Source organism: Xiphophorus couchianus, chromosome 2 (genome assembly GCF_001444195.1).
Source record: "Xiphophorus couchianus chromosome 2, X_couchianus-1.0, whole genome shotgun sequence".
In the NCBI taxonomy this organism is placed as follows: Eukaryota; Metazoa; Chordata; class Actinopteri; order Cyprinodontiformes; family Poeciliidae; genus Xiphophorus; species Xiphophorus couchianus.
In genome coordinates, this window is record NC_040229.1 from 28,166,658 (window position 1) to 28,238,746 (window position 72,089).

At 39.7% G+C, this 72,089-nt stretch overlaps 2 protein-coding genes across 3 annotated transcripts in view; both read left to right on the forward strand.

Moving 5' to 3' along the window:
• The first annotated feature begins 1,096 nt into the window (after positions 1–1,096).
• On the forward strand, positions 1,097–35,763 carry swap70b (switching B cell complex subunit SWAP70b). The gene is made up of 12 exons (XM_028027185.1): positions 1,097–1,313; positions 4,671–4,811; positions 14,251–14,424; positions 17,975–18,202; positions 19,717–19,863; positions 20,025–20,133; positions 21,032–21,213; positions 27,248–27,355; positions 29,495–29,661; positions 31,872–32,070; positions 32,483–32,579; positions 33,876–35,763. The coding sequence occupies exons 1-12, from the start codon at positions 1,218–1,220 to the stop codon at positions 33,992–33,994; spliced, it is 1,767 nt and encodes a 588-aa protein (XP_027882986.1). The 5' UTR covers positions 1,097–1,217; the 3' UTR covers positions 33,995–35,763.
• A 35,146-nt stretch (positions 35,764–70,909) lies between these two features.
• ampd3b (adenosine monophosphate deaminase 3b) overlaps positions 70,910–72,089 on the forward strand; it is a 26,045-nt gene continuing 24,865 nt past the window's right edge. Inside the window, exon 1 of one of the 2 annotated variants that reach the window (XM_028027122.1) lies at positions 70,910–71,101. The gene's annotated coding sequence lies outside the window, so the exon portion shown is untranslated. The remainder of the gene's footprint in view (positions 71,102–72,089) is intronic. The other variant, XM_028027131.1, reaches the window with a different exon arrangement.

The following is a 72,089-nucleotide window of genomic DNA, read 5'->3' on the forward strand; positions in this document are numbered from 1 at the left end:
CAAGTAGACTGAATGTAGAGCATCAGTGAACGTCAGACTTTGACTGGGCCATTCAAACATGAATATGAGGGTCAGGTCTCCTTTGAAAAATATTCTTAATTGGTGATTTAAAAAAAAAAAAAAAAGAAATGTGCTCTGATCCAAATTTTCGCCATGCAGTGAAACAATGGTAAGTTGAAAGCACTAACAGACTACAAACATTTGAAAATAAAAGAAAATGTGAAAATAAAAGAAGGTTCAGAGTTTAAAACCATCATGGGATTTGCATTTTCTCTGTATGTGTTGCTTCTCTCTCAGTACTTTGTATTCACGTATATATACATATATACTTTTAAAATAAAAACTGAGTTCCATACTTTTAAAATAGATTATATTTTTTATGATATGTAATAAATTGAGAAGCGCCTTATGGCTACGCTATGCTAAACACAAACACTTGATGACTGGACGAAACTTTAAAACAAATGTTTAAAACAAACGAACGGGTAAGTTCACCTTTTGATATATTTAACATTTTTCTTGTATTATGAAGAGTTTTTTTTGTTGGGTTTCAGATCTAATGTATTCATTTAAATTGGAACAACATTGGTATGTTAGCATGCTAAAACCAAGTCATTTTTTTTTCTTCAAGCAGAACAAAAATAATAATGAAAAAACTGTAGGACGTTATTTGAAGTCACATTTTGAGTGTAAATGTATGCTAATTCTAGAACATGCATTAAAAATTAAAATCCTGCTTCTTTATGTTGTAAACAAGTATGCTAGCTGCTAGCATACTTGTTTTTCAATGTAAAACGGGCTTAGCTTGTACAACTGAATTCATTTTATTCCCTCCGTGAAGGTTTTGACGTCTTTCAGGTTTAACTTTACCTTAAAAATATAAAATTATCCCCCATTCATGCCTCTAACTTTACCACGCTGTCACTTTAGCCCCTGTTATGCAGTGACAGCTCATAATAATGCCAACATCCATCCATGTTGGCCTCCTCCTGATGTGCGTGGCCCCCCGCTGAGCGGTGCTGCGGCTCTTCGCTCCGCTCCTTCATCATCATCATCATCATCATCATGCCAGACACGGAGCGTCACGTGACCCGCCCTCTGGGCGTCCAGAGGAGACAGCGCACACAGACTGCTCCAGTGCGAAGAGACACACTCAGAGTTGGACAGGAGTAAGAAATAATAATAAAAAGAAGAAAGATAAACACTCCTCTGACATCATGACGCTGCGGGACGAGCTTTTAAAGTCTATATGGCACGCGTTCACGGCTCTGGATGTGGACAAAAGCGGGAAAGTCTCCAAATCTCAGCTCAAAGTAAGTTTATCAAGTCGCACCAATTTACTTTTTTTAAAAAAAATATATATATATGTATATTTTTATTGATTTTTGAAGTGCTATCAGTCAATGCTTCTCCCCACTTCTGGTACGTTTGCCTGGTTTTTAATGCAGTTCGCGTCTCTTCCTCCTCCCTGAGAACACAGGGCGCCTCTGTTAGACTGCAGCGAGCGGCGGAGGCGCACCTGGTGGTGATGGGGCACAAATCCAACTCTCAAAACAAGTGTCCGTGGGAAAAGAATCACATCTCGCGACGGAAAACGCTACGTTGTCGGTTTCAGTTCGTCTCCATTCATACGTTCCAGTTGAGAAACCCGCAGCACAAGCGCGACTATAGGGAAGGTTTTCTGCAACGAAATCTCTTCTCCAGTGTCAGGAGCCTCACTGATAGTGCAGCTGAGTGCCAGCCAAGCATTGTTGGCCAAGCAACAATAAAGGTCAACATGGAGGCCAGCTGACTGGGATTCTGATGAGAGGGAGAAAAAAACAACAACTAAGAGTTTGGCCAAGTCAGAGTTGTTTCATGTCTTGTGTAACATGTGAAACTGTCATTACTTGAGTCTAATTGGTCACACCGCAGTTGCTTCAGCTTGACTAACTGCACTGATGTTCTGTCTGGACCCCACAACCATGTTAAAGTCTGTGGTTGAAAGTCCTTCCAACAGGGCCGGCCCAAGCCTTTCTGGGGCCTAATTTTTTGTTTTTGTTTTGTTTTTTGGGGAGGGTTTGGGGGACGGGAGAGGCTCCCTCTTACCAACATGTCAACACCAGATGCTTTATCATTCCTAAGCTACTCTATGTAGCACACCTACTATCATTAGCATCATTTGTAATTAGCTTTCATCATACCAAAGCTATTAAGGCTTTTGGTTTTAACCTTACAGGAATAACAAACAAACAAAAAGGATTTTGAAATGCAGAGTGGTATGTAAGGGTGCCATATTATTTTAACTATTTGAAAGTAACACCAGCTGCTAAACATTAAATTTACAGTAAACGAGTTGACAAGTTTGATATCTTATTTCCCCAACAGGAAGAGGTTAGCTATTGTCATGCTAGCTTGCTGCTCTTGGGCTCCCCCTGGTGGTGTGGTGGCCCTAAGCAACCGCTTAACTCGCATATATACAGTATGTCTTTGGCTAGCCCTGCCTCCCAAGGCCTTAGTTTGAATCACTCAAAAGGAGTTTGAGCTGTAATTGCAAAGTGTTGAATGGGGATAAATTGAAAGCAACACCCCAAACTTTTTATACTTTTTATTTAAAAATGACATATTCTTCTGTTTCAAAATGATGGGCAGTTCTGTGTTGTTCTGTCACATGAAATCTCCATAAAATGCAATAATGTTGGTAGTAATGCATTAAAATATAAAAAAGTATGAGATATGATTAGTTTTGCAAAGCATTGTATTGTTGAACTCCTCCTTTCCCCTCAAGTGACCCACATCTGCACCACAGGAACTGCAGCCGATTGCATTTCTCAAAACTCTGCGACAGAGCAGCAGCTGCTCCTTCACTTTGTGAAAGACATTTTTCTGAGTCGATGACCGGACAGTGAACTTTGGATGTTCTCATTTAACTTTCATTACTGTTTGTATCCGAGTGCATGCCCCACAAGATTATTGACGTTCCTCAGCTTGGTCACATTGTTTACTTTGATAAACACAAATGTTCTGAGTATTTTATTGGGTTTTACGTGATAACCAACCCAAAGAAGTGGATAACTGTGAGGTAGATTGTAAAAACATTGTAGTTTTCAATATTTCAGTTTCTCTAAATTGAAATCTGAAAAGTTTTGCCTGCACTTGTAAGCTTACTTCTATAGAAGTGTTTAACTTCCAAAGCAAAAAAATAAATATAGATCAGTGTCTTGTTACAAAGATAAACTTTGCCATTAGAACAAGAAAGTTTCTCGTTTTGACTAGATTTATGTCATTAAAACCAACATATACAGTACGTTGCTGTTTAACCCATTTTGTGCCTTTTTTAGAAATCACAATATGTCAGACATTTATGGTTATTCCATTTCTTATTTTATTGAGATAAAACTTGTTATTATGAGTTTTATATTTTGTTAAACTGATGAAGCTTCTTCTTTTAATGAGTTTGTTTCTTGTTTTCACAAGAAACTTTGTTGTTGTAACGAGACACACCTCCTGTATTTGTTTCCTACCTCTAGCAGTTTTTAATAGAGCCTAAATGTGATTAACATCAGCATAAACCCAGATGTTCTGTGAAAGCCTCAGAAGTTTGTTAGAGAACATTAGTGGACAGACGGCTCCATCAAGACCAATGTGGTTTCTCGGTTCTGTTTTTTTTTTTTTTTTTTTACTCTCTTTCTGCAGGTGTTTTCTTGTGTTCTCTTGGTCCTTTCTTGTCTTATCTCTCTCTTTCATATTTAACCTTTTGCCCCCACCTGTTGTCTTCTCTGTTTGCTCTTGTTCTCTTTCTTTCCTGTCTCTATGCCCTATTTCTGTATGTGCTACGCTGCTGGACAGGGAACGTACAGAAAGCAACAGAAAACCTCAGAGCGACGAATGCCAGATGGATCGTGGATGAAGTTATGGAGAAGTCTTAAACAATGTTAGGTTGTGAAATGGTATTCTAAGCTTTGACCATCTAACGCTGCATTGTTCAGCCCATCCTCTGAAGATGGAAAAGAATCTGTTGACGTGGTAACGATCATCTTTGGACTCCACCAACAGACTAGGGTGAAGCGTTGCCTCCCAGCAGGAGCTAGCAGCGGTAGCAGTGGTGGGGTGTAAAGTTGCTCCTGCTGTGCAGAACTCAGAGACCTGCATTTTCTGTGTTTGTTCCTCAAGATTGAAAACGTCGTCATTAGTATCCTTTTCATAAAATGTGTGAATTTGTGGTAAATTATTTTTCCTGTCTTGTACCATTTCTTGCTGTCAATACGTCGCGTGTTGTTAAAAAGTGTATATCCCTTTAAATAGCCCCACATTTGGAAGAAAAATTGCACTTGTGGGGTGAGTAAATGGGTCCCACCCATGCAAAACTTCCCAGTAAATTTCTGCCATCGCCCAACAGTTTTATGTGGATGTAGTGTGATTTTGTTGGGTGACCTAAATTGAAAAGCAAGGCTCGTTTTTATTGTAGGCAAGAAGTTTGCTACTAAAACCAAATGTGCATTTTTGACAGCAAATGTGGTGACACTGAATAGGGCCGGAACAGGCTCTCTAAGGGCAAAAGATTTGTCACAATAAAAAAGTAAATAACTCAACCAAAGTGTCCTTACTTTTCTGTGCTGAACATACTGTATATTATGACACATTATGTCAAAACATAATGTTTATTTGACCTGCTTCTCCTCTTGTTTCAGGTGCTTTCTCATAACCTGTGCACGGTGTTGAGGATCCCACACGACCCGGTGGCACTGGAGGAACATTTTAAGGACGATGACGAGGGTCCTGTTTCCAATCAGGGGTACATGCCGTACCTCAACAAGTTCATCCTGGATAAGGTCAGTCAGTGACACCACACAGTGCGCACGGTCACAACGAGCCTAGGACCAAACCTAGCCTTTTTCAGGTTCTTCATGTTTGTGTTCCATGTATAATTCAAAGGTTCCTATTGGTTCACCATTGTGGACACTGTACCAACAAAATGACTGACGTTGAGTCAGCAATCTGCTCCATGACTTTTTATCTGCATGTAAGGAAAATGTTACACTATCAGTGAGTTGATAGCAGAACATAAACTGGGGCAGCAGGTTGTTAAGTTGAAGTACATTTACAATATGACAAACCTGAAACAGTGGTAAAGTTGTCATTGCTAAGAAGGCTACTCACAGAAAGCCATGACTGCCTGATTGCTGTGACGTTCGGATCTGAGAGCATCTCCTACAGTAACTAAGAGCTTTTTTTCCAACTTTGTGGAACATGGAGTAACACTGCACTCTGTTTGCTCTCTGCTGGTCAGCTGAATGAAAGAACACCAATACATTTTTTTTACCACACTTACAAGATGGGTACATTTGGATGTTTTTCAGACATAAAACAAGCAGTCGGGGTGTAAAACCTAAAGGAGTGGCATCTGTAACTCATTAGGGTGACACTGTGTAAATTACAGTTGGTGAGCTACAGGCGGTGAGCAACCGACTAACTACCTGAGCAGATTGCCTGACTAGTTAACTAGCTAATATGAGTTTGTTTCATTTGTGTTACTTAGAAACAACATAGCACCAAAAAGGGTGCATCATGGTTGTGCTGTGGTGGCGCCGGGGTTAAGCACAACCCACATATGGAGGCTCTAGTCCTCGACATGGCCATCGCAGGTTCGATTCCCAGCCTGGCGACCTTTGCCGCATGTCTTCCCCTTCCCTCATTACCCACGTTCCTGTCAATTAGCTATCAAATAAAGGCCACTAGAACCAACAAAGCCTTTAAAAAATATGTTAGCATGAAGTGTAAGTGTAATGTTCTTGGACGAAGCCAGGATCAGTGGCAATTGTTGTTTTTTGTTTTTAGATCAAAGGAATGAGTTTATTTAGTTTTAAATCTTGTATAAATACAATGAAATCAAAGAATCAAAAGGTTATCGTAACATCTAACTCTCAGCAGCTCTACAGGGTACAACGACACTGTGGTTTTCTCTCAACAGGAAATTAGCATTAGTTTATAGCGGCTTAGCGGTTTACCACAAGACAAAACAAATGTCTATTTTTTTTTTTTTTTTTTACTATTTTCCACTTCTCTAGTGTTTAAATGAGATTATAAAGGATTGTTACTAAAGTATAAAATTGGTTGCCATTTAATTTTGGAGGTGTAGACCTTTCTGCTCAGCTTACTAGCTAGCATGCTAGCTATACACACAGAGTAACCTGTTGTGCGTCTTCCTTTCTATGTTTACTCAGTGTCCTTGGAGCTAAACGCTGACTTCGCTCAGTAAAATATCTGCCCCTTCATGGTGGCATCATCATCACTGTATAAAAGGCCTCTGGTGTTCATTCAGCTGGGCAGCCTGAAACAGCCCTTTCTTTCTGTTACGTGACATCATACCAAGAGGTTACTGTCAACGGGAGCTGCTGTGGCTCAAGCTCTTATTAGAATATATAAAAATGTGTGAAAATAAGACCATGTTACTGTGGCAACCCAACAGGGACAAACCAAGACAATGAATGCATTTTTGATAGCCAAGGTGTCAGAAATGCAGGAATCATCTAGTTATCTGACATTTTTAACTGTAGCTTATTGTACGCTGGATATTTTAGTGATTATTTCTCTATTTTCTTATTTCCCTTTATGTGCTGGGATGACTAGTGTGTCTTTTGCATTTCCAGATGTCGAAATCACAACAGATTAAAAAACGTGATCTCAGGTTTTATTACCCATCATGCTGGTGATCCCAGCTTTAGTTAATGTTTAGTATAAATACCACATGGTGTTAAAATTTAAAACAAAAATGTATAACATGAATAGGTTGATCTTATTTTTCAAAATATGCAAATCATTCCCTTTGTCTTCCTTCCACATATCTAAATTGATTTTTCTGCACATTATTATTTGTAAAATACCTCTGCAGGAAGGTGAACCTGAGCCCCAGTAAAGTCTTCTGCAGCCTTTGAAGGGGCAATATCACGTAAAATGTACATCTTTGGGTTTATATCATGTTATAATGTTATTCCCTCATCAAAAACCTACCTGGAGTGTTGCTTTGATTCTTCCAAGCATGATTGAGAAAACCTATTATCAACATGGCAACCATTGAGCTCAAAGGTGGATCTAGCTTCACCTTTGAGGTGTTTCTGAGCTTCTGGCTCAGAGCAGCTGTCCCACCCTCTCTCCCCCACTCAGCTCCTTCAGACTAGCCAGCAGCAATTAGCAAATACCCTTTAAGAGGTTTCCCTTCTGGGTTGTCCTATTTATTGTCTCTTTCCCTACACTCCAAACGAATCCCCACAGCATGATGAAGTCACTTCCATGTTTCACTGTAGAGATTGTGACTCTAGATAATGTTCAGTATTAGTTTCCTGCCATGCATGGCACATTTGTATGATGACTTCTTCCAGATGTTTGTCCTTTAATGTGGATTGTAGCTTTATTACCACTGGGCACTCGTTCACTAAGGCCAGTTTTTTGGTCAACAAATACTTATAGCTATGCAAATCTGTTTTTTCCATTTCACATTTATGCCCTTATTTGTTTGTTGGTCCGTCACATAAAAAAGAAGTTGTTTGCTTTTGCAAATGTATCGATAATTAATCAATAATAATAACTAACTGATCAATTGACTGTAGTTTTAGGGAAAACACACATTCTGCCTTTGGGAATTTCTTTGGTTTCTCTCCTTTATTTGGTTTATTAGACCTGGTGCTGATGTCAACATCTCTGCGACTAAATGGCTGCCTTACAAAATTGTTCTTCACTACCCGGCGAGTTCATTTCAACAGAGATAACCTGGCTGTAAACTGTCAACATTAGGACACTGGAAGAAGCTCTGGGAATTCCTTTCATATCAAAGTGTCCTCACTAGTTCCTTGTTCCTTTTGGTATCGGGTCAAAAAGCTGTAAAGCTTGTTTTACGACTAGCAAGTCTGAGATCGTTTAGTGTATGAAATGGGCGACACATGCAAATGAGACTAATCTGATTCAGTGTTATTGCTGTCTAACAAAATGTGTCAGAAATTCTCTCTGCGGTTTTACGCAAGAAAAAAATCAAAAGGGTCATTCAGCACACACCGATGCATTTACCCAAGCCTGGACGTCAGATTAATCAATTACCAGCTTAAGGTGCTTTCTGAACAAATGCAGTCTGACTATAGGATTAGAAGTGACTTCTAATAAAATAATTAACAATCACCCCTCCTTCCTAACATTGTTTGTACTTTTCCACACACAGCCACCCCCTGGCCTGTGGACAAGGGTGGAAGGGGTGGCTGTCGACGCTTTCGGCCGCTGAGGAAACTCCACCCTGTCACACAAGGAAATCGTGTTGAATGGGCCCAAGTGTGAACCAGAGTCAAAAAAAAAAAAAAAATTCCTGTTGAACATTTAAATAGAGCAGAGGACAGAGGAGAAACTGCATCCATGTGTGTTTTTATAGATGGGAAATAAGAGGAAGACAGAAGAAGTGAGTCATCTTCGGTGACTCACTGTTTTATAATAAAGCAGAATATAAAATTGTTTTTAATCTTGTGACAGAGCTCAGCGAGTTGGGACAGTCTGTCATTTAAAGGTTCACTAAAGGTTAAAGCATTAAAGGGCCAGTACGATGTAAAATTGACTTTACTAAACTTTACATCATGTTATAATGTTATTTCCTCATAGAAACATCCTTGAAGTGTTGTTTTGATTCGTTTATGCATGTTTGAGAAATCCTTTATTCTCCCGTGGCAACCACTCAGCTGTGCAAAACGCCTGGTTGGACTTAGCTCCGCCTTCAAGGATTTACACTGTTGATCCACTTTGTTTTAGGATAACATTGAAGAAATAAAAAAAACAAATGTCTTCAGAATTAAACGTTTTCAGGTTTAATAATAAAAAAGAGTGACCCTTGAGTTCTGTCAACCTAACAATTTTTGGTCCAAATGGGAAAACGTGTGGACACCACTGCATTAACATAGTGAAAAAGGTGGATCTTTAGTCAGGGTAGCAGATAAAAGGTGCGTGATATCTCTAGAGAGAACCACTGCTCTGGTGGGACAATTTGTTGGCACAAAGGCTATCAGCAAAGCCGTCCATAAATCTGGTCGATACGGAATGGTGGCAATCAGGAAGCGGTTGATAAAAGTAAATCATGCTTCCAGTTTTCCAAGAGCCGTGTAGGGGAGACGGCAAATTTGTGGAAGAAGCTGCTCTGATCAGATGAGTTCAGACTTGTACGTCCCACCCAGTGAAATTTAGTGGTGCTATGAGGGCAAGAAAGCTGGTCAGAGGATGGAGATAAATACAGAAGGTACAAATATATGCCACACTTCAGATTTTCATTTATATATATAAAACAGATTAAAGCTGCAGTTTATATAATTATTTTTCCTCCAAGGTAAGTTGTTTCTCCTCCATTAGCATATTTAGCGGGAGGAGAAGGAGCTGCACCTCGAAGGCGGACCTAGGTCCAACCAGGCGTTTTACACAGCTGGAATGGTTGCCGTGGGAGATTAAAGGATTTCTCATGGAACAATCTCAGAGAAACGACCAGTTCAGCCTGACTCTGATAAACAAGGAAATGCAGAATGAACTTTAAAAACGGAAACTGAAGTTTGGACCCAGAAAGTCAATAAACTAATCAACACGTGGCATGTTAATATGCTTGAAATATGTGAACTTGGACTGGAAGTAGGGCAGCAGGACAGAACCAGTGAGCCATAAGGAAAAAGACACATGGGGAAAACACAGTACAAAGATGATGTAGGAAGCAAATCCCTCTTTCACAACATCAGCTACCTCCTCGTCTGCCTTGCTGCAACCGCTCTGATTCACTCCCATCCGACCCAGATAAAACGACCTCAACATGTGATCAGTGCTGTTCTTCCTCGTCTCAGCAGTACAGTTTACCGTGGTGCTTCGTTAAAGATGTATTTGTTCTGAAATATGATATAACGTTTATTATGGATTGAGTCTATTTCTCAGCATTCATGTCATTTCTTTCAACTCCACCCAAACATCTATTGTTTAGAGCATCATGGGGCGTCTGGACGGCTTAGAGGTGGCTTTGCAGGAGCTTTGCAGTTCTACAGAAAAAGCAGCTGTGTTGAGGGGGGTGTGTGAATATCGAGTCCGATGCTGTTGTTTGGGGGGGCAGTATGTAACCGGTAAAATCCGGTTTAGGATTTTCAAAATAAAACATCCGGAAGTAGTTCATTATTTCTTGCGCGGCCCGGTACCAATTGGCCCGGTACCAATTGGCCCGGTGGTTGGGGACCACTGCTCTAGTGAGAACACAGCATTTCTAAGGTGTGTTTGGGAAAAGCCTCCGTTGTTTGTGTGCCGGAGGCTGCTGAAACACGTTTATTTTGTAATTCTCACGCTGCATGTAACACCTGCCACATGGAACAATAAGCTGATACATTTCTGGTTATCGCTAAAAGATGACTGACGTTGGTTTAGTCATGTCTGCTGGAGCCATTTTCAGCTGTTGGAAATCTAAAAATAGCGTCAACGGTTTAATAATGGAGGAATATGTTTTAGATTTGCTCATCCAGCTTGACATAATTAAGATCCTGATAGATTGCAGGGTGGAGTATCACTTTAACATCCAACACTGGTTTCCACACAGACGTTTACCCTAAATGAGCACAACAGAGAGTTGCGTCAGATCATGAGTGGTTTCAGAATAGTCCTCTACTCTTCGGTGCAGTTATTTCTTTGGTTTTTGTCTCTTTCACAACACCGAATGTGTCAATTCTGTGGCATTTTACAGATTTTAGCCGAAGAAATGTTTTACGAAAAGTCCTGTCATGACGTTAAACAAACATAGTTCTCGACCGTTTTTCTTTTAAACTAAAACACATTTGAACTTGTGACTTCCTTCATGATCACTGTGATTTTTACACAGGAAGTCCAAAAATAAATTAATCAAGCACGACAGAAACCAGTACTACACCAAGCCTGCTGAAAATGTTCAGTTATAGCAATGTACTCAGTTCAGAAAACATAAAATACATTCCAGTTTGATCTTCTCTATTGGTTTGGACCAACTGAATGTGCTTGGTTGAAGCGCACTGCCCAGAGGACAGGAAAAAAAAGCATGAATAATCATCTCGAGTTCCTGTTTTTAAACCCAGCTTCTTGGTTCACAAGTATTTCTCACATGACAAATGGTTTTGAGCACACTGTTTTGAGTGACCTTCAAGAGACCTTGATTGTTAGAAAACAACTGCTCCATTTCTTAAAAACTGAACTGACTGAAGAAGAAGTCGGACAGAAAACGACTTTTGCAAAACATGCTTGAAGAACTTATTTAATCTCGGTTCGTCCTTCATTTTGAACAGATTGGTTTGCTACTTTGGCTTCATCTGTTTACCAAATGTCTTAGCTCATTTAGCCTTTGCCTATGTGGTCCTCGCTGTAATCGGGTCTGTTTCGCCTTAAATCTTCAGGTTGCCAGTTAATCTCAGGGCAACACACGTATTGTAAAATCATAATTTTTTGACTCTGCATCATGTTATAGTGATGTTCCTTCATGAAAAACATGCTGGATTTATTGTCAGGTTGATTCTGTTATTTCTTCATTTCTTGTTTGAGAAATCCTTTAAATGGGGTGTATTGTGAATTTTCCAGGCACATGGTGCCTTTTTATAGACCAACACTCCTCCAGACCCCAGTAGGGACAAGAGTGTACAGAAAATGGATGGATATGACTTAAAAGAAATTTGACTTTGCAATTTCACTCCTTGAAATTGAGCCACTGTCTCTTTAAAAACTCCTGCTCTTTCTGAAACTCCGCCTTCAGGAAGTCATCACATCATGGCTCCTCTATTAACCCTTTAAGAACATTTTTACCAGCATGGCACTGAGAAGAAGCTCCTGTAACAAGCTCAGCTTATGCGCTTTTCCACCAGATGTTTGCTAATTGCTGCTGGCTAGTCTGCAGGAACTGAAGGCTACATAGTTACTTGATTGTGCTATAAAATAATGCTATATACCTGGAAAACACATAACACTGTTCCTTAAGAGCAATTTACGGGGCACAGTGTGGGACGGCTATATGATACCATACCATACCACCGTGCAGATGCCTAATTCAGCTTTGATAAAACAATAATGATGGTGTGTTATTGTTCATTTCAGGTTAAATTTAAACAATTAAATAAACGCCATACATAAAAGCCTGCCTCATTTTAGTTCTACCTAAATGAGGTAGAACTGTTGGGAATAGCTAACAACTAATCTAGGATTAGATACCAACTATTCAGGTTAGATACCAACTTTTGTTTCTGACCGAGATCAGATATTTAGATGAAACGAAGTGAAGACTGAAGCGTCCTGTACATGTGCTGCTGCTTAAAGTTTCCGATCATGATTCTAGATTGAAGCTTTACCTCGCCTTCAGCGTGGAGCGTTAGTTGGGTCTTACTGAACAGAGAGGAACCCAGCGGGATGAGATGTGCTTCTATTCCACAAGACTGCACAGTCAGCCTGCCAGCAGTCTCCATGGAAACGTCACTGTTCACAGACTTTAAGAAAACATTTCCCTCTCCAGCACCAATTGTACCTTTTCAAGAGCTTTCTACCCACTTTGCTCTGGAATGTGAGAACCAAAACCAAAGGCTGGTTTCTGATTCTTGTCACAGTTTTGAAGCATCTCTGCAGTCATATCAACTCTCGCCTGGTCACAGCTCTGGGTCATTCTCCATGCTTGTTTTCCCACAACAGCTGACCTTAATTGCAGGAGCACTAAATATTCGTGTTTATAGCAGCATTCAAAGTTCATCTCAGGAAATGTTAAGTACTAAAAACTTGGGGTTTTCCTCTGACAGCTTCTCAGATCTGCAGACTAAAAGTTGCACCCAGATGGCTGAACCTGAGCTAAGCAGTGTTCTTGCCACAGATTGTTTGTGAGATTGTTTATGGGTCCTTCTACTGCATGAACATGCACTCTGGCTACATGTTTAATCCTAGAGAAAGGTTTTTTAATCTCTAACAGGGTTTCTTCCAAGATTAATAGCTAATAGTTTAGCTTTTGACAGTGTCTCTTGCTTCCTGAGCTGTTCATCTCTGCAGCTTTTCCAGAGGTAACGCAGGCCTCCTGGCTGCTTCTCTGATTTAGTCAGGTTTCACTGGATAGCCCATACTTTGGTGCCGAGTCATTCAATGATTTCTAAACTAACAAATGTATTTTAAAGTGTATTCTCTGAACTACAGGGAGCCAGTGGAAGGGCTTTGGGGTGATTTGCTGTATTTTCTTCGTGTTAGTGAGAACGCCAGCTGAATCTGCTGAAGTTGTAGAACTTTATAGGCAGCCGCGTAAAGATACAGTTGCAGCAGTCAATTTGGATTAAGATACACACCTAGATAAGTTTCTAAAAATCTTGATGGAAATTCATTAACTTTATTCCTGGAAAGGTGACAGAAGGCTGCCTTTGTAATTGTCTTTATGTGACTCTGAAGGTCTAGATCTCAATTGTCTCTTTCTTTCAGCTTATCTGTTTAGTTGGTCATATCTTGGAAGGTTTGTAGTTGTGCCAGATACTATTTTTGTCATAAATTGATGGTTTGAACAGCGCTCCATGAGACTTTTAAAGTTTGAGATGTTATGAACCCAACAGTTTATAAACCTCTCCATGACTGTATCTCTGATCTGTCTGCTGTCATCCTCAATCTTCACTAGGCTTTCTTTACTAATGTTCTCCATCAAACCTCATAGAACGATTGTGCTGGTCTACTGAAATTAAATTAACACAGACGTCCTGTATTTACAGAATGTGTTACCTCTGGAGGGCAATTTGTCCTGGTTTAAATAATAAAGCATGGGTCACTTTTAAGTTTTTATTTTTCAATGTTCTCTTACAACCATCTGAGGCTTTTGCTCAAAAAATGCACTTATACTGAGATTAACCTACACAGATATAACAGTATCTGACTACCGAATGTGCCTGGTTGCTCTTTATTCAGGGGTATCAATGTAACACGGGGCAGAATTTAAATTCAAGTTACTTTTTGGACTTTTGCTTTTTCAAAACAGAAAAACCAAGTACTATTTTCATTCAAATTCAAGGTTACGCACGACTTTCTGCTGGGCTTCCAAGAAAAAGTCAATAATATCCTTTCTATTGTGCTGCTGGTGGCGTAAAAAATATGAGAAAGTTCAAGGTTATGAAATGTTCAGGTGGTTTTATCTTTTGACAAACTGTTCGTGTTTGTGGGGTGTAAAAACTCTCTTCCTTGTTTTCGAACAGATAATTCACAAGACCTGCTTTGTTGTCCTCCTCATGCCTCCCACCCTCCTTCTCTCTGCAATAGGCGAAGGATAACTTTGACCGCCAGGACTTCAATAAAATGTGCTGGACGTTGTGCTTTAGGAAGAACCTGGGTCAGAAAAAGCTCTTCATCTCCAACGACGACGCCTTCAAGATATGGTGCATATTCAACTTTCTGTGTGAGGACAGATACCCGCTGGTCATCGTCACAGAGGAGGTGAGATTACATCACAGCAGCATCCCTACAATGAAGGAAAGGTCATGGGGCAAGGGGTAGCATTTGTTTCCTGACTACAAAATCTGTAGCAATAGCTATTACTCATGTTACAAAAGAAACAGACCAACTTAAGTGGAAAATACTACTGTAAAAATAAAATGGCTCAGTATCAGGATCAGTATCTATAAAACCTAGACAGGAGGCTAATGTTTGCTTAATTTCCTGAATTCATTTAATTGGATTAGATTTTATTCAAGACTAGTAAAATGTGCTATTATGCACTTCTTCATGTTGGTTTATTAGATAAAATACACTAAAATTTATAGTAATAAGGTGGCAAAATGTACAAAAAAGCACCACATTTAGACACGTTGAATGTTATTGTATACATCCAAAAAATTTCACACGCGCTCACAACACAAGAAGGCAAAAAGACGATTGTTTCACTGCCATCCATCGCCGCACTGCTGCAGCGGAGCAACTCCGTTGACAAAATAAAACCTGCAGAAGCTGGTATTTTTCATCTATTGCAAGCGCACCACTGCAAATGGCAAGTAAACAAAGTCATAGTCAAGCTAGCATACCTTGCTAGCTTGAGCAAGTTCCTTGTTGTCCCTCGCTATATTTTTTCTTTTTTTAAAAACTTTTTATTGACCTGTTAAATGTGATACTCTTGGACCTTATCTTCTTGTTGTAGTGTTGACAATTAGTAGCAAAATGCTGCATCCCTTTTTCTTTTATATATCACCTGCACATTTCAAATTTAGCACGTTATGTTGACAACTTGACACCGAAAACCAATGGTAGTAATCGTTGGCAAGCTCTCTATTTTTCTTTTGCCCTCCATACAATAAATACATGGGACTACAAACAAACATTTCAGTATGTGATGCTCACCTAATCCTGTTTTTATCAGTTTTGGCATCCTGTTGTGAAAATGTGTGTGAAAGCAGCTGTGAAACAACATTTCTAAAGCATTTCAGCGGTTGATCTTTATCATTGCACGGCAGTGGAGTTGCATTTCACTATGCAAAACCTCCATATTTGATTTCCACAGAGTTTAGTTTTGGTGCATCTTTTTAGGAAGTTTAGCAGAAACCTGAATGAAAATCTGAAGAACATAAACTCCCTCCCTCTCACGTTCCAAATGTGTAATACCAAATAGATTAAACAATCTCTTTATTGATACTAAGGGACTCATGTTGATCAGATAAAATGAATACAAAACAGGAACATCCAGTTCATGGTTTTAAAAATAAACCTATTAAAAATGATTTTCACCCTGCGAATTAAAACTCATGCAAAACAAATTTAAATAAATATGAGCTCATGATGAGCGTGTGGACGTTTCTGACGTCGTTCACACCAGAGAAGCACTTTTAGCAAAGTGACAAATTTCTGGCTGGTAACTAGAGGAAGTCACAAATGTACAAGATATGAATGGAGTCATATTAGCCAGTTAATCTGAACTTCTCATTTCAGTTGTTTTTTGTATAAATAAGTTTTTGTTTAAATTCTCCAGCAGTTCTGCAAACCGGAGGCGATTCTACTGTAACAGGCATTCAGAGTGATGTGCTGCGTTGCTGTTTCACCAGTTGGCCAGTTGCTCAAGAGCAGAAAAGGAAGTTTCCAGCTTCCTGTTCTTTTACAAATGCTGGAAGATTTATTGTTGAGTATGGCAAACATCAGAGCTGAATCATAGGATTGTTTGTTGAATTGAAACGACATTTTAAACACTTCACTCAGCTAATGTAGACTTCTACTTTGGTAAAAGGTAGAAATATCAGGGAGAGTTGTCGTTTGTTCTGTTCAAGTAGGTTCTGTTCAATTCATAAATACTTTATTAATACCAAAAGGATCTTAAATGTTTCTCCCAGTTGTAAAAAGGATATGTTGTTGCTGTGTTTATCCATTACAGCAACTGTTTGAAGGTACTAAAAAAGTAAGAGCTGACTTCCTTTCGGCTGCACAGCATCCATAAATAGAGGTGACCGATACGGACTTAAAGTTTTATCACAACATTTTGTATGATAACTCTAAAGGTGACAATAAGAACTATTTAGTACTTTCTTATGTAACTTTAGGACTGTGAATATTGCTCTTGAAAAACATTCCCAGTCACTTGTAGATTTGTATCACTAAGCTGCACACAGTAACTTCATTTAAGCCCATTTTTAAATTTGATATTTATTGATGTTCTCATTGAACAAACTGTAGAAAATGCCAACAATATGCACCATTTGGCTTTTTTCCTTTTGGATGTCATTAGTTGGAATTTATCGTAACAACAATAAACCAGGATTTTATCACAAAAAGAAATTTTGTCACGATAAACGACATACTGCTAAACACCAAATCTAACCAAGTATATTTGGTCCATTTTCTAGCACAAATTTGTTAGTATACTTGAAATAAGGCAAGGTAAGGTAATTTTATTTACATAGCACATTTTCAGCAACAAGGTAATATAAAGTGTTTTACAAGACATCTAAATAGTGCGTACTCCACAATTTCTGATATTGCTATTAGACTAAAGTAATCCTTTACTGGGTTAAATAGGGAGTACTGCACAGTCTCTAACAGGTAAACTAAATAAAATAAAAAGAGGAAAGAACACATTAGGGCACATGGCAACATTCAGACAAAACAAAAGGGCAAAACAAAGACACAAGTGAAGGCGGTGACATCACAAGGCCATGAAACCACGTTGCTCAGCCTCCCGGCAGAAGTCCGATAAGATGTTGTTATCAAGGAATGTCCTTGGGAGCGCTCAGCTCCACAGCTGCCTGGATAACAGGAGGGGGTGAGGTAGAAAGGAGCGTTATGTTTACATATCTTCAAGGAGATTGGAAATATGCAGCCCCTTCCAAGGCAACACGGGGAAAGCCAATTCAGATACAGAATGTCTTAGTTAAGGTAGATTATAAATTTCAATCTTCCCTAAAGTTTCTCCAATACATCTCAGTTTCCAATCATCCAAATTAGTTTGATCGTTCCACTGAGCCGAAACTAGCAACTTCTCCTACATCGATTCCATTCCGTTAGTGAGTTTTTGAGTCCTCAGCTGGGCTGCGAGTCTCAGCAAGACTCACATCCAACTTACGTCTCTGTCCACACCAACAGTCTGAGTGTTCGCTAGTTCGGCCAAGTCTGTCACAAATGTGTCGATAAGATATAGGAAGATATAGGACAATAATTCCTTAATATAGGAGTTCCACTGGCACATTATTTCACTTATGGGAAAAATGTCTTACTATAAATTAAATTGTCTTCCAGTGGAACTAGTACTTTTTCATCAATATTAAGGAATTATTGTCTTAAAACAAGCTCCTATATCTTGCTGAAAAGTTATCTAGTATACTCAGTGTACTAAGATATTTGCATTAGAAACCAGACAGAAAATACTTGGTAAGATTTTGTGTTTTTGCAGTGTGAATGTCCACCCTAGGAATAACTCCATGAAATCAAACAGTCTTTGCAATTTCCCTTTCGTAGCAGCTGAACTTGTTTGTTGGAGTTGACCATATGTGGTGTGCGTCCTCTTCCACAGATCGAGTATTTCTTGCGTAAGCTGACGGAGGCGATGGGAGGAAGCTGGGTGGAGGAGCGCTTCGAGGACCTGAAGCTGGAGCTGAGCTCCAAGCAGCAGTGTCTGAATGTGTGGGAGCTCATCACGCTGGTGGGCTCAGGCCAGTTCAGCAAGGGCATGGACCAGCCGACGCTGTCCATGGGCATCAGCGAGGTCTACCAGGAGCTCATCCTGGATGTACTCAAACAGGTGGGCAACACTTCAACCTCTTCTGGTTTCAGACTGTCTGGTTGATTAACAACTGTTATCAGGTTTTATGTCTGCACATGATACAAGTCCAGGACTTTTTCTTCCTTTTCATTAGGAAATAACGTGGCTTTGTCCATTGGTCCACCACGGAAAATAGTTCCTACTCAATGTATATATCTGTGGTGTCCAAACCTTTGTGCTGTGGGCCAAAACTGGCAAATTTAACCTACTTTAATTCAATAAAAAATGCAAAAATTTGTTTGTGATTATTAATTTTTTAGTTTTTGTTTTACAACAGTAAATACTATTTTTATGAAACATTTTTATCATGAAAGACCCAGCTTCAGATTGCTGCTTTAGTAAAAGGAAAACGGACAATTTCCAAATTTTTTGGGTTATCGGTTGTTTTTTATTTTGTTGGCCAAATTTTTACCTTTCTTGACACCCCTGATATACTCTATGTTGTGTATTTTCCCACATTTTAGGTGTCATTTCAACCAGCCAGGTTTTATTTAAGTGTGAAACGGGGCCATCATGTCAGCAGGAGCTAAAAGTAGCTCCTCCCAACGCCAGTCAGAGAGACTCTGGCATCAAGGAATCATACAGTCATGATTTTTGTCAGTAAATACTTAACCGATGACTGTAACCACTATTATATACAGTTATTCATATTTCTGCATCAACCCTTTAGAACTACGGATACTAAAAACGTTGCAGCACCATGATGGATGTATTGAACAGAGGAACTATGATTGTTTTTGCTAATGTAACCATGGTTTCCGCTTGTTTAAGTCAAGCTAATGTGTCAATGAAAGTAACTCTTCTTTTACGGCTCATTGCTGTAAAAAGTTGGAACTGGTTGGCTTAGAAAGCGACCCGCACTTTTCCCTCCTGATGTTTTAGTTGATTTGATCAATTCTGACTTTGCCTGAATTCACACCACATGATTCAAACCACTAAATCATAAACAGTGTTTCCCTTACACAGTAGCAGGCTTGAAAGTGTATAATAGTCTAGATGCTAGCCACTGTTTTTTGCTAGGCTACATGATGGGCATTTTCTCCATGGTTACTAATGATTAGATGCTTCCCTTTTCCATTGCTGTATTTGATTGTATCTTACCAAACTTTCTTACTTATGAAGCATATGAACGTTAATCTTCTAGGTAAAACGTGAACCCTATGATCATTTTTACAATGCAACCGACTAATCAAAAGCAATATTAGGCTACCAAGCGTCTGCGTTTTGACAAGTTCAACAGGACTTTTGACGTCCATCATGGCGGAATGGACCGCTTTCTGAAGAACGTCACAATTCAGATTAATGATTATATTCAGTCAATCAGAAAAGTTATCTCTGATAGAAAATGAGACAGGCATATTCCCAAAAGGCCTCCTCACCATCACCCTAATGCGTAGCTTCCTCCACAGATCCGGTTGGGCCAATCCACAATGTTGACATCACTCCCAAAACAGGTAGAAAAAAAAAATTCTCATATTTCTTTTTCTTTGTAGGGATATATGATGAAGAAAGGCCACAAGAGGAAGAACTGGACAGAGCGCTGGTTTGTGCTGAAGCCTGGCTTCATTTCGTATTATGTGGGCGAAGACCTCGCAGAGAAGAAAGGAGACATCCCATTGGACGGATCCTGCAGTGTGGAGGCACGAAACCACGGATTCTACTGCTTTGTGCTTTGTTTGTTTCACGGAGATAAAAAAACAAAACAAAACAACCCTATTTAACTCTGAAGTGTGCATTTTTATGTTTTGGTACATAATATTTCCAGACTGGTGAAATGTTTCATTCTTGCTTTCCACTGCAGTCCTTACAAGACAAAGAGGGAAAGAAGTGCCTCTTCCTCATCAAGTTGTCTCATAAAAGCTTCGAAATCAGCGCATCGGACAAGAAGAAGAAGCAGGAGTGGATCCAGGGTGAGCTGTGTGAAAAGTTTATCGAAACCTCAAAGAATTGTGTCTCTTCTCCATATGTTCCCCATTGGAAAAGTAATCAAACCTTGTTGAAGAACTGTCCCATTTTGTCACCCTACAGTCACAAACAATAGTGCATCTTAATAAGATTTAATGTGATAAACAAGCACAAAGTAAATAATTGTAAAGTTTAAGAATACTATACATCATTTATTTATTTATTGTTTTGGTTTGTATATTTCTTGAGCCCCCTGAGTATCTTGGGATTTCTCTCTACCGACATTTAGTCTTTGTAAAATCATTGAAGTTCAGTGAAATTGAATGGAGCGCGTTTTTGATCATGAGTTTTCAAGTATTGACAATGATTGTAAATTTGATTTTGGTCTCTGCTGCTCCAACATAAACATAAGTTTGGTCTAATTCAGGGATGATAAACTCTTTTTCATTTTGGGCCACAATCAGGATCAGAATGTCTATAAAGGGCTGGTTATGGCCGACCGTGTTGATAAAGCTACCTAATAACAAATACGACTAAATTACTGTCTCTGCCTACAATGATAACTTCAATTTGCCAGAATACAGATAGAAATGCAGTGATTTGACTGATAAAATAATATTTAAGCCCACTAATGTTATTATCTTGAAGTTCCAGAATCCAGAGGACCACATAAAAACTTCTGGTGGGCCGGATTTTAAGTTTGACACGTGGTCTAAATTATTAAACCGTAGTTCTTGTTTAGTATTGTCCTGCTACAAAGTGAACCTCCACCCTTTCTAAAGTCTTGTGCACCCACTGACTGCTTTTCCTCCAAATAATGAAAACGAAAGTGTGGGAAAAGCACTTTTACTATGTGCAGTACATCTTTATTTTGCTTTTTTCTTCTTCCTCGGTTCCTCTCAGCGATTCAGATGTGTGTGAATCTGCTGCGTCTGAGCCGGCCTGCGCCACACCACGAAGCCCGACAGAAGCGGCGAGACCTGCGGCTCAGGCAGCAGGCGGAGCAGGAGGAGCTGGAGCTCAGGATGAGGGAGCTGCAGACGGCAAACGAGGCCAAGCAGTCTGAGCTGGAGAACATGAGGAAGGTAAGGACAAAATATTTCTGTATTAATGGAAGCGTGTTATTGGAAGACACGGAAATAAGTGAAACTGGTGGAAATAAAAATAAAAGACTGAAAAATAATTTATAAAACAGCAAATATAATTCCAAAAGTAATCTGAAGTGAACAAACAGCTGGATGGATATACTGTACTTTGGTAAATCAAGAAGTTAAACTCTGTGCTGTTTATCTTTATGGGAATAACTCAGCGAATGTGGTTTATGATCAAGCAACAAAAAAAAGAAAACACACTAAAACATAAATTAGACAGAGAGGAAGTAAAGATAAAGTGTCACAGCTGTCAGCTTTTATTATTATTCTGCATCCATGAAGACAAAAGTAAAAGGCAAGAGCAAAAATCCTTCAAACAACACAAAACCAGCGGGAAACCTAGGCCTGTCGCAGTTGCATAAGTTAAAATGAGCTCAATGATTTCCATTCTCATTACATTTTGTTTACAGACGTGTCATAATCCACTTTATCTATGGTTTATTGTCGTGTGTGTTTTTTATTTCCATTTATTGTCTTTGGTTGTTGAGTTTTATTTTGAATGTATAAAATGTCTTCCAGTTCTACTGTCAACTTTAGAACTTTAGTTCTTTGCAAAACTAAAGTTTATTAGTATTTTAGAGAGGGCACTTACTGTACATTATTATGCCTTTATCAATATGTCAGAAATGGTCACAAAACAACAATATTATCATTTATCATAGTAATTCCAGGGACGATTTATTGTCCAGCAAAATTTATTGTGACAGGCCAAGAAGTGCCTCAACCAGCAAAACTAAGAACAAAACTCTAGAAACAGAACAAATGAGAACCTGCAGAGATTTAATCGTGGAATGTCTGACTTCAAGAGTCAAGATTTTATTTTCAGGTATACAGAAAGCAGTGCAGAAAATAAAATCACTTTCCTGCATGACAGGCAAGGCAGCTGAATCCAGTAATATGTGGTTATACAACTTCCTGGCAAACAGTATGAACACATTCCTAAACCCTAGCGACGCACCGATCCACTTTTTTCACTTCCGATACCTGAGGTTTAGTGTCGTCCGATACAGAAAAGCAGTGCTGAATTGACTTAAAGTGTTTCTTTTTTAAAACGAGGACATAAATGTACTGAGTTACAGTACTAACTAGCATCACAAGATTGGTCAAACGTGTAAACTGCAACAAACTTTCTTTGAAATAGTTCCGAAAGTACAATTGGGAAATCTAAATATAATGTAAAGTAAATGATAAAACCTGACGTTGCTCAGAGTACAAAGCATAGAGTTAGAGTGGATAGATCTTCCCTTATGGATCGGGTCCATTGTCACTAATACATGACCTAAGATTGCTTTCAATATTGGGGTCCATACAGATATTGATATCGGATCAGTTCTACTGAATTCATTCTATCAAGAAATAGTAACTCTGTAGAAGATAATCAGCGTTAAAATGGTGTTCACTTTGAATTGTGTCCCTCCCACTCAACAACAAAACACGGACCGCCACAACCACAAGCACTCCAACCAGCACCACAATCTACATCTGAGCTCCTTTCACCTGTTTTAACTCCAACTTTTTGGAGTTTAAAAAAAAAAAAAATTGGGATTTCCTGTTACTCAGAGTTGAATGTGGATCTGAGAAACGCAGCACTTGGTGTTTTTGGCTGTGTGCAAAAAGAAACAATGCAAAGAGATTCTACACAAACGTCTCTGCCTGTACACACCATTCACCGTTGACATTGTGCTGGTTGTCTCTTCACCATGTCGGTTTCTACAAGATAAAATCTTGTGTTTCTTTTTCCTCTGCTGCTGCCCTCAGTTATCGAGCTGTTTTGCTGCAAGCTAACGATTCAGAGCTGCAGAAGATTACACATTTCCTGATAATGTGCGTGTGTGTGTGTGTGTGTTACATTATTTTGAGTGGTTTCCCACACACACTTACGTCACAGCAGCACTCCTGGAGGCTAAATAAGTCACAAAACTGATTCGGCAGCATTCCTGTGCAGCTATGTCACCGTAATAAAAGGACCAGAGTGTGTTTAGTGCTCGGTTATCTTCGGTGCTCTCCACTTTGTCATGCACTGCTGGTTTCACACATGCACTCTGTTGTTTCAACTGGCCCAACTAGATCCCCTAAAACCTCTGATTTGCTCTGAAAAGCCGCAGACTTCTCATGAATAAAGTAAACCGTGGGCGTGGCAGAGAGGACACGTTACTCAATCGATGTTTTTCTTCTTAGACCTGAATTCATCAAACGCTGGTCTTGACTAACAGCTTCCTCTTATTACCGCCAGAGACAATGAGGTGGACAGGAAATGTGAGCTTTACCAAAAAAAAAAGGTGATGTCACTCATTACTCTGCTTAGTCACGTTAGAGTTCTGGTTTTGATTGGTCGTTACCAGTGGCTGTTTTACAACACGGTCCAAGCCGAGTTTTCAGAGTAGCAACGTTTTTTTAAATTTGAAAAAACAAAACAACAACAACAAAAAAATCACGCTTGTCCAGTCAGGTGGCGTATTTGGTTGAATAAATTGATATATGTATGCCTTTTGATTTCTAATCTGAAGTTCAAATTAGAAGTTTGGAAAGAATAACTTGGATTTCACATCACCCACCCCTCCCCCCGAGCTCAAAATCCAACATGGCTGCCATAACAAGAACCAATGTGGGGGGAGCAGGGGGGAAGGGGAAACAGTTCATCTACATTTCAGGGCATTTAAGTCTGAATAATAATATACAACACCTCACACTAAACACTTTAATGATCCAAGATTATTCAGAGAGTTCTTCCAGGTGGCGATGCCGGTGGCGTCGGGCAGGAAGGATCTCCTGTAACAGTCTGTGTTGCAGTGAGTTTGAAGACGCCTCAAAATGGCAGACAAATTCAATGGGATTAGGTTTCATTGATGGTAATTTTTCGAGCCACTGGTTCAGTAAATACTGCTGGCTAGCAAACTTTGAAAATCAAACACACACCACCCAGCGTCCACATCACAGTAGCTAACAGCACCTTTCTCTGAAATGTTCTCTGCTGCACCTTTAAGTTTCGGATGATGCAAAGATTTACAGAGTTAAAAAATTGAACTTTTTGTCTGTTGATGCCTTTAAAACTCTACATCACAGTTTATTAATTTGTTTTTGACTTTCAGATAATCACTGCCACATTTTCCTCTGAGTAGAATTATGGCTTCAGAACCAGTCTAATTAAAAATGTATCACAAAGGACAACAGAAGATGAAGTTAAAGGAGCAAAACTGAATTGGTGAAGCAATTCAAAACAGACATTAGTAAAAAATAAAATACGCCTTCATTCAGTTTGATAAAAACATAATGTGAAAGTATCTCAAGTTTGACCAGATTCTATAACTATTTTAGATCTGCTTCCTAACGGTTTATTTAACAAAAACAAATGTGGAAATGCTTTATTGGGACAATCCAGGTACGCTTTTTCTGGAAAGTAGCAGCCAGATGTTGCTAATAAAATATACTTGATCAAATGAACACCAGCAAATGTGACTTCAATGAAAGAAGTCATGGCATCTTGATGGTCTGAAGCAAACAGGTGTACATTAGAAATCACCTAAGAGAAGCAAATCTTTGCTGTCCATTGATCTGGGAAGAATTATGGAACCATTTCTAAACTGTATTAAGCTTACTTTACAAAAATGATGCAAATTATCCACAGCGGAAAATGTCCAAGAGTTGGCACTCTTCAAAGGAGTGAAAAACAGTGGAAAACGTTTTCTAGGTGCTTCCTGCCCAACGCATCATCATCCACAACAACCTTTTGAAGACAATTCGATGACATAAGTTCCCACATTTAATTTTTCTTTGGAATAAATAAGGTATTTTTAATTGAATACAGTAGAGAGATGATTTACTGTATCTATACAACACTGCAGCATGTTAGGTGAAAACTAAAAATATTTAAGCACAAATACTTTACAGCACTTGTCAAGGATTGGTGGTGGGGGGTGTTGATTTGGGTTTGTTTTGCGGCTACACAAGCTGTGCACCTTGCAGCCATTGCCACAGTGTCCTCCACTCACATGTGAAACCAGCTGTGTGACTTCTGAAGCATCAGCCAAACTAGATTTTAATCAGGACAGTGACGGTCAGCGACAACAAAACGGCTTGAAAAGAGAAGAATCAGTGGACCTAAAGTTCAAACCTTAATCTGACGGAGCGGCGGTGTTGGAAACGAAAAGTATTTGTATTGCACATTTCAGCAACAAGGAAGATCAACGTGGCTTACATCATAAAAATACAAAGTCATGACACGCCATACAGTCAACAATTGAGAAAATCAGTAACTTAACATTACATTTTGTTGAGTGCCATCACCAAAACCATCAAAACACACGAAGAACGAAAGCAGCACAGGAACAGAGCTCTACATCCAGACCTCAGTGACGCAAATGAAGCTTCACTACCATCATCTCAATCGCAACAGACTGATTAGAAGTCATATTATTTTATCAGGCTGACAATTCTAAAAAAAATGTTTTATTAATTAAGACATGAAAATCACCTCTAATGTACCTCAGAGGAACTTTAGCAGATATCTGTTAGCTTGTGAGCTGAATTACATGTCATGATGCGGGAGGCAGCACCATGGTGACAAACAGCCAGTCGCACAGGCAGAGTGAAGTAACTCTGTCTGTGATGCTACAGACACTAGAGGACAGGCCAGGCTTTGTGTGGGACAGCAGCATGAGAATGCACAACAGTCTGGCGTCGAGGTGCAGAACGCCATCTCACATAGTTAGCAGCATGAATGCACAAGGAACACACAGACAGATACAAACACATACACACACACGCCCGCCCCCCTCCCCTCCCACACACACATGTTTGCGCAGCTATCTTTGCGGGGACTTTCCATTGTCCCTTTCCATTGACTAAACCTTACCCTAACCCTTACCCTATCCATTACATACCTAACTCTAACCAAAACTCAATTCATATCTTAGTCTTAAATCTGGCCCCTGACCCAAAAACAGCGATTCCCCTTGTGGGGACCAGGCTTCGGTCCCCACAAGGAGCAGTGGGTCCCCACAACGTTGTATATGTCAGGAAAATGGTCCCCACAAGGTATTAGAAATAAACACACACACATGCTGTAGACTCCCTGTCTCTGTGCTGTTGTAGAAAGATAACGCGAAGTTCACCCCTAGTTGATGTTATATCTTAACAAGTTGCATAATTTTATTCTCAGATTGGATTTTACAGCTGTTTGTCATATAAAAGCTCTTGACATTTAAACTCTTTCAGATAAATATTCAAATTGCGGTGGAGGAGCCAACAAATCTAGGGTAAAACGTGTTACAGTATATCTTACTGTAATCTGTGATCAATACTTCTCAGAGTGACCCCACTTTTATGACAATTTGCAGAAAATGCTGAATGAAAATGGCAACGCACACATTCAGACCCACTAAATCACGTTCATCCATTTAAACTAACAGGCAGTGCAAGGAAATGATTAATCAGAGAAGCAGCCAAGAGACCCGACATGAAGAAGATGCAACAGATGTTTGTCCCACACAACATGAATCTGACTTTTCTGGAAGATGGCATAGGAAAATGTGTAATGCTAAGAGAAACCCAAAGGACGTAAGCTAACAGGAAGCATGTTGTGATGACTTCCTGAAGGTGGAGTGTCAGAAAGAGCAGGCGCTTCTTAAAGAGACAGAGGCCCAATTTCAAGGCGTTAAATTACGAAGTCAAACTTCTTTTAAGGCATATTTGATAGAGCATTTTTATAACAACTGAAGGTAACATTGTTACTTGATTGTGCTACAAAATGAAACTATGTGGCTGGAAAATACACAATACTGCCCCTAATTACAGCTCGTGTGTTATCACAAACATCTACACTCAAACGTTACCATCTAACATTAAGCTTTAAATGTCTAGGATCTTACCAGACCTTATTGACATCTGTCCAAACAGCCATTTTCACTTTGCTCGTTATAGTTCTTGTCTCCTTTTTGATGTTTGTTTTCTGTTTTTTATGTCTGGTCAGGCTCTGGAGGAGGCAGCAGCAAACGCAGCAGAGGAAGAGAAAAAACGCCTTTTGACTCACACCGAACTTCAGGACCGCTACAGGACGGAGCTGGAGAGAGAAAAAATGGTACCGATATGGAAAGGTTTATAAAAAGGTTTATAAAAGGTTTATAAACCTTTAATGAGGTTTATGAAAGGAAATCTAATTAAAGGAAAGTGTAAGACGTGTCTGCGGTTCATTCATGCTGCCAGAGAGCGAGAGAGAGCATGGCGTTCAGCAGGTATAAATGAGCTGCTCTGTATTTGCATGCGTCTTGGTATGCCAGGTTAAAAAAAAAAACAACAACAAACGATTGAAAGAAACCTCGATGCTCAAAATAAAAAAAAATCTACCCCAATAAACACCTGAAGTACAATTCCTAATATATCTGGCTTAATTTTGTTTCTCTGTTAAATGAAGTCATGCCCTTGTTACTGAAATACACATTTGGTAATTGTAGCGACCAGAAGATGTTTCATCTAGTTCATGACTTCCTCTGAAAATAACATGAACTGCTGAGCGCCCTTTGTGGCTGTGTGACGGACTTTCTATAAAGATGTTTATCTGCGTATTTCTGCTCAGACAGCCGCCTCTGCTGTCTTATTTACTTTTAATTTTATTTCTGTTTCAACCAGAAATCCCCCAGACTTTGTTTTTTGCCGCCTCCAGCAAGTACATTTAAAACAAATATTAAGTTCAGTGCAACATTCATGCCCTTTATAACCTTTTTCATACTCGTTAGGGATTCACCGATTGTAGTTTTCTGTCCGATCAAAAAAAGCCAGTTCCAATTTTGGCTGATTTTTATTTATTTTTGTCTGAAAAGTCACTAAGTATAGCAATGGTTCATTTCCAGACATTTCTGGAGGCAGACGAAATCTGTTTGACTGATGATCGATGAAATCATCATAAGTTCATAAATCATAAGTTCTGTCAATTTTTTGAGTTTTTTTTTATTCAGGTGGAATATATTTAAGTTGGTTTGGAACCAAAATTTTGCATTAACTTTTGTATTTGGGATTGTTTTGATTACTTTGGCCACTTTGACCCTCCCATTGATTTTTGTTTGTCAAATGGATGGTGTGATGATGGGAGGTTTTTAAAAATATATACATTTATTTTTTTACCACTTTTTGAACTTGTAGGATCAGATTAAGTTAACTTTACATCTAAGTGGTAAGAATTATTTAGTTATTATTTTGTCTGTAGTTTTGCTGGAAATAGACATCATATATTTGTCAAACAATAAAGTCAGAAGAGCGTTAAAGGAACAACCCAGTTGTTGTCACCCACAGACGTTTACTTGGAATAATTTTTTGTTTGGAGCGTAGAAGCCGTGACACCCAGAATTAAGGAAACTGGGGCTGATTTATTGATTGCCCAGCTTATTGGTGGATCTATATTACTAGATTGACCTGAATCAAGAGATGTTCAAGGTTTGATGGTCCTGATGTGAGGGCGGCTGGTTGGAAACTCAAGAATCCAATCTTTTTCTGATCGGTAAGGGCAGATACTAAAGCTGTACCGGGTTTTAACGACGTTCTGTGGTGGTGAAGTTTCTATTTCCAGCATCGCTAGCTGTGATCCTGTTACAAATATGCGCAAAACCTTGTCAGTATTCCACTAATATTGAAAAAGCACAATAACTCAATGGCAGTGTTTCAATTAAATAAGAAGCACAATTAAAATCACACACGAATAAGTTTGTTCGCGCGATAAATCATTAAAAAAAACATTCTCCAACTACTTCCTGTCGGTTTCTTCTACGTGGTTTCCAGTGGCAACGTCTAGCTGTCGATCATGTGACTCGTGTGACGCCAAAACAATATTCCCATTGCAGTTTTGCGAAATAAACCAATTTCAGTACGGCCAATAAAGCCACCTCATCCTGACATCAAAACATTTTTGAGTTATCTTCTAAATTGTCGTGTTTCCATTAAGCAAATTCATTTTCAAACTGTCAAATTGCACAATTGTATGGTTAGTGGAAATCCAGCTGCTGAAGTGATTTAAACTGTATCTAGGGGAAGCACAGCGATATAAACCTCATAGAAGGAAAGTGTAAGACATGTCTGCGGTTCATTCATGCTGCCAGAGAGCGAGAGAGAGCATGACGTTCAGCAGGTATAAATGACTTCCTAGAATCTTCTTAAAAAAGATGTCAAATCGTCACAAAATCCATCCTCCGTTGCTAATAGAAACGGGGTTTCATTTCTCGTCTACCAGGTACGGCAGCAGATGGAGGAGCAGGTGGCTCAGAAGTCCACTGAGCTGGAGCAGTACCTGCAGAGGGTCCAGGAGCTGGAGGACATGTACCATAAGCTGGAGGAGGCTTTGGAGGAGGAGAGGCGGGCCAGGCAGGATGAGGAAACCGTTCGTAAGCTGCAGGGACGGTCAGTCCGAAGGTGGAGGGCAGAGATTACGCCATAGAGAGGAAATATCCTCACCGGAAGAATAAAGGGCTTCTTTCCTTTTCCACCGTAAAGTTGGGACAAGATATTAATATTACAAGAAAGTTATTAATGTCTAACTCACAAAAGGCCTTCAGAGTTCAGATTGCTTCTCTTTTTTTCACGGGAGTCTCACTGGGTCATTTATTCGTTTTTGCCACAGAGCCGCTGCGTTTCCTCTCTTGTCCTTCCTTCCTCTCTGCTGACATCAGCTTTCCACTGTCCCGTCGGCTGAGCGCTTCACTCTGTTCTTAAATTAACTCAGTGTCTGAGAGACAACAATCTGTCCTGAACTTGCTGCTATTTAGATTTTTCCTTCATTGATGCAATCAGCTCTACCAGTCTGAGCTTCATCTGAACAGAACCTAAGGTCGGGTCAACAGAACAAGAGCAGGCAGTTTATTGGTGGGGTTGAGTTTTTGTTTGCAGCTACAAGGAAATGTTGTTACTTATGGTTAAGCTGAGTTAAAGTTTATTTACTTAGAGTCGTTGGTAATATTAATGATTGCAGACGAAATATGAAGTTGGCAGTGATGGGGCAGACTCTCTTCAGAGTCAAAATTAGTTATTTTCTTGTCTGTGCTTCCTTTTTGTGATGATAATGTCCAAACTCAATACAAGTCACTTCCTGCTGGAAGTGACTTAAGAACTTTCTTCTTCTTCTTCTGCTTCTTGTGGTATTTAGTGGCAAACAACTTAACGGTGCATTGCTGCCACCAACTGGTAAGGAGGGTGGGTTAAGATTCTAACACCTATACAAATAATACTGAAAAAATAAAATAAAGACGATTTAAGAATTTCCAGATTACTAATTTAAAACTACTTCTGTGAAGGCTGGTGATTAGGCCACAGACGGTAAAGGCACCACACTGCCACCTGCTGATGCACAATGGTATCCAACGTCAGGCTGCCACTGATATCTCAGACTGAAACGTTTTCTACTCCACAGACTCGTTCCATACACAAATCTACGCTAGTGGAGTGATTTTTCACTTTCGTCATCTTTCCTGCATACTGTCAGAATGCTACTCAAAAATACTTCCTGCACACATGACCACATTTCCTGGCAGTCCTGGGAAAGACGTTTGTTTGTTTTTAATAAGCTCACTGGTGGCACAATTATTTGCATCCCTGATAATTCTTCTAAAATTAATCTAACTGAATCTGTTCTTTAACAAATTAATAATCAAGACCTTCCTTGTTCTCTGGGCTGTAAATGACCAATTTCAGGTCAAATATGGGCTTTCCATCCATACCCTGATGTAAACATGACAGAACCTTTATGTAAGAACAAAACAGAGGAAAACATTCATCCAAACTATTTTCATTATTTTGGATAATGTCACAATCTCACAAATTTGGTTTTGTTTTTTTGTGTCTGTAGTTTGGTTATTCAGAGCCGTTTTCATGTGCAGATCCGGCGTTTCCACTCAGAATGCTTTTCACCACTTTAAAAGTGTGCAGATGTTCAGTTTTAGACTGACATTGTCACTCTGACTGTGATAATGTCAAAATAGTCTAAAACACTAAAATCCCCCCAAACACCCGAAGGCCTGGGAGAATCTGAAGAGCAGGCCATTAAGGGAGGCAAAAAATAAAACGTCTGCAAAGGGTGACCTCTTGTGGTCAGAGGTGGCTGGAGCAACCTAAAAATTTCCCCAAGCCACTAAAGAATATTATTACTCTAGCAGAAATAAGAAGTAGTCATGAAAAATGTAAGTAAGAACACACGTGTTTAGTAAAAAGATTACTTTTACTTACTGACAGTTTGATTCTAATCTCTGGTTTATATTTATATTGTACCAAGGTAAATAAAACAATATCCAAATGCTAATATTTTCACATTAAATTGGTTAAATAAGTAATAAGATACCTGAAACACTCAAGTCCAAATCTGAAAACTATATCTAGTAACAAGGTATTTTTTTTGCCTTCAAATGGACCGGCTCGGTCATCCAACAGGAAACAGGACAGAGACTTCCTGCTTCACCTTCACCAGTATCAGAGTGTGATTGGTTAAAATGTGCATCTTTATCATTTAGCAAAGCGATCAGAGAAGAAAACTGAGGACCGGCGGGGGGGGGGGGTGGTTGCCCATTTTGCCCTTATCAGTAAGCGCCACTGATTGCGTTGCTCGTCTGTGTGTGGAGCAGGTTGCTTGAAGAGGAGGCTGAGAAGCGAGCCGAGCTGGAGCAGATCCACCTGCGTCAGCAGCGGGCCATCTCTGAGACCGAGGCGGAGAAACAGGAGCTGGAGAAGGAGCGGCTGGCCAAGGAGAGCGCCCTGCAGGCCGCCATGAAACAACTGGAAGAGCTGGAGCAAGAGAGGCAAGGAGCGCTGGAGCAATACCAGGTCAGCTGCAAATGTCATGTGACCCAGAAATAATCAGGGCCTTAACGTTTTAGCATGACTTGTGTTAAATATGACAAATTCTTCAGTTCAGGTTTTCCCTCCTTGTCTCATTTTGGGTCCTCTCAACCTAATTGTGTTTCTAAATCACACCAGCTTTAGATTTCATCCTTTTCTGTTGTGTCTCATGTCCAGTAATCTCAAACCTGATGGAAATATTCTCTGGGGTTTTATTTTTTTTTGTCTCACAAGCACACAGTTTAAAACAGCGGGAATTAACTCTTCCAAATTCATACTCCGCCTGTCAAACTTATTAAATGAAAAATGTCGAGCCATTTCTCACTGCTGCTAAAAATAGTTGTTGTGTGTATGTGTTTAACAAGGTTTCTAAAGTAACTCTTTGTGTGTGAATCAGACGGTGATGAAAAAGCTGGAAGATGCAACTAACAACACCAAGTCATGGAAGCACAAAGTGGCTCAGCAAGAAGGGATGCTGCGCCTCATCCAACCAGGTGACGCTCTCTGCTTCCCCTCTCTGTCCTCCTGGAATTAGAGTCTGAATCTGGTTTTAGAGGAAGAGGCTGCAGGTATTTTAAGGTTGCAGTTCCATGATTAGGACCCCAAACCGGAGTTCTTAGATGTTTGTGAGATGTTGACACTATACAGCACTGTCTATTGCAGAAGGATTCATACTTGCATAAAAGTCCTAGTGCAATATTTTATTGGGATTTAATGTAACTTCTACAAAGACTAAAGTGCCCACAGATGTACACTATTTGCTAATTCAGTGACATTGTTACACTTAGTTATATTTAGGGGAGTCATGGTCACTGTTTGCATTCATCGAGGCACCAACTCCACATTAACACCATGTGCATAAAAGCAACAGAAAACTTGTCTAGCGTGGAGCTAGATAACAAGTTTTATTTTTTATCTGCTGCACCTTTTATTGCCGCCCTGGGCAGCTGCCCTAATGGCTCATATCAAAAAGTGATTCTGTGGCAGACACAGAAGCAGGGAAAGAAACGACACAAGGCGAACATTTCAAAAACCACTTGTTTGCTTCGCTTGTCTCGCTCTCTGTGCCGACTATGCTACACCCAAACCCGTTGCCATAGCAGCCGACTAACAACGCCACGAATGTATCAGGATTCAACGGGGAAAAAACACACAAACATTTCCCAGAACATTCAGTCTGTCAGTTTTACGTTTTCAGGCTTGATGTTTACTTTATGATTATTAATAAGTGATCGTCTGAACACAGCGGTGGTTGATTAGCTAATTTAAACACCTGCTCTACTGATGATCTGTCAGAGTTGGGGTGTGGGTCACTTTAAATTTTTTATAACTGAACCAAAACACTGAGTCCTGCAGCACATCTATATGTTAAGTTTGTGAAAGTCAAGCTAGCATAACTTCTCTCTCCCTCTCTTTTATTTTAAATTAAAACCTTCCACTGACCTGTGAAATGTGATGACCTTGAACCTTGTTATCTAACTGTCATAGTTTTGATGATTAGTAGCAAAACACTGAGTCCCTTTTGCTTTTATATATCACACATACATTTAATATTTAGTGCGCTATGTTGACACCTCAACAGCTAAAACCAATGGTAGCCATTGTTCGCCAGCAGTATTTTTGCCCTTCAGCAGGCAAAAGCTAATCTTACAAATAGCACCGCGATTTTCTGCTGTATGTTTCTGTTGTCTTAAATTTAATTCATAATCATCTGGAAAAGTGTTCATTTCTAGCTGCTGAAACCTGCAGGAACTTTGGATGAAGAATGATGTTTTTGTTGTCGTCCACAGGCTCCAAGGGGCCACAGAAGATCACCAACTGGGGCCCGGCAGCCTTCTCTGACGTGGAGCTCAACCTGCGGGAGAAGCAGTGGCAGGAGATGAAGAACCAAGCCGCACAGGCCCAGTGAAGCTGCCGCGAGAACTCGGCCTCAAACAGGTCACTAACTCAGAAGGCTGGTTAGACGTGTTCAGTAAAACAAACGTATAGTGACTGAAATCAAACCTGGTGGCTGGATTTTCCAACGGGATACAAATACCTGGTTTACTAGCAAACTGAGGCATTTTTAAATTAGGGCATTAATTAACTGATTAGCTTGGTTCCTTTAAATAAATCTTTAGTGTTGTCCAGCTATAGACTAACCAACCGTACTGTCAGTGTACAACACTAAAGACCAGAGCTGTAGTTTAAACATGATGCGCCAAGTTTAACTTGAATCCAGTACAGAATCCAGACGTCTGTGACAGCGGTGAGGAAACGCTGGAACACAGCCAGTCACGGGGTCTAGTTAAAGGCTGTAAATACAACAGAGCTGTTATGTTAATGCTGTAGATATGAAGTCATTAATTTGAGATATCGCCACAAAAATACAATACAAAACTGCATCATCCTGCTCCTCAGTTTCTTCTAGTGATTTATTCTGATCCGTTGTCCTGCACAGAAACAGGAAAAGCACACTAATACTTTGACATAAATACAACAAGCAGACATTTTTATTGTGGGTATTCTTTTTTTGTTTGTTTTTACAGTGTGCGGTCTGCATTTGTCTGTGCTTCTGGTGCACATGGAGTAGCATAGTCTAAAAATGACAACCTTAGAAAAGATTCTGCCTTTACTTTGAGTCTAAGTGGGGAAATAAATCACACCTGAAGAAAAAATGTTTGCATTAAATCACTGGTGGCGCAGTTACTGATGCTCCTGTTCTGGAGAAACTCTCTTTGCCTGCAGGACCGAAACTTCTTCTAATGCAACGTTTGACCGAAATGGAGCAGACAGACAGAGGGGTGTTGATGGGTTTTTATCTAGATTTCCCTGAATCGACTCTTAGGCCAGACAGCGGGCGATCATATGAAGGTGATGTAAGTATTCTTTGGGATTAATAAAGTACGGTTGAATTGGGTTGAATTTATATTATGGAATACTATTTAGAAGTCCCTTAAATCTCAACTTCAATAAAATAAAGGATGCATTAAACATCTTTCAGCTACATCTATTTAAAATGAATTTTGAGAGGCACTGAAATTGTGCAACCTCATGATTTTAATTCCATTTTGCTTTTAGAGCTTTCCTCTCGGATTATTGTCGTCAAAAGGTTTGAAACGTTTCAGGGACAAATTGTGCTAGAGCCACCAGTAAACTGTGGCTGTGACTGTAAACTCATTTAGGAGCAACGAACAACGAGCCGGTTGATCTGCCCATCCGTTTCCCGTAACATTGTTAGTTGTTTGTACAATATTTTATCAGCACGTATTGTCAAATTGATTGATTTATGATGCGCAGCTGGTTAAAGGGGGATGTTGGTTTATTTCATCCGATGAGGGAACAGATTCTCTGCTCGTACTTAAACAAGGCACTGCTTTCAACCTGATACTCAAGCAAACAAAAGGCTTGTAGTTCAAGCTGTTAAAAATAAATTTTGTACCTTTTGTGTCAAAACGGTCAGAAGCTGAATCTGTCCCTGGACTCTCTCGGACCATTTTAATATGAAGATGAGACATTTAGTCATTTTTGTCGGCGTCCACTACCAACAGGACTTCTAACTGCTGGATGTCTCTACTGCACTCATAATGTCCTGATTAACTCCTGTGATTGTTGTTGTTGTTGTTTTTTTGATATATGCATTTGTAAAAAGCTGGAGACCGAGCTGTGTAATAAAAACTATTTCTAATTTTGCTCTGATTGAGTTGTGGAATCAAATTTTTCTCTCTTCATCCCAACATTGTTTCCATTGCACAGCAGTTTTCATTATAGACTTTCCTTCAGCTGAGGCCTGTGATTAAGAGGGCTGCCAACAGGGGGCGCCAAGTTCAATAATAAACATAGCCAACGCAACAATCAGTTCTGTTGCTCTGTTGTTAATAAAAGATAAATCCTTCATTTGTTGTGCGCGGCTAATTTTGCACTAAATACACAACAGGGAAAACTGGTAATAATGAATAAAATGATATGGAATTGTTTTTCGTTGTATCTTTAATACTACAGTTAATATCAGGACAAGCCAGCACTATTTATAGATTTAGAATTTGAAAGAACAGTTTTTGACATGTAAAAAGAGTCTGACATCTGATTTCATTGTGATTTATTACATTGGTGTTCATGAGTAACTTGCTGTTAATAAACATTTTATTGTAGGTTTGTTTTCATCTCTCCTAAATATATCATGAAATATTTCTGTTGTTTTTGTAAGCATGCAAGGGGGCGTGGAAAGACTGTGTTGACACAAATATATGCTTATTATTGTTTAAACGATAGTTAGTTTTGTGTGCAATATTTCCCTCCCCGTGCAAAAAAACCTCAACAAAACTGGCGCTGCCAGCTTAAAAACATTCTAGTTATTAATTCCAACAATCTCAGTTCACTAAAAACTAACCACCTTTTTTTAAAAATTGAATAATAATATTATGAAGCATGGTTTGGGTAGCGCATTGTAATTTCTCGATATGCTACCAACTTTGAGTAACTTAAGTGAATGAAGAACAAACAAGTTTTAGCCAAAAATCAACCATGTCAGAGACACACCTGCAGTTTATGTCAAAGTGAGACCTCTTGTTTGTTCACCAGCATTGTTGTTGTTTGTTGCAAATACTGCATACTGTCACTGGAAGTACACATTTGTACATTACTGTAAAAGTATTAATTTTTTCAAGTTTTATATTGAAACAAATCTGAAAAATCTTTGGAGAGAAAATAATCTATATATTCCACCTCAGATATTGCAACAACAACAAACGAACATATGGATATGCAATATTATAGAAAGCCTTACTGTTATTTCAACTACTGAACAGAAATAATTCCCACAGTGAATTCCAATTGTAAAATGAGAAACAATATGAAGACTTGAAAATATCTGAAAGTGAAACTGCTTGAATATGCTAAATAAATAAAATAAAAATAAAAAATGTCTCTACAAAAGTAAAATAAAACCACATTCTAATCTTTGATAAACACACCAACGCTCCCCCCCCTCACACGGGCCTTAAGTCCCTTTGGGAATTAAGTTCTACCAAAATCAAATGAAAATATGGCGCGATTTCTGCTAAGTGAGCCATCTGTGCGCACACATCTTTGAGAACGAACAATAATTTGAATCGCGTGCGTCTAACTCTCACAAAAGCTCACTTCGCAGTGCTTCGGCACGCGCTCGTCTCTTGACAACTCAGTCAGTGGCGTTTCAGAACGGTTGAAGGTAAAGTTGATGCTCGCCCACAGTCAGGTCAGGTCAGCGTGTTTATAGTTCTGGACGTATTTCAGGCGCCCAACTTCCACGGATCATAAACGAGATATTTATTGGATTGCATAGCAACAACAGGCAAAGCGATCCAATAAATGAAAGAAAAATATAAAACCTTATCAGGCATTTCAATTAGGCTCAGCAGGAGGGGAAGAGACAGACGGACTTCGAGTTGGCTGGAAAAACATCGTCCCTGCTTATCGTCCCTCAGACTTTTCTGACTTCAGATTTTGGGATTGGAGCCAGAAAATCTATTTTTAAAAAAGACCAGCATTGACATCATAATGAATATTGGTTAAAAAATATATATATTCTCGTGTGTAAGCTCTTCAAGTGTTATTTTCCCCGTCCAAGTTTCAAATTTTTGTTGCACTCCGAATCAAACTTTAAAGAAAAAAAAGAAAAAAAGGTCAACTCCGAGTTTTTAACGACTTCTCGGCTGCCTCACCCCAATTCACCTAGGCAAGTCCCCAGCTCCCCATCATTCCTGGAAATCCACCCAGCAATGAACGTCCGGTCCTAAAACTCAATTATCTCAATGACTGACATCCTACAGCAGAAAAAATAGTATCCACATTCTATGCAGATGAATCTACCTTGTAAAATCTCCACTATTATTTCACCCCTTCCCCAGCCCCATCCTCACAGAATCCCCAACCAAGCTAATTCACTCCATCCCTTTTCCGTATCGTGCAACAGTCATTTAAACGAAAAGGGAAGGGCCAAACAAACACATACACACAAAATCCACCTCCTCTCACCCCTCCAAAAAAAAAAAAAAAAAAAAAATCTGTTGTCCAGATGCAGTCTCCACATACCACAGCTGCACTAACACCGCTTTATACAACAAGTTGGCTCGTCGTTAGTGTCGACCAGAGTGCCGGATGCGCCCTCCGATCACTCCCAGCTCTCCCCACAACCCCCAGCAGCGTCTGCATCCCATCATCGCTCCATCTTTATATATCCTCGTAATCACTGTGATGAGGTTATGAGGCCTGTGGCACGCGTGCTGCATTCCTGGGAGGTGATGCGAAACAGAAATGCGTTAAATTCCTGATCTGGAATCCATCGCAGGGGGTTTATAGCACATCTCTGTGTGTTAGAGCGTGCGTCTGTGGAAGTTGTGGTTGGGTTAGGATGTCTAAAACTATTCGCATCCCTTAGAATTCATATTTCCTTTTGTTACAACCACAAATGTCAATGTGCTTTATAAAGATTTTAATGTGATAGGCCATGCAAATGTATGACGTGGAAGGAAAATTACTCATGGTTTCAAAATTCTTAGCGAATGAAAATGTGAAAGGCAAGGGCATGCTGGAGTGTTAAGCCCCTTTTAATCTGATACTACTAAATAAAATCCAGGATAACTAGAATGAAGCCATGTCACTTTTAAAGTTGCAGTTGCCACAAACCACGTCAGATGAGCACCTTGTACGCTTCATAACGCGGCATTTCACACTACACATCATCTCTATGGTAAAACATGATGAGGGCAGAATCATGTTGTGAGAATGATTTACTTCTCAACAGGGAAAGAAACGCTGACACAGGCCATGAACCACCGCCTTTGTCCGATCCTTCACGCAGCGATACAGGCTTTGAGTCGAGGGTCCCTTAATGAACCACTAGAGTCACGAGGTCAAGTGTTCCTGTGAGAGTGTGTACTGGAAATCCCAGCAGCATAAACGTGTACTTCTGAGCTCCTGCCATGAGTCAGTACGTTGCTTTTTGTGCATGTAAAATATTTTAGTTTGTGTTTTCCCCCAAAGTGGATATGCTTTACTTTGCCTTAGTGCCTCACTCCCGGCCTGATAGATGACATTCCCGTCAAATTGTTGCGTAGTTCCGACCAAGGTAAACTACTCTAAGTCAGAGTTGACTAAGATAGAGAGTCTCAGGACAGTCGGAGCTGCAGTACCAGGGAATCGCTAGCGGTCGGTGAGGCCCCATTAGCTGCATCATCCGACCCACTTTTCTGTTGGATCCGATGCCAAATGGGATCAAGTGTATCTTGGCCCAAACATGTTAAAGTTAATGGAGCCTCCTACAGAGCGAGCCTTAGCAATTTCCTGTGACTCCAACTGTCCAACCAAGACAGAGGTGGGGTCTAATTTGGTGAGAACGTTGCAGCAATTTGGCGGGAGTGTCACCTTGAGCCATTCATGTTCATGCTGTGTACGTACCGTCACATGAATTCTCAATCTTGCTCGTCCGTAGAGGGACCGTTGTGTCGGAGCCTGTATGTGAGGGAAGAATTGGACGTGGAGTCTGTCTTGATTCTTGTAATTGAGTCGTACATCATGAGATCCAATTTTCCGTCGGCTCAGACGCTAACAGAACCGGTGTGCATCGGCCTTAAGAGATAGGAAAGACTTGATCATTATCAAGTCATTATCAAGATGAATCAATAGATTGATTCATCTTCCAGCAACTCAGAATGACAATTAGCATACCTCAACCTGCTGCAGTGAATTAGATTAAAGCATATTCATGTCAGGAAACCGACTTTCACAGACGCTGTCCATCCATCCAGTGTTACTGGGCTTGGGCTATGTTACCCACACAACATATGTTAGACATAAAAATGTCTTATTGGAATCATTCAGGTGTTTTGGTAACACACAAATCTTTTCAACTCTTATTTGAAAAATAACATACATGTTTGTCTGTCTTTTTTTCACCATCATGCAACTTTTAGTCTCTCACAGAAATCCCCAAAGGAGTATAAGCTAATAGATGTTTGCTGTTGTACGTAAATGCTTTTCCAATGCACTGTGTTTCTGTAAGCGTATATCTCACTCCTCCCTCGACTTCTGGCATCTGAGACAGTTGTAAGACAACCAAGTGTTTCCAAAAATATATAGGGTTTGAAAGTTTTAGGAATTTTGGCTATTTACAGTAAATGAGGCTCTCATGACACCCGAGGGACATAGTAAGTTGAAGGAGCCGAATTGGACCCGAGGAACAGTAAAACCAAACACCTGCAGAACATTTCCCTTCCTTCACCGTGTTGCACATGGCGGTTCATGAAACCCAGGGGTGTGATAGCACAGCATTAGCAGGTCATGGAGGCAGACAAAAGGAGACGGACAAAAATAGCATTTTCACATTATAGATTTCCATGGAAAATCAAAGCGCCGCCCCCCCCCCCACCAAGATGTTTTCTCTAAGGGCCAATGATGCGAGCAGATGTCCTCCTCTGTCTCATAAAGCTGAAAAGCATTTAGCAGGAAGGAGAGAATGCAGATTTATCAGCCGCATTCCGCTGAGCGAGAACCGCGGTGACGACTGCCAGAAAGACTGCTGTTGGCTCATTGCTGGAATGTCACCTTCAACCTCATTTCACCTGCATGTCATCCTTCTTGACCACAACCACATGTTTCTTTGCTAAACACCCCCTGAATCCACCCTCCTGACATTTCACAATACCGTATTAGAGTTGGACTTGTTTAATGTGGGACTAACACCAGAGACTGAAGGTTTTGGTTTAGAAATTCCATGAGGTTGTAGGGTGCGGGGAGACAAAATTCAGGACGAGGAATCTGGCTCCAATCAGTGCATCTGACTTGGGTTGTCTCTGCACCCACAGGAAGTCCAAGCCCGAGGCCGCTGCGGGGAAATCAGACCCCTCTTCCTCGATTGTTCCCTCCAGATCATAAATATCTCCTGACAAGCCAAAGGTGATCTCTGTGCCACTCGGACTTCCCTTTTTTAAATTATTTTTATCATCCTCCCTTACAGGTAAGAGGTAAGTAAACAACCGTACAACAGAAAAGAAGATGCAAGCTCATTTGCACGCAAACGCGCAGGTACGCATCACGAACTGCGAAGCAGTTAAAAGAGTTAGTGACGCGTGAAAGGAAGAAGTTAACAGCAGAGGACATTTGAACTGATTTGAACATTTGAACTTCAAGACAACAGGTGATGGGTGACCGACGGCGCAACTGCGACGTATTTGAAGGACGCTTTACGTGACGAGACGGAAAGACTTCAAAAGTCAGAGACTCATCTTCTTCCTCCCCCCCCGTGAACACAAAAGAATGTGTAGCGAGGCGCAAATATAAAACACAAGTGTAGAAGAAGAAGATGATGATCGAGGAAAAAAACAAAACAAAAAAAAAAACACCCTGCAGCCCCCCATGGACTGCTGCATTCCTGCCAGCGCATGAAGCTACATCCCTCTCTCTCTCTGAAACAGTCAGACTTATCACAGCTGAGCCACATTTGGAGATGGCCTTCTCCCAAAGCATTTGTTTACACGCATCCTACCTAATTGCACAGAACGCATGCGATCGTGCAAAAAAAACACAAAAAAAACACACATATATATATATATATATATATAACCGAGCGCAGCAGGTTTGAACAGAAGAAGTCAAGCGCAGCTCGCGTTTGTCTGCTGAAGTGTTTGGATGAACCTGAGCGGAACCGACCAGGGAGGAGAGCAGCTGAAGGTTTTCCATCTTCACGCTCCCCGCGTGTTTCAAGCTTTTTTGGGTTGTAACTATTTAAAAAACCAAAAACGTCTCTTGTGGTGAGACAGCCACTGGTGGTAGATTCACTAATAAAAACCAATCACAACAATAGCTGTCTTATATAACAGTTGGAGCCTTTGTCACGAACCTGTCTTGTTTTTTTTTTCTTCCCCCTTACATGTCACCGTTTTCCATCTGAAATTTTCCATCAGATTGAGACCCAGATTGTTTGTCATTTCACTGATTTATTTTATTTAATTTATTTTTTTTCTGTCTATGCTCCCGACATAGTGAGAGCTGCCATCAAGCTGAACAATGAGAGGATGAGGGAGTGGATCTGTTGAGGAATCAGTGCTGCGAATCGATTACAAGAAGGATTCAGACTACATTTTTGCGCTGCGACTAATCACGACTAATCGCCGAGCTAAACTTTGGAATCTTGAAATGTGAAAATGCATCACGTTCCTAAAAAAAGAAAGAAAGAAAGAAAGAAAAATCTTTAATGCCTGAATCTTCTCTGTTTCCCAGGTGTTTACACTCAGGACGGATTAAAAGAAGTTATTTTATTTGACATGTAATTTAGACGTGTTAACCATAAATTGTCCGTGCTCCCACTGAACTCTGGGTTACAATAAATAGGCTACATCAATTTAAACTTTTCAAAGATTTTATTAGGTGTTAATCACACTGGGGACACAGAGTCATTGAAAACAAGTATTACAACAACGCAACGTTACACGATACACAAACAGCTCATTCAGGGAAGTTATACAACTCAATACTAATATTCCTGTTACTTACAAATACTCTGGAATTTCCCAGTAAATAGCTACACACCACCTCGGTTTAAACGTCCGTCGAGATGCTTTTTCAGTTAAATTGAACGCTGACCGCACCAGTGTGACGTTACATAGTTGTTTTTTGTTGTTGTTCAGGCGGCTTCAGACAGGTAAGTAGGTAACGAGAGAGAGGGAAGACATGGGTCAAAGGTCACCTGGCCAGGAATCAAACCTGTGACGGCCGCTTCGAGGTCTAAGGCCTCCATATGTGGGCTGCGCTTAATCCCCTGAGCTCTGATTTTATAAACACCAACAGTTTAAAGAAAAACCTCAATGACGTTCCACACTAGTTGAACTGAAACTAGAGCTTGTATGTTTCTTACATATGAAACAAGCATGTCCAAGCAAGTCTGTAAATTTCAACAGTCTCTCTGCAACATGTTAATGAGACGAGAATGTCTGTTGGTTCAAACGCTTCGGTGGGTTTCCTGAATAGTGATTCTGTTGTTTTAAGGTTTGATCTGCTTTCGAATGACCAAATAAAATGATAATCACTGTCTGGGTTTTAACATCGTAGCTGGATGAGACGCTGAGCGTTCGGTGTGTAAACGTCTGATTTTGAAGACCTTAATGAGTAAATCTCTGGCACATTCTCTCATTTTTGTCTAGCAAATAAAAATAATTTTTGGTAAATCTAGCTGACCAGAGGAGTTTGGTCTGATTCGACTTCAGACGGTGAGGGGGAAGGAGGAAGGGGGTATGTAAATTTCTGGTTTCAACTGTAAATATTTTGTCTGGGTTTAAAATAAATGTGATCTCAGTTTAGGTCTAAATCATTGAAAAAATATGTGTAAACAATGCAAAATAAATACCAGAAAGCGTCAACTGAAGCAGGCAGCTTTGTTTAATTTAGCATTATAAACTAATGTCATCCGTTTCTATTCATCAGCGTGAAAAAAAAAAAAAAATCCTCTATTTTTTTTTTGTGAGTGCGAAAAAACCTGAGAGATTAATGGTAAATATGACGGGAACTTTACCTGTTTACACTGTGCGTGAATAGAAACACGTTTGGATCTAAGTGGTCATTAAATAAGCTGTGCAGGATGCGCGCCGACAGCGAGATGCTTACTGGGCTTCATTAGGGACGCCGTTCAGGTTTGTTACCATAAGGAAAATGTCAGCTGTGCAGCGAGAATAATAACTCCAAGCATCCCGGCGATCACACGCAGCTCCAAGGCGAGAGAGTTGTTCTCAACCCAGAGAAGACGCACTGTTTACAGTTGCTCCGTTGCTTGATGAGTAACAGACTTTAATTTGTATTTTAAAAAATAACAGTGTCACCACAGCAATAAAAAAACGCTGGAATAGCACATGAGGAAAGGTCTTAAACTTGTATATTATATCCTATCCTGTGATTTTAGCTAGAGAAACACTGGACTGGTTATTGTAGATCTTGATTTCAGAATTAAGTGCCGTCTCTATTTCGAGCAAATATCACGCTAAAGCAGTAGTGTGTCACTTTTATTTAAAAATGTTTCTATGTTTTTTTTACATACTTGTTAAAGCTGTTATGTTGTGACAGTTTATGAGAAAGATAATCTGTGAAAAAAAATCATCCTACCGTTATCTGAACAAATGCATCGCTCCAGCCAATCAGAGCCAGGAGGGAGGGTCTTAGCGTTGTCAATCACCCTCATACAGCTCTGGAAAAAATTAAGAGACCACTGCACTGAAGCCCATTGAAAACCTCATGGTTTCTCCACCAAATATTGATTTATGAACTCTTCCTGAGCTAAAACATTAGTGTTGTTGTTTCTAAATGGATATGAACTTGTTTCTTTGCATTATTTGAGGTCTGAAAGCACTGCATCTTTTTTGTTATTTTGACCATTTCTCATTTTCTGCTAATAAATACAAATGTTTACTTGGAATTTTGGAGACATGTTGTCAGTGTGCTGATAACATGTCAACATTGTTCTTTTATTCTACAAACTACAGTTTGTAGAATAAAAGAACAAACTATCATTTTACTATGTCCATGAGTAAAATGAACAATGTTCTTTCATTCTACAAAAAAAAACAATGTTCATGTTACTCAAACATATACCTATAACACGTAAAATAAGAAATATTTTTAAGTGGTCTCTTAATTTTTTCCAGCGATGATCTATATCCTTTCCCTATCTCTCTGCTATGCTACAGCTAGTTCCCCACACTGGAGCCTAAAGTGGCTAGTTAGCATGGCTAGTTAGCATGGCCGCAGATGACGACAGATAAATGGTTTACCTGTAACAGTAAGTTGTTTCTTCATCATTAACAAATTTACCAGCGAATACATGGGGGTGATTGACAGCGCTAAGACCCGCCTCCTGACTCTGATTGGTTGTTTTTGGTCGGGAGTGGTTCATTACCTCAGACGGCAGTAGCAGCTCAGGGAGGAGGTGGAGGAGATCGATCTTTTCAGATTATTTGTCTCGTAACAAACTGTCACAATGTGGCGACAGTTTGAACAAATATGCCACATTTTTTAAATTTTTTTTTTATTGTTTATTTTTTATTTTCATGTCAGACGATTTATGTTTTATTTTTGCACGTTGCTGGTTTTATCCTTGAGGTGGAGAAAACTTGCAGAGACGTGTGTAAAGTTCAGTCTCTGGACAAACAACGCTGCTAGCGACAAACGGTTCTATGCGACACGCATGTTTCAATCGTATAGAACTGAAACATGCAGTTCTGCTCCTACAGCATTTTAGATAGGCTGCAGAGACCTACATGTACATGTTGTGCCAAATGTCATGTGTTTCTACACATGAAAATGACCGATTTTCCTGAGTTGAACCTTGCTGGGCAGCTTGAAGAGCCAAACCTTTAAAAAAAATATGTTCTAAATCCACAAGTTTCACAATCATTCTTTAGAAAGTGACAAAACGTCCCTTAAACCGTAAAACTCTAATGAAGACAATGTGAAAGTGATCCTTTGGTTCCATGGCTACAGATAATCCCCCGTTTCTAATGATGTGTTACACAAGCATTTAGCACGCTGCAGTTCCAGGGTAACATTTCAGAGGGTTTGAATCACTCGCTGAGGAAACAAGAGGGAGTGATGGCCAGAGATGCAAGCCAGATTTATTGTTTCGATCCACTGTGAATGCAGCGTTGGGCGGGCTAGGATCTGAATGGGGGTCGTGGAAGGGGGGGTGGGGCTCAGCACGCAAAGCTGCACATGACTCATGATTGCAGAATGCGATGGAACAGGAAATATAATTTCTAATTACGATTTTTTTTTTTTAACGTCGGAAGGCTAACAATAGTAAACATGCTATTTTCGAAACACATTCATGGGCCCCTCGGGGGGGATCCATCACTTGGAACTGAGGGAGACGATGAGTGATGAAGCATCTTGGAAATGAAATCTGAATTCGCTCTGCTTGTTGCCTTCGTCCAAGTCGGGAGAATAGAAACAACATCAACAAAGAAAAAAAAGTTGTGAACTGAGTTTAAGTTAGGTTTAGTGTTAGGCATGTAGCGGTAATGATTAGGTTTTGGGTGAGAGTCCGGGTTTGGCCATAGACATGTCGCATGTTATTGCTTTTACATCCAGAAATTTCGCGCATGCACACAACGCTGAGGAGCAAACAGACGATTCATTTACTTGCTGTCCATAAACGCTCTGCCGCTGTGTAACAATTACTTTAAAATGAGACCTGGAGATGTAAGTGTTATTCATTTATGTCAGCATACCACAGCAAAGGGAAAACTACACCGAACAACCATCAAAGAACAACTCAAAACCACTCGTACCCTTTTGTGCTGCGTGACCTGTTGCCATAGCAACTGACTGACAAGAGCTCCACTCGTGTATCAGTATTCAACACCAAAACTCACACAGACATTTCCCACACAAAAAGACAAAACATTCAGTCTGTTGCAGTTTTATGTTTTCAGGATTGATTTTTATTTCGCGATTATTAATAAGTGATCGCCTGACTAGCTAATTTAATTAGCTAAACACCTGCGCCTCTGATCCATTAGAGAGTTAGTGTGTGAGTTGCCTTCTTGTTTTCTTTTTCTTTTTTAACAAATTCAGAATTCTGCAGCACATCTATATGTTAAGGCTGTCAAAGTCAAGCTAGCATAGCTGATCTATTTTCCCTTGCTATTTTAAAAGAAATTAAAATACATAATTGTTGTTGCAGGTTGGTAGTCAATACACAGTCATCAGTTTTATGGAAGTACACACACACACACATCTTTGTGTGTGTGAGCTTGTAGGTGTGTGTGTAGGGGTGCATGTGTGTGTAATGATGGTGTGAGGTACAGAATGTCTGTCGGTGCACGCCGGCATGTTTTTAGTGAAAGTGGTCGGGAACCTACTGTTTCTGACAACAAGGCTCTCATTGGTCAACACTAATGCTGCTTTTCAACCAGAACTCAGCGAGACGCCGATGTCGATCACTGTCACAGACTTCTCTTACAGGCGATGAAATTCCTGGCAATCCGAATCCCCTTTCCGTCCTGCTCGGCCTCCGGCGGAATGCCAGGACTCTCCAAGTGGATCCCTGGTGTGTTTTGCACTTTCAACACAACAAAAAGACAAACCAAAAACAAGTTTCACCGATTCCTCTTCAAATATGCCAGTCGCTCTTATGAGTCACGGAGTTTCGAAAGCCCTGTCAGAAGCTACATTTCAAAGCTAATCCCTCGTGAGCTAAATTTACAGACTGACTGCTGGGGGGGAATTTAAGGACTTGTTATTTATTTTTTTAACCTTTCTCTCTTAGATTTGGGGTTTAAAGGACATACTTCTCTTTATACACCTAAAGCAAGTCTGTTTTTCACATTTCATGTCATAAGTCAACACAAAGAAAATCTGTTAATGTCCACAAATCATTTTCCTACATAAAACCACAAACTGCCATCTCCAAATGCTTCTATTTTATGTTTATTTACAATAGTTATCTACAGCAGGGACTCATTTTGCTTTGTTTGAGCCGAATGAACGACAAATTGTAAATCATTATTTTGCAACGGCCACATAGTCACATTACATAAATTCAAACATGAATTCCAATGAAGCTCATCTGTCAGACTAAAAGCACCTTCTGAAAATAACACACTTTTCTATAAGCCCACATTTTTTACATTTGCTTATTGATCTACTGCAACATTCTAATCATCAATGTCATCTTTTTAATTAGCTGTACTTAAGGTTTGAAAATGTCCCTGTGTGTAACTTATTCTATTTAACGTTTTTTACTGAGTTTTCAAAATAAATGCTTCAGTGATCTTGTAATTTTAATTTTTTTGAATGTGACTCTGTGGTGCTGGCTTGATTTAAGAGCCAAACAACGCATTGTTATAAAAACACTAACTCTAGACAGACTAAAAGAGTGTTCACATTAGCAGTGTATTAACATTTATTTAATTGTAGCGAAGTTAAACCCTCACAAGTAAAACAGGAACCATGTCTAGAAAAGTCAGACTTCCGGCTACTTCCATTCACTACCAATCTGATACGCAGCCTCTGCACAGCTCCATGACGTAACGCTGATGTTTTTACTAACACTGTTGTTTGGAACGCATTAGGACATCAATGCTGCTTACAATGAGAGCAAAAATGACTTACTGCTTGCTTCCTGACAGAGTTCATCTGAATTACTGAATTACTGAATTACTAGTTTTTGCCAAGTTTATCCACTCATCATGTTGGTTCACTACAAGAAGGCTGGACTTCTAAATATGTGGGTAAGGTCCTGGTCTGTTAGGTCTCTAAGCGGCTACTCTTAGAAAACACTAGCACAACTTACATAAATTATCACTTGTTTTTCCGCTGCCTCGTGCTTGCTCTCTTTCTATAAAGTGGCAGTATTATGTATTTTCCAGTCACAGATTGCCATTTTATAGCATAATCAAGTAACTATGTTCACTTCAGTTCTTATTAAAATGCTACATATAGCAAATATAACTTAAAAAATGACTTTGTGATTTAACACTTTGAAATTGAGTCTCTGTCTCTTTAAGAAACTCCTGTTCTTTCTGAAACTCTGCCTAAAAGGGTCTGCCTGTTTAAGGGTCTTCTATTAACCGTTTAACAACTTTTTTTTTTTTTTTTTTTTACCAGCGTTTCACAAAGAAGTAACTCCTATAAAGATGCACAGTTCCACCAGATGTTTGCTAACAGCTGCCGGCTAGTCTGAAGGGGCTGAGTGGAGGACGCGCGCGGTAGTTGGAAGGTTGATTTGGAAACTGCAACTCAGAGGAGGAGCTTCGTCCACAGAGACCTGCTGATGCTTTTTTTAGAGCCAGTAGAGGAAACTGCCATGTTTCAGTCTACAGAAAGATCTAACTTTAAACCCAGTCTGTACTGACTGAGTCTGATAAAGTATTAAGATTTGGTTTAGGCTTTTCTAGGAACATCTGGGCTAAAGTAAAAACAAGAGTTTAAAATTATTGCCTCGGCTGAACAGTCCAGGCTATTATTTCTCTGTCAGAATATGTGCAACATAGTTTTTCCCTCGGGCAAATTGGTATTTTCCACTCGACAATTCCTGAACTTGTAGCTCTCCACCAAAAAAGGAAAAACACATGCACGACATTTGTTTATTTCTCTCGTTGTTTTCTGCATTGTTTTTCGGAAAAAAGAAAAGAAAAAAATGCAGAGGAATGTTTGAGCTGCCTATCTGGGGGGAAAAAAAGGCATTTTAAGGAAATGCTCTTTCAGAGCAAAGAGAGAGAGAGAGAGAGAAATTCTTGTGTTGCATTCCAGAGCAGCCGAGTTAATGAGAGCCTAACACTTCCTGCACATCGTTCTCCAAAGTAATAAAAATGCTGGATGAAATGTGGAGCTATAAATAGTCTCGAAGTAACTAATAATATCACACGCTGGCTGACTGCCAGGGTTGAGCTCATGCTGTGCTCTACTGACCCTTCTGTGTGGAAATCCGCCGCAGCTTCATCCCGAGCGGCATCCAAAGAAAACTACACTGCCTCTGTTTCTTTTTTTAACAATGAAATCAGTTCATACAGAAACACTGAAAAGTCCCTTTTTGGTTTTTTTTAAAAAATCTAACCAGTTTGTACTGGTTTGCACTGTTTGGGTAACATAAAATTCTGGAGCTCATGATCAACATGCAGCTAAGAATCTGGACGGCATCCAAGCACAGAGCGATGAACCGTTTTCCAGAGACGCAGCGCCGCGTTCCTCTGACATCGTTCTTCTGTATTAGAAGCATTAGCTCACGTGTTACTTAAAGCTGCAGTATGTTACTTTTATAAAAATATTATTTTAGATATTTTTCTAAACTGTCACCATGTCGTGAAAGTTAGGTATGAGGTATTATTATTATTATTATTATTATTTTAGCTTCTTTCCCTTTTTCCAGTGCTAACTAGAAACAACCAATCAGAGCCAGGAGGCGTGACTTAGCGGTGAAAATCATCCTTGATATGGCGCTGCCCATACCCCCTTTAATCTCTGCTACGCTGCAGCTAGCAGAGCCTGTAGTGAATGCTAAGGCTAGTTAGCATAGCTACCGATGACGGTGGATAAACTGTTTTCTTGTAACGGTAAGTTGTTTCTGCGCCGGGTAAGCGCTACACATTTAGCAGCGAGCACATAATAAGGATGATTGACAGCGCCAGGTCCCGCCCCCTGTCTCTGATTGGTAGTTTTTGAGATGCATTTCTTCGGACAGCAGTAATAGTTCAAGGAGGACGTGGAGGACAGTGATTTTTTCCCCCACAGATCTGTTTTGTATCACACTGTCATGACAAGGTGACAGTTTTAAGAAATAAGCAAAAAACATTATTTTTTTTAATTACATGCTGCAGCTTTAAGCTGTTTTCTTCTAGTTTAGCCCAAACGTCTGCTTTGATTTTGGTGCTGTAGTCAGAAAGCAGTGCATGTAAGATCAATTCAGGTTCTCGCACAGTGGCAAACATCTCTCCTGTTCTTAGATCTACAACAGTCCGACCTGCAGAACATGTGCTTCTCAAGAAAGTGTAATGGCACCAATATGGTTGTCATTCATCAGTTATGAATTACAAGCTAATCAATTAATTAATAATTGCATGTACAGTGACATACTTCATAATTTTCACTGAAAATGTGGCTACTGAAAATGGCAAATTATTTATTTATTTTTTAGTTATGGCGTTTTATTAGTTTTTAAAGCAGCATTTATGCGGTGATAATTGCAATTTTCCACCCGTGTTGGGCCCATGAACGCACCTCGGCCCCCCTCCAGCCCCCGGCTTTCCGTTTGCAGCGTTGCCTGGCTCATTAGTGTGGCAGGCACCAGGTGTGCACGCCAACTATTTCATTCTCCAGGGCGGTGGCTGTTTGCTGGGCTGCACGTGTCTGGGAGAGCATCCTAACTGGGTCAGCGTTGATGTTGTGCTCCTCGGGATGCTACAGGTAAGCCTTGGGACCCAAAAGATGGCGCTGGCGCTTTTGGTCACGGTGGCCCTCCGTGATTCTTTTATAGGACATGCCAAGGTACAACAACATACCACGAGATATATCTGTACGTTGTGTTGTTTCGGGAGTTAAAATGAAGCGTAGCATAGTGTGTTTAATCCATGTTGAAGTGAAAATGAATGTCAGAGAAACTGCTAGAGATGCCCTTTTACTGTTTTATGGGTTATGCTCTTCATAATAAAGCATAATTATGCCCATATGACCACAGACACGTTGCAGCGTGACGTCACGAGCCCCCCACCTCGTCCACCACGAGCTTCCTGCTGGAGGGCAAAAAAACTGCTGGCCAATGGTGACCAGCATTGGTTTCGGCTGTTGTCGACACAATAATTTGCTACTAATTGTCAACGTGACGACAATTAGATAACGAGGTCAGAAAAAAGTTTTAATAAAAAAAAAATAGTGAAGAAGAAGGAAGTAGGTCAGTTATGCTACGCTTGACTTTGACAACCTGGAACATTTAGATTTGCTGTTGAGTTTGATGCATTTCGGTTCAGTAAAAACCAAAAAACGTGACGTCATCAGTAGAACAGGCGTTTAAATGAGCCAATCAACCACTGCTGTAGATTAGCTAATAGCGCTGGTAGCAGAACTAAAGCAGCTTGGTAATAAACATCAAGCCTGAAAACAGAAAGCCATAACGGACTAAATGTTTTCGTGTTGAATAAACCCTTTTCACATGACGTCACACAACTTCCGTTTTGGCTCGAAGCTGTGTATCCTTAGTTCCGGTGTACATAGTAAGTAATGATAAAGTTGTCTATTTCATATATATATATATGTCATATATATATATATATATATATATATATATATATATAGAGAGAGAGAGAGAGAGAGAGAGAGAGAGATGTATAAATCTGACAGCATATGTTGATCAGACAGATCACCGGAGCATGGAGTTTACACAGTCTCTAAAACATTTGCCTAAAATAAGATTTGAAGATATATCACGATTTGCAAACCAGTTCTCTCTGACAAAAAAATCTAAATTAGACAAAGGCTACAAATTCTTCACCGAACAATACCTGTTTGACTATGAAGGTAGGTATTTTTGTTTTGCGTAACCGTTAGCTTAGCATTAGTGAATTTTGTTAGCTAGCTAACTACGTGACATAACTGTTCCTTAACCAGAACTTGTTACTGTTTTTGAACTATAACGTTTTAGGCTCTAATCTTGATCAGATTATTAAATTATAGACTGGAGTTGCCACTCATCCCATAAAATAGGGATTTGTTTGTTATAAGCAGAGATGTCCGGTGCCGCCGCTGCTTTGTAATGCCTTTAATCGGACCACTTTTTCGGTAACGAATAATCTAACGAGTTCGTATTTCAAATCCAGTAATCAGATTAAAGTTATTTATCCAAATCATAGCACATTAATATTTTCTTGTGTATTTATTTTTATTCCTTCTTTGCGTCTTTGGGAGAGACTCTGTGACAGTTAGCAGTGACAGAAACATGAACAGTGCATGGAGATGCGCATTTTGTTGCTGGAAAAACAGAAATATCGTCAAGCCCAACTGTTATTTGTGGCTTTTGTCTTGTTTTTTCTAAACTTATAAAAAATAATGATTCACCGGTTGCGTTTTTTGGGGGACTTGTGTTTGAACGTGAAGTTGCTCATTTGAGCTTGGAAATGAGCAGAGATACAGAGTTACATCACTGACAGGCGGCGGTGTATATGTTCCCTAACTGTGGCTAAAGCTGCTGCTAGCTGGTTTACTCATGATCAGAGGCTGGTTCCTTTGAATACAGTTGGAGAATGGTAAATTGACAATGACTTATAACGGTTATCTAGCACGTAAACACTGTTTTATAAAACACAGAAAGTGAACCTCTAAACGTTACAGCGCTGACAGAGAGTATATTTTTCCTAAATGTGGCTAAAGCTGCTGCTAGGTGGTTTACTCTCCGATCGGAGGCTGTTTATTTTATACACAGATAGAGAATGGTGAATTTACAATGATTAGTAACAGCTATCTAACACTTAAATGCTGTTATTATTAAACTTACCTTTTATTATATCCTTAAGATTATGAGAATGCGGGAAGTTTTCAGCTTGGTTCCCAAGGCAAAATCACACCGGAAGTAAAGATACCCAGTTTTGAGTTATGGCGGCCATTGTCTGACGTCACTGTGAAAAGGGTGGCGTTATCAGTTGCTATGGCAACGTCTGCGCGTAGCGTTGCCGACTCGGGCAGAGAAAAATGAACGAGTGGTTTTGAGTTTGTTTTTTTGGCGTCATTTTACCTGTTCTATGACGCTCTGCGATAAATTAATAATACCTACTGTACATCTCCAGGTTTCACTTTGTCAACAGAATTATTCTACCGCTGCAACGGATGTAAAGAGAAAAGCGCAAAAATGTCCAGATGTAAATAATAACATGCAACCTGTCCGTATGTATCCATGTAAAATGAAGAGATCTTTGTCAAAGCGGCTCCTTAATGAAAAACAATGAAAATTCCCCTTGTGTTTTTTTTGTTGTTTTTGTTTAGCCTGCCAATAAAAAATGGTCAACTTTAGCGAAGGAAAGTTTCACTGATATAACGTGATAATTGACACCTGCTGCAAACTTTGACTTTACAGAAAACTAAAATAACACTAGGTTGGACAACAAGCAGCACATTTATGTGGATGAGCATTATTTGAAAACAAAGGCTATAAAAGTAATTATTTCTCTCTCACACAGTTTGTGCACAAAACTGTTTTTGTACAACAACCACTCCTGACTCCATGACCTAGGTGTATTTTAAGGGATATGAATACTTTTGCAAGGCACTGTACCACATTTATCATTTTGCTATTATGTAGTGTTGCTTAGCACACAATGATTAATGTGAAGATTTTGACTATTTTCTTTAATAAAACCTCTAACTGTTCCAGTAACCGATCCAGTCAGTGCCAGAACCTCCCTTTGGTGTAAAAGTCAAACTCCTAAGAAACTTGGAAGTCACCAGTCGCACCGTCAAACTGACACCATCATGCTTTAACTCGTAAACCTCTTTTGAACTATTGCTAGTGACACACCGCTCCATGATTTTACAGATGTTTTGGGTTTGCGATAAGGTCACGATGACACCACTTTCCTTGATTCTGAGAGCTACAACTTTTCCTCCAGCCGTCAGTTGCCATCATGTACAGTTTCCTCTGCCTTTCTCTGTCTACATGTGAGCATTTCCACAGCAGTAACCTATTTCTCTAATAACGAATTAAAACTCATTGTTGGAGAAATATCGTCACCGACATGTAATCAACAGTTCAATCAATTTAACAAGAAACTGCTGGATCACCCGCATCCTTTTGTGGACAAAAAGAAAGCTATTAAATGTGCTTACATAATCATGATTTATTTATTTTTTTATGTCTTGAAAACTTTGGGGTATGAAAAACAAATCAGTCAACAACATGATCGAGGATTAACTTTATGAATCTACAGAGCACCACCAGCGAAGGCAGTGACTCAAAAGTGAGATCTTTGATTTCGATGTAAACAACCGAGACTGTCTGCATGTCTGGCGCATGCAGCTGGTTGAGTAACAAAGAGCCAAAGATAAGAGAAGCCCACCATGAGGGGACAAATAACTCGCCATGCTTTGGTCTTGTGGTGAAGATGGAACATGTGTTTGTTGCTCTGCTGGCACTAAATAACCTTCAGCAAACATTTTGTTGCAGGCCAAAAAAAGCCAAATCTGGTCTGCCAAAAAACCTCGGCGTTGGTTCGGTTGAGGTGAACTGTGGCGCGGTTCGAGTGCATATGTGAACGCCAAGTGGACCGGAGATCACACCAAAAGCAGCAAGCGGACTACAGCGCAAGGCATTCTGGGTAAATACAACTAAAACAAGCGTCCAGTGTCAGTGGGAGAACAACTGCTAATATGTGATATCTTCCACGAAGAAAGTTGCGCTCTGTGTCTTCTTCAGTGGTTTTGTTTCCTTCAGTGGTTCTTGGTGCAGCGCCACCACAGGCGAGGAGACAAACTGATTTTTTTTAAAGGTTTTGAATCGCTTGATGCTGTACAGTGTGAAAGTTGAGTGTCTTACTTCTTCCTACTCCTTTTTGAGCACGTTAAGATTACTGTGGTGCAAAAATATGTCTTCTGCATTCCTTGTTCTTGTTCATGATTTTATACTACTATCATGTTTGAAATAAAGTTTCATTTAATTTCAAAACGTACTGCAGCAGCTGGAAATGTCACAAATGTTTCAATTTTGGTCCCCAATCAAGCAGAGTCTATCGGACTATCAGGGGGAAAGCATCCTTAATCTCTGTCAATCACAGCTTTGTTTTCTTTGCATGTTGACTTCTCAGTGATCCTAAAAACTAGTCTTGCTTTGAAACACATTTTAGCTTTAGGTCATTGTGAACCCACAATGACTTAAATAATCTGATATTTTGAGTTTTATTTCCAAGCTTTTGGCGGAGAACGGACTGACAGTTGGAGGTTCTGGTGTTGGCTTTAGCAAGACCGACACCAGCAATTACCGAGGCAGCTTTTTGTTTATAGTTAGTCTCAATAGTGTCAACTAACTCTGACTGGTTTTGATGCCCAGATCAGATGTACGTTTTTAGTAGCTAGGATGCTACAGCTCACAGTAAGCTGTGGAAATTTTGGACTGATCAAAATAAAATTATAAATAAAAAAGTGGCCATCATAGCGAAATGGTTTTCCTGTTATTGTGCACCTCTGGTTACATTTAATATTATGATCTGTGTGACTCAACACCATCAAGTTGATTTGTACCATAATTATTTATATTCGCTGGCCTTAATTTTGCCGTCGCCCCAGGGGCCCACACCCTCCCAAACCCGGCTCTGGTCGAATTTTAATCCCATGTTGTGATTTTCTTTTCTCACTGGTATTTTTGAAAAGCCTTCACACTGATTCGGATGTCGTGCTGATTAAGTGATTTCTTCTGGCCCTTCTGGCACCCAGCATCTGTTTTGATCAGTTCCCATGTCAACAGGACGACCGCCTGCATACGAGAGCAGCTGACTGAGCTGCACGCAAAAGAAATTCCATCTTACTCCAGAGTAATGCTCTTATGTAATGCTTTTAAGTGCCACTAAGGAGGAGGTATTGCTGATTTTGGAAAGGTGAGAGTTTAGATCAGATGAGCCCTAGGAATTCAAGACTCTCCCTTTTCCTAAAATTACAATGACTCTGTGCAGTTATAACAAAGTACACCAACTTTTACTTTAAGGGTTTTATATTTTATGTCATAAACGGTTCAGCTTATGACCGAACCAAAATTATCGTTTTGGGTGAAAAAAATACTCTCTTCCAAAGAGACTGTTGCCTGGTTCACATTGCAAAAAATTTTAAATTATCAACCAATTTTTACGTGTGTGAGAGACAACACCATAAAAAGTCTTGGGTATAATGGGTTTGGCTGTAGAGTGCGTGGCATGGAGCCACATGGCGGGAGCAACACACACCATACACAAACTCACTCTGTCAGATTTCAAAATTTGTCGAGACCCAACGTGAGTTCAGAGTAAGCAAACATGGCCGACTGGGAAGAAGCAATGGCGATGGTATAGTGTGCTGGCAATATTTACCAAAGAAAAACGGCACAAAGACTTCTCTAACATCCACCGGACTTTCTGGTGAGCCGTGGCAGACGCTTCTGGATTCCCCCTCTGTGTTTCTGTCACTTTACTTTCTGATGGACGGTAAAGTGTGGCGTTCTGTGGGTTTTAAACCATAACCGCTGGAAACAATCTTAAATTAATGCTGTTTTAATCAGATTTGATTGTTTTATTTACTATTATTGTGGGCGGAGGCATACTTTAGCTGATGTGCTAATAGCAGAGATAATTTTTATTTTGTTCAGTGTTTTTTGCTAACTTTGAAAACGGTTAGCCACGTAGCTTCCCTTAAATTAATTTGACTAATTTACTTGACTGTTTTATAAACTTTAGCAGTTGAAGTTTTGGCTATAGACTGTTCTTCCAGTCGTCAGACATTTTAGAGTAAAATAATCTCTTCTTGAAATACAACCAGACAGGTAGGTGTGCAATAATACATTTGTCCCTAATGAGGGTGATATACACACTTGTATCACTGACATGGTAAATATGAACATCATTGGGTTCAACAAACTTAGCACAACAAACCTTTGAGATAGCAGCCATCACTCTCTGCTACCTGGAATAAAACTTCAGTGAACACTCGTTCTGCCACCTGCTAACAAACAGCTGCTAATGGAGAGATGTGGTTTGTGTGAGTTGATTAGCTTATGTTGGGGAGCGCCTGTTCAGCTTAAAGCTTGTGTCCCTAATTTTTGCAGTGCGTGTAGTTTCCATAACGACAAAGAGCTAATTTATACATAATGGAGTCTGAGTGGAAATTTAAAATCACACCTGACTGAATCGGAGTGAAGCTAAGCCATTTGAAACAGTCATTTACTCTCTGAATTTACCAGACGCATGCAGAAACAGACCTTACACAACAACTGAGAGAAAAACATTTCTTAGTTTTAATCATAATGAAAAGATTCTGCCAGGACCGAATCTTATCAGGGTTTTACCTGCATACTGTGGTGCAGTGAAAGCAGAAGAATATATACCTATTAAAATTTCATAATGAAAATCTGAATATGTAGACCAACTTTTCTTTCCTTTCCCTGTAGCCCACACTAAAATCCAGTGCAGTCAGTTGCCTTCAGAAACCACCTAGTTAGTAACTCTATACACAGTAAATCCACCTGCTGAGGATTGTTTTAGATGACTAAACCCAAGAAACGCAGCAAACAGAGGAAGGATAAAGTTATGGAGAAGTTTAAAGCAGGTATAAATTTAAAAACACACCAAGCTTTGGACTGTCCACCATGTATAATCTGTCATCCATGTTTTTATTCTGATTCCGTAGCACGTTGAGATTTACATGTAAAGTGTGTTATAGATAAAATTCCATTATCATTATTATAAAAACAGAAGCGGCTTGGCAAAACATGGCTGAAGAAGTTAACTGACTTGGAAAAGAACAGATTGATCAAAGAACCAGCCCATGATGACTCTGGGGGAGTTGCAAGTAAAGATCAGGTGGAAGAATCTGTTGACAAATCTGGGCTTTATGGAAGACTGGCAAGAAGAACGGCGTTGTTAAAAAGAGCCATGTAGGGCTGTGCCAGGCGCCATGTCAGGCCCAGTCAATGTACAGTTCAATTTGTCAAAGTACAGACTGATTGAACTGTACATCATACAAGGTGGCACCATCATTCTATAGGGATACTTTAGTTTCCCTGGTTTAGCAGTGAGAGAAAAAAAGAAAGGAGACTCAAGAATCAGGTTAATGTTCACCTCAGAACAGAAAAGCAAATCACAACCTTCACTTGACAGCTATGTGCAAATGCAATTGTGCAATCAGAGGAAATGCCCAAGAAATATAATGAAATGTGTAAATGTAAAGACTTTGAGGGGCATAAATACTTCATAATCACCATAAATTAGGTGTCCAGCAATAGATAGACCTTGGTTTTCTTAATATTGGGAGATCAGTAATCGACTGATACTTCTAATTTTGATGTGTCAAGATATAAAGGGCATTATAAACAAAATATATTATTACTTACACGTGAAGCCGATCTTATCTACTTTGGGAAAGATCTAAAAATCATCTACTGTTCTCTTCTGCTCTTCTGTGAGAGAGGTTTGAGAGGTTCCACAAGGACCAGTTTGCAGCTCATCTTTCTCTATTCGACTAAAGTCGGAATCGGCAGGTCAGGCTTCTTAAAGATCGGCCAGAAAACCGCAGTCGGGGCACCCCTACTGTAAATGTCAATGAACTTTACAAAGGCCAAAGTGTGAAAGGCATGCTATTCTGGTAACATCTCAGAGCAGGAACAAAAAAAGAGCAATAACTTTGATGAAGTTATGATTCCCACAAACTATCACTCATGCCATTTGTGGGTCCGCCTGCAGCAGTCGGTCTCTGCATGTTTCTGGTCTGAGTGTCTTCGTGAGGGGTGGACGGGGTTGACATGAACTGTCAAACAGTCCCTCCCACTGGGTCTGGCATTCAGGTACAGCTCCCTCCCTCCTCTTATAAAGCCCCTGATGTCAGCAATGTAATCTTCAGACTTCAACCCATGGCAAAGCCTTTACAGCATTGAAGAAAAAAAACCAAACTTCACTTATAATAGACTTTGATTCCTCTATATCACGTCCCAAGAAAGACTGAGGTGAGTAACACTTTGTGGATTTTAAATTGCCGTTCTAAATATTAAGAACGTTAAATCCAGAAGCTGTAAAGAATCATAACTTGTTCATCTTGAGCAAACTAAATGCAGTTTCTACATGTTCTGATTGACAGCTTCGAGCCAAAATGAGATTGTCTCTCCACACTGTGATGTGCTGCTGTGTTTTCACCACTGTGGTCCCACTAATCAGAGGGGACCCTGTGGAGCCCCACGGCACCCTGAAGAAAAGGTGAGCTGCCTCATAAACAAGCAGCAGAGGACATTTTGTTCACAAGATGGTCGCTCATATATTAGGGAATAAATTAAGTTGACTAATTGGACTTAAAGGCTTGATATTTTTTGGGGGGGAAAAGAACCTTTCAATATCTAAGATTATTGTGCTATTGGAGATAGATGTGTTAATTTGACTGGGAAATGATGTCGCTCCCTCCTGTTTCTGTAAATGTTTGCTGCAGGTTCAGAGAATGGCTGCAGAGCCACATGAGTAGGGACCCCCACACCCAGCTGAGCACAGCTACAGAGCGGACCTCTGTGGGACCAGAGCAGAACCAGGATGGAGAAGCATCTTTACAATCAGCAAGGTAAATAAGAAGAGATGCTTCTCCTACACCCCAAAGACAGCACTGGTGCTTCAGATTACTGTCTGGGAAGGAAAGCAAATGAGAATTTTGAGCCTTAGATCCATAATAATACTGTAGGATTTTTGATCTCCATTTGGACACAACGATGCTGTTGCCTTCAGAAACGTATTACTAAAGATTTTGATTTTATGATTTAACCCCTTATGTTCCCATTTTAGAAGTTAAAAGTATTTTTTTAATCCCCCACAAAGTTTATATTCGTACCAGGCCCAGACTCGTTTTGTAAATATGTAAGTTGACGTACAGGAATATTTTATCTTTTTATTTCTTCTCCCCTCCATCTCCTACACTCCAATTGGAAGTTGGGAAGGTCGGGTTCCAGAAAAGTCAAAATCTTATTCAAATCACTTGTGGCAAATTTTTACAAAGACTTTTTTTTAAAAAATGACTTTTATCTAGTTTATTTTTATGCTAATTGGCAAATTTACAGCTGATGAAAAAAAATGTCTTGACCAAGCAGAAAACAATAAAATCTAAGGATTTTAAAAGACTTAACACTTGTGAATATAAAAAATTGTAGTTGCCATGATGATGGTTTTTTTTATTTATTTTGACGTAGTTTAAAAATTTTATCTCCCCAAAAATACACAATATATCAGATTTGATCAAAACAGTCCAAGTTGTGTGAAAATGAAATCCAAAAACACAAAACCAAACATCCCGTTGACCCACGAGGTTTTCAGGTCGCCTGAAAACTGTATGACTTATTCGTTACTGCCGTATTTCATCTGAACAAACATGGAAAAAAACCCTACTACTACCTAGACTTGAACCTTCTTGTTTTATGAATTCACATGACATTAACCTGTGAATCCGTTATTTCAGCTTTGGAGGGAACATCAGGTCCAAAAGATCCCCTGGCTGCTTGTTGGCAACCTGTTCAATTCACGTCACATTAGAAGCCGTGTACAACAGCAACATTCCCAAGCCCTGCTCTCCAGAAGGTAAGACCGGCCCTGGCGGCTTTGGACGCCGCCGCCGCCGCCGCTCCACCGCGGGCGACCCTCAGCTCACCCTCGTGACCGAGAGACCAGCAACGAGCAGTGAAAAACCATGCTCCAAGGAGAAAAACACACCTGTAGAGGCAAAGAACAATTAGCGTTGGACCTTGTTTTTGATTGTTTGTTTCCAGCATAAAGACTTTTCCACAGATCTTAGTTTTAATTACCCATGGAGTCCATGAGGGGGAGCTCTAGCCTCCCTTTTGGCTGGAAACGATACATACAGGTTTTTTTTTTTTGTTTAGCTGTTTGTGTATCTGAACGGTGTGATTTATTGATGTGCTGGAGTCAGAACCTGTGGGACTTGATAAGAATGTGCCTCTTCTTCAGCATTTAAAGTGAACCAGCCATGAACTGGGAAGGAACCAGAGAAGCAACTGGAGCTCTGGAAGCTCACATCAATGAAGCGAAGTGAAGGAAAGGAACTGCTCATTATGTGCAATTTACACATCTTGTACCAAACCTTTATTTGCTATTTAGTACTATTTAACAGTCAACATGTATATATGAATATAAAATTTTATATTTAAACAATATAATTTTATACATATTAAAAAATATGTATTTTTTTATTTCAACTGGAATGATATTTTTGCTGTATGTAACCTGAGTGGATAACTGTAAGCAGAAAGAAATGTGATGACATTACTGTGTTTTGTGCTGTATTAAAGCTTACTTGTTACAGGTTGAAGAGTTCTAAAGAACTAAGTAGGTGTTGTGCTGCCATCTAGTTTTGACTTAAAACATTTCTAAATAAAGGCTTGTCTTTCACTTTGGAAAATGCCTCATATAAATCCTTGAACATCTTAATATTCATGTGACTTGTGAACAGCTAATCTAAAATAGCTTTGAAACTTTATTCATGGATTGTGGCAAAGCCAGAGATTATAACTGATTCCAGCAGCCCTGCTTTCAACCAAAGTCAGAAACTATTTAAAAAATGATGTGGTCACCAGCTTCAGTCTCTGGGGGTTCAGATGCATACGGGCGTCATTTTGGGACAATGTGTGTTGTAAAAAGAATTTCTGACTTACATTAGGAGCGAAATATGCGCCTCGCATTCCATTTTAAAAATAACTCTTTTTATCAGCTCCCTGTTTCAAAAGAAAAACATATACTAAAAGGAAATTTGTCCATGGGGAACATCATTCTGGAGTTGAGTAATCCTCAGTCTTCCTTTATTTTGGGGAGGAATAAAGGAAGAAAGTACAGAAACTGGGACTGTACAGTTCATTCTAGATATTTACTGCGACTGAAATAATTCTTGAAAACATCAAAGTTCTTCTTAGTTTAAATGTTTCTGACATGGCCGCTGACATGAAATTTACACCAGATGTCAGGAACAACCCAAGTAATCCACACAAAGACACTGAAGCAAAATAGTCCATTTAAACAATTGTGGGTAAAAAAATTGTCATCTCTAACACCTCTGTTTCAGAGCACCTAATTAAAATTAAAAATGGAGGCAGATGGCCAGCATCTCCAGAAGATTGTAACATTCTCACATTCTTCTCTCCACTTTGTTGCCCTCTCCTCTTTTTCTCCCTCTCCTTGACCTCTCTTTTACAGCTAGCTATCCTTTTTGTCAAATTAAATTTTAAGTTTCCCATGCATTGCTTCCCTACATCTATTATGGTCCTAGAGCCAGGCTGCAACAAATTGGGGGTTTGTCCGGGATGTAAGCAGAAAATCATAATTGTCCAAATAAATTGCTAAAAAAAGTTCTGACATTGTGAACATCTGTTCAAACCTCCAGCATGGTATGGAAACTAGCATTCCATGCTAGTTTTGCAACCTCTAGGTCTTGTTTATTACTGCCTTGCATAGCACCAATATCTGATGAAATCCTGGTTGATTTGAGAGAAGACGTGGCCTGGCCTCGTTTCCCCCAGACGATTTTACAGCCATTCATACTTTGAGATGTTGCCAAAACAACTCACATGGCGGGATTGTTAGGTGACCACCTTTGATTGTCAACTGAACTTTCTAGGGAAATGAGCTAGAGTTTGATTAAAGTGGACTCAACAAAGCTGGAGTGAATGTACAATTATAAGCTTCATACTTCCAGTCTAGTCATAACTGAAGAAGCTTTTTAGATGCGAGGTAGAGCATCTCCAAAACACAGGAAAAGACGTTTAGTGGCATTATATTTAAGTACTCAGGATTCCTGCCACAAGCTTCTTATAGTAGTTTTCTAGAATTTTGACCCACTCTTCAGATTTGCTGAAACTGAACCACGTTGGTAGGCCACCTTGTTCACACACACATTTTGGGCTCTGGCCACAAATTTTCTATAGCATTAGGATCACTAGTTTGTGACGACCACCCAAAAACTTTCACTTCATCATTTTATTGTCGATTTTGTGAAGCGCACCAGTCCCTCCATTTTTCTTCAGATATAATAATGGTTATTTTTGCAAAATGCTTCAGTTTTAGTTTGAATGAAACCATAAGACACATCTCAAAAACTGAAGATCTTTTGTCCTAAGTGCATTTCCATCCAATTCATAAATGGTAAATGGACTGAACTTATATAGCGCTTTTTCCAGTCATTTTGACCACTTAAAGCACTTTACACTAGAGTCACATTCACCCAGTCGCATTCACAAACACACACACATTTATACACCGATCGGTAGGCAATTTGGGGTTAAGTGCCTTGCCCAGACATGTGGAAGCTGGAATCGAACCTACAACCTTCCGATCGCAAGACGACTACTCTACCATAGAGCCACAGTCGCCCATGTCTGCATGGGACTTGATATACTGGGGATAATGGCAGCCCATCTTCTGACAGGATCTCCACAAGGTTTTTCGTACTTTTGTTTATAACCACATTCATCTCTGGGTGACAGAACTCATCTCTTTCCAATGCAGTTTGATGTGTGGACATTTCCATGCTGTTTTCATTTAAATGTTGGAACTGATGAAAGCGGCACCTTCCGGTAGTTGTGAATTTCACCCAGGGATGCACAATGTTGGTGGAAGTTCACATTTCTAATCCTAATATCTTGGCTGATTTCTTTGGATTTTTCCATGATGTCACACAAAGAAGAGTTGCCTTAAACACATCCACAGGTGAGTTTCCATGTAACACAAATGTAGTGACATATTTATATAGACTTGACAGTATTGTCCCAGGTTGCTTCACGTCATAGTAAATTTCTGAATTTGGAGAAAGTATTCTGGCATTTGGTACCCTGGTCATTGCCTTCTTACGCAATTCTGTTCAATTCTCATCTCCCTTTGGTGCTCCGCCTGGGATTTATCCAAATGAGCTAATTTTCTCCAGCTGAATTTCAACCGGGCCAATCAATGAATGAACAGAAATTGTGAACGACGATGTTGATTTTTTTTGGTGCTGTAGGAGCCATATATACATTTTTGGAGCTTAATACAAGATGTTATTTTGTGTTTATGTGAGTTAAGTATTTACTCTGTTATTTGAAAAAGATAAGCGTCTGTAATTGTATTGTGTTTGAGCTTATGACATAGTGCCTTTTGATTGGTTAGTGACTAATTAGTTTATCAAAGACGAAAGTACTTGCTCTTTGTAGAAGTCTGGCACCTGGAGAGTAACACAGTCTTTTGACTGTCACTTTCTATTTGTTTTGAATCTGTTTGTTATTTTTATTTTCTTTTAAGTTCAGTAAAGACTTAAAGATGACCGTCGGATTCAAGACCTCTTTTTTTTATGGAAGAAACGTGTCACATATGAAAGAGCTTTAAGGGGCTAGACTAGTGAGAGCTTGCCGCACTTACAGGTGCTGTTTTAGAATTATTGTCTGCCTCTATTGGGTTGTAGTTTGGCAATTGCAGTGTAGGAAGTGAAGAAAAACATTAAGTTTGTTTGTTCTTCCACACTTCCAAATATTGACCCATTCAAGTCGAAGCATAAGGAACGTATAAGATGTTTTATTGCTGGCAAAGTTGTTGGCCCTACTCCACACATGGTTGTTTACAGTGCACACAATTTCCAGTAAGCTTAATCAAACTGGCATATTTTCCCTTCTACTGTAATTGTTCTTTTTAAGAAGAAACTACAACTTGTTTAAAAGGTTTACATTAGATCATGAAAGTCCTCACTAGTCAGTTGTAGCCTGGTAAAACGAGCCCCTTGTTCCACATGTTGTTTTAGGATGATGACTCTATTGAGGAAGGTTTGCTTCCTGGAGGCATGGATTGTGTTGACGTTTAAAATTTTACCCAGTCGCTAATGTTTAATAGTGACATATGTAACGTGCCAGTTCGATGCATTGATGCCAACAGAAAATTGCTCATGATTGCCTTTGATGCATGGAATAGAGCATCGTCTTGCATACATGTCATGGTCTGCTTGAACATTCTTGTAAGATCCAGAGGTTTTTTGTGCCACTGCTTGAAGAAAGTGTATTCCAAAAATGGAATCCATCTTGGGCTCTTGGGCTGCACAGTGGCGCAGTTGGTAGAGCTGTTGCCTTGCAGCAAGAGGGTCCTGGGTTCGATTCCTGGCCCGGGATCTTTCTGCATGGAGTTTGCATGTTCTCCCTGTGCATGCGTGGGTCCAAAAACATGACTGTCAGGTTAATTGGTCTCTCTAAATTCCAAATTCGACCTGTCCAGGGTGTACCCCGCCTCTCGCCCGGAACGTAGCTGGAGATAGACACCAGCAACCCTCCCGACCCCATTAGGGACAAGGGTGAACAGAAAATGGATGGATGGAGAAATGGAATCCATCTTTATGAATAGCACCAGCCCATGGGAGTACTTAGCAAAGTACAGCCCTGATCTAGCTACTGATCCAACCACAGGCTCACCTATACAGTTCGTTAAGTTTTAGTCCATAAAACCTCTGAAACTTCTCTCTTCAGATATTCCTTATCCTAATGTTTCAAACTATGTGGCTTAGTTGAGGGGTCTTCTAAATCCAGCTCTTCTAACCTTTCCCATGCCTCTGATCTCAGAACACCTGGTACTTCTAGGTTAAGTGATCCCGAATCTTTCAAAGTTACAAACTTTTATCCAATATCATTTTCTAACCTGTTTACAGTTTATAACAAAATGATTCTGGGACAGAGTATCAATATTTCAGGTAATTTCAAGGAAGCTTTTTTTTTTCCTTAAAGTATTTTTGACTTTTTACAGTCAGTTAAATCTCCTTTGGGTAAAGAGTAGTCTTACACCACACTCTGTCATCACACATACAGATCAGCTGATTTACTCAAGTCCAAAGATTATTGCACAAAAATAACATGAGAACAATACTGTGCACACAAAGTACATAAAAACATATCAAAGAGAAAACAAATGGTCTGAAACTGTCACCTGGAGGGGAGAACAAAATGAAACATTTCCTCCACATTCCACATGGTGGTGCTATAAGATTGCATTTAAACAGGCTGCTGAAATAAACTAGTTTTGTCTTTTCACCCTACAAAGATTGTATTCAGCTTTCAATATGACGGGACTCATATTGAAAAGTTGACAAAAAGTAAATGCAATGCATGCTGTGAACAAATGATAGCAAAATGTTTTGCTGTTTGAGGGCAGTGATTTGATGAATACAATGGTTCTTAATCAAAACCAACGCAAACTACTCCAGTACGACACATAGCAAATGAACCAGAAATAAGAAATCGGCTCGTACTTTACAGTGTCAGAGCGAAAGGAATGAAGAAAGAGTAGTTTGGAAGGAAATTATAGACAACCCTAACCCCCCTGCCCCAAAACTAAAAAAAATAAAAGTTTAAAGCAACTTAAGTTATAATTTAAGTAACACATAACTTGTATTGAGAAGCTCAAATGTGAAAAATTAGACTGATGTTGATATGCGATAATAATACTGCTGTTATGTTAGATTTACCAATGTTTTATTTTATCCTTTTTTTTAACCTGATCACTCGATTGATTGTAAGAATAACTGATAGATTACTCGATTACTAAAATATTCGTTTACAACAGCCCCAGTCAAGATAAAGTCGCAGTTAGACCTTCAAGTAACTGGGATAAAGTTTTGTCTTACATGGGCCGTCATCTTACATGGGGTCAATGCACCAATTGCAGCTTTCTCGCAGATTGTAGATGATCAATCTTTAAAAAGTTTGACTTGCCTATTTCGATTTTAGCCAGTGCCATTTTTTTTTATTGAAATGTTGCTAAATATAGCAAGAAAGTCACTGAGTTGGTAACAGTGGCCTTGCCCATAATTTGATAGTTAGAGGACACAGATCCGCCTCCTCTTCCTCACCATGGACCCGGAGTCTGAACAACATGGAGGCTCTGAGAGTCATTATTAGACTGAGGGCAGCCAGACTTTATTTTGCTAAATTATTATATTTAACTAAATATTATTGCTGAGGGGCACAAGCAGGCCTCTTGACATACAGATTAAAAAAATAAATAAAATAAAAAATAATTTTAAAAAAACCCTCAAAGAGGCCACTAGGGGCATCAAAGATAAAAGGGGCAGGGGCTCAGCCCCCCTCCCGCCCGCCCCTCTGCACGTGCCTGGGCAGGATTTTATGGTAAAGACTTAAAACCACAGGAACAATATGATGCGAAACTGTAGTGGTTTTTAAAACTGGTACACAGAAACCAGTAGCCAGCTGGTATGTGACGGTAATATCCAGCTGGAGTGCAGCAACTTTAGCTCATTCTCTTCTACAGAGCTGCTTTAACTTTCTGATATTAACATTTTACTCCAGACGGGCTGCATATTTCTGAGCTCCTCACAACGAGGATTCTTTCTGATTAAGACCTATGAGATCACGCTTCTCTATCTCTAAACTCTGATAACTTTCTTGTCCCGGGGCATAAAACTCTGCAACATCTGTTTTACTGTGAAAACAGAAGAGTGTGTATTCATTCTTTCAGGCTGATTTATAACCTCAGGTATGTTTCTCTGCTATAAATCTGAATCATTGTGAAATCCTGTTTGCAGAAGAAGTCTGCCTTCACTTAAATCATGCTTAGTGGACAGTTGCTTGCACAATCCCTTTTTTTTTTGCTTTGGGAAAGTATTCGTACGCTTTTACAAGGTTTCTCCCAGAAAACTTGCTTGGGTCGCTCGGCAGTCAGTCTCAAAGCGGCCCGTCGTGTTTTTGAGTTACAAAATGTTTAAAGTTGAGAGGAAATGTGAAAATATCACTTCATATATGTGTTATTGGAATATTGGAAGATCAATATCTGAACACCAACTATAAAGTCTTAAAAAATGGCAACATTAAAAAAAAACAACTAAAATAAATAAACGCTAAGCCTGGTGGGGGCACAATAAAGCCTGGTGGCCCTCCAGGCTTATAATACACGGGGGAAACCCTGCGTTTAACTTTTTCACACTTTACACTTTACAGTCACAAGCTTCTTTACTTCACCTGGATTTTCTGTGGTATAGCAACACAAATTTGTGAATGATTAAAAATGACTCATAGTTTTCAATTATTTTCACAACAAGTGTGCTGTGCATTTGTATTTATGAAGCTCGGTGTCAGGTGAGGTGGGAGGCCATGTCTTGATAGATTTGCAATCTGTTTTTAGAAGATGGATTGAGTATCCCCCTCCACACCATGGACCCAGTTTTAACCCAGCATGGCTCTCTGCTTTATCACCAGCAGAGAGCCATGCTGGTGAGTCAATAAGTCAATGTACATTGTAAGTACATTGAAAATACGTAATACTGTCCCTTTAAACCTTTTAATGCAAGTTGTGTGACAGAATCTTTTTGCAAAAATGGATCTAAATGAACCCACATGGAAATTTCAAGTCGGAAATGTTTGACTTTAAAACTCAGAAATGTCCACGTTCTTTCTAGAGAATTTCTGAAATTAATCGGAAAATTTCTGATTTTCTTTTTGACTTTTTAAACTCAGACATTTCCTTGCTTTTTCTAAAAAAAAAAAAAAAATTCTGAGATTTTGGCAGAGATTCAGTTCCCTACCAGTGCCACAGTTGGAGTTGACTCCAAGAATCAGCTCTCAGGCATTGTCTCATCAGTGTTGGCACGTTCCTTTCTGAAAAAAGGCCATTTCCATTTCTGTTTCAGTCCTAAGCTGTGCTGTGGTTCCTTTCCTGTCACTAGGTAATTCATTTTTATTCATGTAGCAACATTACTAATAAAAAAAAACAGAAAATAAAGTAAGGCCTGTCTAAATAAGTACATCTTTAATAGGTTTTGTTTGTTTAAGTCTGTATCTGTCCTAGGGGAAGACACTTCACCTCCGCTGCCTGTTGGTGGTGGTCAGAGGACCTGATGGCGCCGGTGCATGGCAGACCTCCTCATCCCCAGGACAGCTGCGGCTACAGTCCAGTAGCTCACCACCGTCATAGCGTGAAGGTGTGTGTAAGGGGGTGAATGAGTGAATGTAGTGTAAAGTGCTAGATAAATCTCATAAACTGCTCTACAAGTACAGGCAATTTACCATTTTGTCTGTTTTGGAGGTGTTTGCTTGGTTGGCCACCAGAGGTCGGTGTTTGTTTTCTGGAGCACTCTGGTATTTTTCATCTGTTATTCTGGAGATTAACTTGAGTTATTTTTTTTCTTCATTCTTTTCTCCAAGAGCTAGCATAGTTAAAGATTTTACTGGTTTAAAAGGAGACTATTACGCTACCTAGTGTCCATTGTTACCAGTTTTTATCATTTGTTTGATAAACAAGCCTTTGCATTGGTCGTCTGTTATGTGCGAGTCTGCCTATGGGGACAGCTGACAAAGGATTATTAGGCCTCAGAAATCTTTTTCACAGCACATAAAAAAAAAAAAAATCCATCCCAGACCTGCGGGGAGAAACAGCTGCTACTGTACTGGGATTGCTGATGACTCCTCATCGGCATCGTGTTAGAAGGGAAAACTGAAAAACGTCCTGCTGTCACGAAGCTGATTTTTAGGAAGCCGCTTGTAAAGTTAATCAAAAATTAACAGCAATAATTTGGGTAATTTAGCTTGTCATGAGAGAATAAAATTGGGGTTTATTTTTCAAAGTTATCATGTTATTTATGAATTTATTTAAGTCACAGTTTCAAACTAAATATTTAATTAGCAAGTTAAGTATTTAGTTTACAAGCTAAATATTGAATTGCAAACTAAATATTTAGCTCCAAACAAAATATTTGTTTGGCAAGCTAGCTTCAAGTTACATAGTTTAGTTTGAAGCTAGCCAACTGGAGCTATATATTTAGTTCATAAACTAAACATTGAGCTTTGAACTAACTTTGAACTAGCTTGCTAACTAAGCAGTTTGAGCTGAATATTTAGAAAAAAACTAAATATTTTGTCTGGTGCTAAAGTATTAGTTTGAAGCTAAATATGTAGTGAAATATTTAACTTCAAACTAAATACTTTGCTTTCTAAGCTTGCTTGAAACCAAATATATTAGCAAGCTAAATATTTAGTTTAGGAACTAAATATACAGTGCTAAACTAAATATTTAATTTGAATGAACTAAACATCTAAGTCCAAACTATTTCGTTTGAAGTTGTCTAAACATTTAGATTGAAGCTAAATATTTAGTTCATAACGTTGGAAACTGTGACATTTATGAATGGATGAATAAAAATAGAACTTTGAAAATGTAACCCCCTTTTTTTCCATTCTCTGACAGGCTAAATTACACAAATTCCTGTTAATTTGACAAAAACGGTTCCCCATCAGAGGTCAGAGGTCGCGAGTCCTACTTGTCTGGCACGTTTTAAATGAACGTGTGAGTGCAGACTGTGTTGTATATATTGACATGCATTTTAAGTTTAGGTCATTTTAGAACCAGGTGAAGAACTATAAACCCCTGTGTTTTGAAAGAGGGTGTATTTTTGTTTGCTGTCATGACTGCAGATCTTTTTCTTTTCTTTTCTTTCTTTTCTTTTTTTTAACCACAGTTTTAATGTCAACTCACGCTCCTAACAGGAATCTGAGGAATGCAGCCAGCCCAATCAACAATGACCCAACAATACCAGGCTGAGGGTAAAACAAAGAAGGGCGTGGTCTAAAAATAGCTCTCATCCACTTAAAAGACTTAACAGCGCCGGTGCAGATGTAGGCCTTCCTCCGGCACCTCCTCCCCCGCCCGGCTCACTTCCTGAAACTCTCCGGGTTCCTGCATGTTTACCAGTCAGGTCAGGCAGGTGAAACAGCTGCGTGTCTGCTGGAGGCTGATCCTAACAAGGCTCGGAGCTGCGCTGAGAGGTCTGAGCGCCGCACACACAGCCCTGCAGTGACAACATCCAGCAGTAAGTAAGTACACGACGGGCGACGCCCGGCATTCTCACTGTACTGCTAACTGTAAGGCTCTCATCACTCTCACACACGCGTGAATTTGGCGCGGCAGAGTCCGTTGGGTGGAAATAAAACATCAAAACGTGGCTGTAATGTGCATCCGAGGTCAAGATGTGCAGCGCTGTTTGTAGTTCTGCTACTTTTTATTGTAGCGCAGGAGATCTATGAATCGGAAGTTCTGGTTTTTTGGAGCAAAGATATTCTTCTTCTTTTTTTTTTTAGAAAAATCACACACACACACACACACACACACACACACACACACACACACACACACAAAAAGTCAGGACAACTGGATCAAAACAAAAACTTTTAGAGGTTTTGTTCTTGTTCTGAGTGTGGGTGTGTTCTTGAGCCAGTTTTCGTACACTGCACACACACACACGCACACACACACACCCCTACACCCCCCCCCCCCCCCCCCCCCCCCACACACACACACAAAGAGAGACCAGCCTGGGCAGGTACACAAGAGAATGTGATTCTTACAGATATAACTTTATTCACTTAAAATGAACTTGACAGCATGAGTGTTAACCCCTGGGATCGTTTGGAGTTTGCATGCGATGGAGAGCCAGACAAACAAATCCGACAAGTCTTGACAAATCTCACGTCTGAATGGATTTTTGCACCAGATAAAAAAACTAAACAAAAGAAAACCTGTGAAGATTCCTGGGAGAGTTAAAAAATCTAGAGAACTGCCAGTGTTTAATGGTGCGAGTAAAGCTGTCGTTGTTCTGACGTGGGCAGCTGCAGAAGTACAGTCATGAGGGAGGAGGAAGGGTAATAGAAGTTAGCTATTGCACTTTCTGGGTCTTGGTGTAAAAAAACCCAAACAAAACAGAAAAAATTTACAGAATATTCCTTTCTGTCGTTCTTGGTTTACCAAACAGGAAAGAGAAGAGCAAAAAACCAAATATGTACGTGAAAGTGCTTCTTTAAAACA

Excerpts from the sequence above, each read along its gene's own strand:
- swap70b (XM_028027185.1), top strand. The coding sequence starts at position 1,218 with ATGACGCTGCGGGACGAGCTTTTAAAGTCTATATGGCACGCGTTCACG. Across the intron at positions 14,425-17,974 it reads TGGTCATCGTCACAGAGGAG|ATCGAGTATTTCTTGCGTAA; the intron begins GTGAGATTACAT and ends CCTCTTCCACAG. Across the intron at positions 20,134-21,031 it reads GAAGCAGGAGTGGATCCAGG|CGATTCAGATGTGTGTGAAT; the intron begins GTGAGCTGTGTG and ends GGTTCCTCTCAG.